This window comes from Galeopterus variegatus, unplaced genomic scaffold, assembly GCF_000696425.1.
Source record: "Galeopterus variegatus unplaced genomic scaffold, G_variegatus-3.0.2 Scaffold2068, whole genome shotgun sequence".
Classification (NCBI taxonomy): domain Eukaryota; kingdom Metazoa; phylum Chordata; class Mammalia; order Dermoptera; family Cynocephalidae; genus Galeopterus; species Galeopterus variegatus.
This window is the reverse complement of record NW_007728179.1, coordinates 9,253-74,607: the sequence shown is the minus strand read 5'-3', so window position 1 is coordinate 74,607 and position 65,355 is coordinate 9,253. Positions and strand designations below refer to the sequence as shown.

General features: G+C 42.9%; 2 protein-coding genes across 2 annotated transcripts; one reads left to right on the top strand and one right to left on the bottom strand.

Moving 5' to 3' along the window:
* Positions 1-6,424: 6,424 nt before the first annotated feature.
* Positions 6,425-15,089, top strand: AWAT2 (acyl-CoA wax alcohol acyltransferase 2). The gene is made up of 7 exons (XM_008580330.1): positions 6,425-6,514; positions 12,385-12,495; positions 12,866-12,936; positions 13,164-13,368; positions 13,599-13,773; positions 14,401-14,600; positions 14,814-15,089. The coding sequence occupies exons 1-7, from the start codon at positions 6,430-6,432 to the stop codon at positions 14,966-14,968; spliced, it is 1,002 nt and encodes a 333-aa protein (XP_008578552.1). The 5' UTR covers positions 6,425-6,429; the 3' UTR covers positions 14,969-15,089.
* A 4,312-nt stretch (positions 15,090-19,401) lies between these two features.
* On the bottom strand, positions 19,402-33,214 carry EDA (ectodysplasin A; the record flags this gene model as incomplete). Its single annotated transcript, XM_008580342.1, has 6 exons — positions 19,402-21,080; positions 22,880-23,001; positions 25,616-25,667; positions 26,580-26,614; positions 28,064-28,243; positions 33,197-33,214. Coding segments are annotated over 6 exons (659 nt in total), but the record flags the coding sequence as incomplete, so codon positions are not given.
* Between the last annotated feature and the right edge of the window lie 32,141 nt (positions 33,215-65,355).

Below are 65,355 nucleotides of genomic sequence, written 5' to 3'. Positions count from 1 at the left end.
TTTTAAAAAAAAAAAAAAAAAAAAAAAAAAAAAAAAAAAAAAAAAAAAAAAAAAAAAAAGAAGCACTGGGAATGGTGATAGGCCATCTTGCTGATTAATGGTTATACTTTGCCAGTCAGTGAGGTGGGAAGGGCAAGGGAATTAATGCCTATCTTACAAGGGGCTGTGATAATCAAATGTATGTCAAATGCTCTGCTCAGTGCCTGGCACCGAGGAGGTCAGTAATAAATAGCAATTCCTTCCCTCTACCATACTGCGGTCCCTATATCCCAGCTCCTGCTCCCTGCTTTGTACCTCCACATACGCCCTTTTCCACTTTGCCACCCCCATTCATGCTCCACTTTGGAGGCCACCAGAAACTGCAGTTTCCATGGTAATCAGTGTCCTCATTAGTTCAGAGTCTCTTAGTGTCCGTCTGGACTGGGTTCCTAGCCCACATCAGAGGGAGGTTTCCAGTGAGCTTAAGGGCTGTTGAGAAATTGTCAAACATAAGCCATTACATTCAAGTTGTCCTAATTAGATGCAATAGCACACAGTGTTATTTGGGTCTAAAGAGCAGGGATGTGAGGAAACCATCCTGTCCTGGGCTGACAGCTTCTAGGCATCTGGAGAATTACTGTCTCCCCAGAACTTGCTGATGAGGGATTATATCACCAGACTGCAGGTGCTGGAGTGTGAGTAGGGGGTACAGCAGATTGGGCAACCAACCTCACTGAAGGCTTTTGAGCAGATCACTGGGGATTTGCACTTTCCTCATCCTCCCACCTGTCTCTTATGGCTCTGAGGCCACAAGAATTTCCTGCTCTGCTCAGGCCTGGTTTCTATACTGTTGCCAACCTTGTTCCTGACCTTGCTCCTTCCCTTGGCCTGCTTTGCTCATTCGTTCATTCAGTCAGTCATTCAGCCACCATTTATCAGCCCTACAGTGTGCCAGGCGCCGTTCTAGGCACTGCAGATATAACAGTGAACAAAAGAGATGGAGATTCCTAACCTCAAGGAGGCTACAGCCAAATCGGAGAACACAGATGGAAAACAAATAACTACATTCAAAATTGAAGCTGACCTTTGGGAGAGAAGTTCACTATCTTGCTCTTGACTAGGATCCTAGCCCCTTTTCTCCTTCTACTCCTCCTTATTGATGTGTACCTAGAGCAATTTCTCCTGTCCACTTTCCACAGCTGCTAAGGGGTCTCATGAGCATACATGGGAAGGTTTGAGACTTATTACTGTCCCCAGTGGCATGAGTTTGGAGGTGAAGGTGAGTATCCTGGGAGAAATGGTCATATGAGGGCCTCAAATCCTGGGAGCCCTTTGCAAACAGGAAAGGTACACGTTGCTTACCAGGGCAGAGGAACGTGGACATCTCCAACCCTCCAAGTCATTAGGGGACCACTCTGGCACCTTCAAGCTGAGTCAGGCTTGGCCTTTCTCGCCCCCCATCACGAATCTCCTGTTTTGGTTTATTAGTTAGGCCTCCATCCCCTGATCATTCTAAGTTTGCCAAATGAGAGAAAAGGAAAACTGGCACTTGAGCCAGAATACCTAAAAGCCCTGCCTGTTTAGTTTTCCCCCTTCAGAAGAGAGATGTGGGATGGAAGTGGGTGCCAGGCATGCTGGAAAAATCCAGCAGTATAGTGAGGACTCCGTTGAGAGAATTTGAGTAAACCATTAAGTGCAGGGGGTGGGGGCTAGCTTGACCTCTGGGGCAACTGAGAAACTGGGGATGACATGCAGACCTCCTGAGCCACTAAGTGGGGTCTGCTATCTGGTTGTGATGGAGAAGGCCTGGCTGTGGCTGCCACAGTGTGCCAACAACTTTGACCATGTGATCCTGGGTCATAGGGTTGCCAAATTTAGCAAACAAAGGTACAGGACGCTGTTAAATTTGAATTTCAGATGAACAACAAATAATGTTTAGTATATGTATGTTCCCTTACAGTCTCTGCAGGGATCTGGTGAGAATGGAGTGGGGAGATGATGGAGCGGGTAGGACTGAGCTCCCAAACAGTCTTGACCATTTCTCTGTTTGGTGTTAGGATGGTGGGATGCATGCAGATGCATCAGCCGGGCACACGGCCTTCTCTCTGTGAATGAGAAGGCAGAGCTTCTAGAAGATTCCAAATGCTCACACTGTCATTGATTTGGTTCTTGAATCTCTGACACCCTCTCTCCAGAGTAACACTGCCCAGAGGGAAGCCCATCTAGGGCAGGTTCAGTTTAACTGTGGGCTTTCACTCCTCAGTGCCCTTCTTTACCCTTCTCACCCCTTCTCTAAATGATAGCGACAGTGGCAGCCTACATGTGGACGCCATTTCACAGTTCACAAAGTGATCGGCCATCTCTCACTCTTCTGGATTCTCCTCATAAGTCTGAGAGGGACTGCTCATTGTCTCCTGTTTACGAGTGAGGAAACCAAGCCTCAGAGATTTGCCCGGTGCCCCACAGGCCGGCCCTCCATCCACTCAGGCATTTTTATAACAAACATCAGGGACTGTCTCTTGTGCGGCTTGTGTTAGGGGGCTGGGCACTGGGAACAGTGAGATCCAGTACCATCTAACTCCTGCCCTTGAGAGCTCCCATACCAGGGTGTGGGGGAGTGAAGAGTCAGGGTCAGGGGCCAGATGTGTGAAGAGGCAGGAACAACACAATCCCGCAGTGCTGGGCTTGATATACTGAGGACCCGGTCAGGGGTGGCTCAGCGGAGGGAGTGAGCACTCAGCCCCAGGCGGTCTTCCCCTCCAGCAGGCAGCTCTTCCTCTCTTTTCAGGCTGGCTGCAGTCTCCACTTGCTGCCTTGGAGCTGACCCCTGGAAGTGTCCTGGGGCCCCATGCACTTGGCCTACAGCCTTCCCCCAGCTAGGCCGAGGCGGCTTCTCGGTAGGGAAGGGAAGCGCAGATCCTTTCCCTGCTAGGCTCCCAGGGGCCTTGCAGAATGTTCCTATTCCTCTGCCCACCCCCAACTACAACCCTTTTGTCAAATACAATCTTTCGTGGAATTCCAATTGTGAACAGATGAAAAGAGTGCTGGTGCTCTGTTTTACAAGGTGGCTGGCGACTCCAGAGTCCTCTGCTCAGCCTTCCCTTCACTGCCCTGGCTGCAGTTGCCTGTGTACCAAGTCTCTGGAATCCCAGGGTTGGCAGAACACACTTTAGAAACCAGCAGCTGGCTTTACTTATCATCACAGGGTCTGCGGGACAAGCAGGGCCCTCTCACAAATGGTGGCTCAAACTAAGCTCACAATTTGCTCCACCCACCCTGCAAGTAGTGCTCTTCCTCCTGTGCTCCCCGTCCCCACTATCCACCCAGGGACTGAGTCAGAATCTTGGCCATCACCTGTGGCTCCTCTCTCCCTTCACCTCCACACCGGATCCCCAGGTGGGTCACCTCCTTGTCTTCCAGAGCCTTTTCTGTCCCTTGCCTTCCACCTGTTCTCAATTTTTATGGTGCTTTGTTCCCCAATAGGGGACAGTCTTAGAAAGTTTCCCTAACAGGAGCCTGGGTCCTAGTAAGGGGTGGGCTACCCCTACCCCAGACAATGAAATCAGTTTAATGGGGAAAGAGACCTGGGCCAGCAGGCCTTTCTGCACCAGCAAAAGTCCTCATGAGCCACCATGGGGACTTACGCTGTGAGCCACTTACTCCAGTGGAGGTGGAGCTGGTCCTGTAAGTAGGTGTTAGGAGAAAAAGAGCCTGTGTGTCAATCATAGGACCCGTGGGCCCTGACAGCCACCCTGTGCCTGAATGTTGTCCTCATGTGGCATTTGACACACATCTCCATTCCTGTTCAGAAGCCAACCTTGCTTCCTCAGTGCCCACAGGATTAAGGCCAAACTCCTTATCCCAGGGCCCAGACTCTAGACCGTGCTGCCCTTTTCAGGCTCACTTTCCACCAGCCCCTTCACAGAACCACCATTCCAGACGAGTGGGTGTGCTGCACCCAACACCCTCCACATATTTCCTGCAGGATTGGGTGGGACAAGGCTGCATGCCGGGAAGGTACCCAAGCCTTGGCGGGGCCTGTGGTGTGTGCTCACCAGTGGGACTCCCCTCTGGAGGTATCAAATGGGGCCTCTGCTTCAGAGGAGACATCACCCGTTATATACACTTCCCACCATCTCCCCTACCACCAGCCTGGCCTGACGCACCACCATCTCTCACAGCAGATTATTGCCATAGCTCCTCAAAGATCTCCTTTTTCCTGCCCCTTTAAAACTGTAAGTCAACACTGTCTTTTCTCCACTCAAAGCCCAGCAATGGCTCCCCATTTCCGTCAGAGTAAAATGCCGTGTCCTTACATCAGCCTACAAGCTCATCTGCTCAGGTCCTCTCACTCACGTGGCTCCGGTCTTCTTGATGCTCCTTGAAACCTGCCAGGCACTCTTTACCTTGGGGGCTGTGCCTGCAACATTCTCAGTCCAGACAGCCACGCAGCTCACTGGTGATTCTCCTTCAAGTCTTTGCTCAAATGCCACCTTCTCAGCATGGCCTTCCCTGACCACACCTTTTAAAATTATAAAGCCTGTGGCCCCCACTCAACGCCTTCCTGCTGTCCAGCACTCTGCTCAAACTTTTTCCCCCATAGCATAGCTTTTATCACTTTATACTATATATAATTAGTTAATTAATTTCCGTCATCTGTCTTTCCCCACCAGAATGTGAACTTCACAAAAGCATGATTTTTTTTTTTTTGCTTTGTTTTGCTCACTGATATAACCCAGCTGCCTAGAACAATGCCTGGCATATACTATGCCCTCAATAATTTTATGTTGCATTAAAAAACCCTTCCAGTCTTTCACTCTTCCATGCACTTGGCCCAAAGCACACACCTGGCTGGGCTTAGATGCTCTCAAACTCACACACCCCATTGCACACAGACACACACTTGGAGGTGCCGCCTACTGACATGGATATACAAACATATGTTGACAGCTAGATACATATTTACTTTTGTACATATATACTCTTATGCAAAAGCCACATGTGCACATGTACATGCATGGAGGAGTCCCATTTTAAAAACCTATTTTTTATTATGACTTTGAGGGAACTTTTTTGCAAAATTTTCTTATAAAAAATTCAAACCTACAGATAGTTGAAAGAATTGTACAGTGAACACCCACTGCCTACATCGCACAGATAGTATTTTGCTATATTTGATTTATCACACATCTATCCATCACTACATCCCTCTATCCACACATCAATGTGTTTTATATGAATTTCAATATAAATTGCAGACATCAGTACTCTTCACCCCTAAACACTTAAGCATTAATGGGAGTTCAATATTTGTTTACTCTTGAGGTAAAATTTACATGCAGCAAAATGCACAAATCTTATTCACTGGGTTTTTTTTTTTTTCCTTTTTGTCTTTTTTCGTGACCGGTAATGGGATCGCAACCCTCGGTGTCGCGCCCATACCGCGACCGGTAACGGGATCGCAACCCTCGGTGTCGCGCCTGCACCGTGCTCAGCCAGTGAGCAGGAACCGGTCTCTATATGGGATCCAAACCCTCGGCGGGAGCGCCGCCGCGCTCCCAAGCGCCGCACTCAACCAAGTGTGCCACCGGGCCGGCCCATTATTCACTGGGTTTTGACCAATGAGTTTTTGATCTGTGTAACTCAAAGTCTTATCAAGATAGAGAATACCACTGTCACCCCCCAAAAGTTCCATAATGCCCTTTCCTAGTCAATCCCTTAGCAGAGGCAACCACTGCTCTGATTTTTTCACTATAGATTAGTTTGCCTGTTCTAGAATTTCATGTACACAGAATAATATAATATGTACTAGCATTTCCTTATTCATTGAATAAAAAACTTATTCAGCACCTACTATATGCTCACAAACATACACGTGATGTCTCTTCACTTAGAGTAATGAGTTCTCCCAGACTAACCAAAAGGACAACGGTATTTCTAGGCCTGGCCTGTGACCTCCTCTCTTCTAACCTCCAATCACATTGTCATTGAGAGACCACAGACAGCTGGGCCTCAGAAACAGAAATGCAGGACCTATGTCCCATCTGAGCCCTGGGCTCCTTCCTGCCCGCCACTCCACCTCCAACTCCCGCAATCCAGACTGGCCCTGGAAGCCTCTTGTCAGCCCCACCCCACCCCCACTCGCTTCCCACACCAGGGCTTCATCCAAACTTCTCTATCCAGGTGCGCAAGGAGGTGTCACAATCTCAGCCCAGGCCATGCCCAAGTGGGTAAAAGTGCAGGTGAGTAGGCAGCTGGAAGGAACTGGACAAGCAGAGGTGGTACATGGCCCTGCAATCCTGGGTAGGGGTGGGGCAGGGAGAGGGGAGGCGGAGACTGGGCAGGGGCTGGAGAAGAAAGCATGAAGAGAGGAAACATTGCAGGCCCCTGAGCACTCAGGGCTGGGTAGCTGAACAGCACTTAACTGAAGCCACTGGGACCCTGAGCATAATGCTCTTGCCCTCCAAGAAGGACCTCAAGGCCGCCCTGGAGGTCTTTGCTGTTTTCCAGTGGGCCCTCAGTGTCTTCGTTATCGGTGAGTCTTCAGCCTTTGGTAGGGTGACCAACTGTCCTGGCTTGCCTGAGACTGAAGGATTTTAGAGTCACAGGACATTCAATGCTCAAACCAGGGTTGTCCCAGGCCAACCAGGACAGTTGGTCACTCTGGTCTCTGGCCTGACCCACCTGGACATGGTATTCGTGGGATCTGTGAGTGTCCATGTGGGCATGTGTGTGCGCATATGGGTGTGTGCCTTGCTGCAGAGATGTATGGCGAGCCCTCCTGGGTGTACATTGGGGTGTGGAGGGCATGTTCTGGGAATATGGGGATCAGTTCCACTGAGGCTAGCTAAGGAAAAGGGCTTAGCTGCAACTGCAGAGACTCCAGCCAACCATCAGTGAGAGATAGTTGGCTTGGTAGCAGAGGGAGACTCTGGAAAACTCTCACCCAGAGGAATTTAACCATTCGTCCATCCACCTTTCCTAACACCTACACCACAAAAACTTTGTGAAAGTTACTTACATGCTGGCCATTGTGTTCTAGTTGCTAAAACAAACCATTGCTGTGGGAGAGGGGACTGGAAGAAAATTCTCACCTGTCTAGTGGTTCAGGAGAGTACTGGCTGGAATCAGCAGCATGAATTAAATGGTCTTGTCAGCCATCTGGGAATAAAGAACACAGGAAGGCCCTGGGGGCCCAGAGCTGGCACAGGGGCATGCCAGTGAATAGGGAGAGTGGGCATTCCTTACCTCAGCTCACTACCACCCTAGAGGGGCTCAGAGACCTGCCTAGGGTGGGCACTAGGACCCCCCAACACTGAAAAGAGAAGTATTAACCTAGTAATGATGGCAATCAGAGTTGGAAGAGACCAGAGAAGGGAATTCATATGTGTTAGGTAGGTACTTACTCTGTACCAGATATTTTCACACCTATTATTTCATTTTAGCCTCATGCCAGCATTATGAGATAAAAGCTATTATTATGCATAATAATTCTTACTAATAGCTACATGCACATAATGATAGCTAACACTCACATAATATTAGCTAACTTTTATTGCACCCTTTTTTTCATGCCAGGCACTGTTCTAAGTGCCGTATGTAGCTCATAATCTCCATTGTACAGATGGGGAAGCTGAGGTCCATGTAGTAGAAGATGTCACTGAGCTGGGAAATGGAGGAACTGGGTTGGACATTGAACTCACCAGGGCTTGAGTCTAGTTTATGAGTTCCTTTCTTTGCTTCCTGCATCTGGTCACTCACTGCTGATTGGGAGGAACACAGTAGGCCAGAAAGGAAGGAGGAAACCAGGCCCTCTGCATATGTGAAAGTTCCTGATTGAAGGTGAAAAAGGCCAGCTCAGAATGTCCTCCTACTAAAGACAGGATCCCCAGCTGGGCCTGTGTTTTCTCCCCACCATGGGGCACAGGCCACTGGGCACTCTTCGGTAACAGCTAGTTCCCCATCTGCATGGAGGGGCAGCTATCCTCACTCTCATCCCTCCAGAGCTGTCACTCCTCTCATCCCTCTGACTGCTGCTAAAGAGCGTCTGAGTTGAATCCGCAGGTAAAGAACTGAAGAAGAGCAGTGTCCCTGTCTGGGCTGGGGTTTCTTCCACTTGGTTAACAAATTCGGCTTTCTTCTTTGGCCTTGGCTCCAGGGTTCTCAGAAACTTGAGTCAGTGGCCTTGTGGCATCTGCAACCAATTCCTGCCTGTACATCCTGCCCTGATCCATAAGCTTTAGGACATCAGGTCGTGTTCTATTGCCTTTCTTGAGTTCTTGTCATCCCCACAGACTTGGCTTGTTAAAATCCTCTCCCTTCCCCACACTGCAACTGGATTCCCACAAGAGAGAAGAGCCTCCAAGGCCCAGGAGCTGACACTGCACTGGAGGAGAATGACCAATTATTGAAGGCCACCCTGGCCAGGTACCGTGAAGGGGGCTGGAGCCTGTAGGCTGCTATGTCTCCTTCCTCAATCCAGTCTCCAATCCCAATCTTCATAGGCAACCACTGTTAACAGTTTTTTGTGCATATAGCCAGAAATGATGAATTTTCTGTACACACATAGATATACCCACATGCACGTGCACGTGCACACACACACACACACCTACCTATGTTCACATTCCAGCTCTACTACTATCTGTGCAACCTGTAGCAAGTTAGTTATCCTCTCTGAGTCTTGTTTTCCTCATTTGCAAAATGGGTATATTTAGGGTATAATTAATCAGGATAGTCTAGGTATGCTGTGATAACACATTAACCCTGAAATCTCAGTGGCTTAACCCAGCAAGTGTTTATTTCTTGTTCATGTGAAATGCCTAACACAAGTTGGTGTGAGTCTCTGCTCACTGTGGACACTAATGTTCAGGCTGATGGAGTCACCACCAAATTGTGATGCTGTAAGATGTGGCTTCAGGGATTACTACAGCGTGGGAAGGAAAGTGACTGCAGAACTCATACGCAGTCCTTACTACCTCCGGCCAGAAATGATGGCTAAACAACAATTTTTGAACTTCCTTAATTATGAGTGAGCTTGAGCATCTTTTTATATATTTATCAGCAATTAGTGTTTCTTTTCCTGTTAACTGCCCATTCATAACCTTTACTAATTGTTTTATTGAATTGAGTTGACTCTTGAAGGACAGATAGGAAATAGGTGAAGAAGGGAAGAGTGTGGAAGAGAGTGGGATGGGGGAGAGCATAATGCATTCGCGGAACTTTCCGTGGCTAAGTGGGATGGGAGGGCGGCGAGAGACACAGAACTGGTGCTTGATACACGTTTATGCAATGGACGAGTGAATGAATGAGAGAGGGAAGAAAGGAGACTGGAGAAGCAGACAGGGAATAGATTGTGTAGGGTATTGTAAACCATGGAAAGGAATTTGGACTTTTTCCTGAGGGCCGTGGTAGGGTTTGGTGCAGGATGATGGCATGACATTTATGTTTTTGAGAGATCACAACAGCTCTGTATAGCAAATTGATTCTAGGAAGATAGGAGTGGAAGTGGTGATGCCAGGTAGGAGCCTGTTGCAATCATCGAGGTGAGAGATGGTGATGATGTGGATCAGGCCAGTAGTGATGAGGATGGAGAGAAGAGGAGGGATTCAAGAAATTAGAGTAGAATTAATAGGACTTGATGATCAGAAGATGTGGGTGAGAGTAAGGGAAGAAGCAAGATTGAGGGTTCGAGTTCCAGTGTGAGATGGCAGAGGGGCCAGTGGAACAGAGAAGGGTTAAGGAGGAGAGTGGCTGAAAGGGGGATGAGTACAGGGAGAAAACTGTCCCAGGGAGCTCTTAACTAGAGTTTCACTCTTGGGTGTACAAAGACGTAGTACGGGGCAAGCAGAAGAGCTCTAGGCCCTGGTGGCAGGAGACGTGGGTTCCTGGACTCATACCTCCCTCACTAGCTCACATGGGACAGATGGGGAAAATGTTCCCTTAATGCCCTCCCAGCTCTTCACTCTAGCAGTGGAATCATATCCATTTGGACCCTAAAGCCTTGAGAGAAGACCCTCACAGTTAAGTCTATGAGGAAGATAGGGAAGATATTGGTATTTTAATCCCCATTTTGCAGATGAGGAACTGAGGTTCAGTGATGTCTTTGATCACACACGTAGTAAGTGGCAGATCCAGTATTCATCCCATCACAGAGCCCTCTGCCTGAGGCCACACTCACAAGATGACCCCAGCACTGCCTGAGTTTGAGGAAAGACTAAGGGAAACTGAGAGGTGTCTTCTGGACAAGACCCAGGACTCTCTTTAATTCTCAAAGAAGTCAGTAGTTTTATACGGCACATATTAACAGACCGAAACTGCTGACCTTGCTCCACCCTTAGCTCTGTTCCCCAGAGGCATTTTCAACTTCGTCAGCTCTTTCTTCTGGTATTTAATTCCATATTTCTAAATTGTACTATTTAGAATTTCTAGATATTACTATTTTCTGATGTAACAATTTCAGACATTGTCTATTGACATCCTAATATGGAAGATGAGAATCTGGTTCTATACACTATTGCTAGAACTTCCTTTTCCCCCAACCTCCCCAAATTGTTATAGCACAAGTTTTGGTTAAATACCTGACTATGACTAGGAAATATAATTCACAATTGAGCTATTTAGTGTGCCAAGATGACATTTCCTTTCTTGTGCAACTTCTTGCTTTCTCTGGAGTTAATAGTTACCTCAATTTAAATTTCTTTTATCTATTAGATATCTATTAGTTATCACCAATTCATCCCCATACTTTCCACAGACAGGTTAATCTCTCAATATGTACAAACACATCAGGAATCTAGAAGTCATTTCCTTGAGGACATTGCCGGAGACTAGTATCTTTCTGTTACAATGTGGCCTCATGCATAGCTGTCACCTCCAGGGCACAATTTAAGAAGTTGCTCACTCTCAGAGCTGTGCAAGTATTGGGCCAGTGCTTGCACAACCCAGAGGGTGAGCGTCTCCTTCAATTTTGGGACCTAGGCACCTTGCTCACCTCTCCCTAGCCCTCGCCTTGCTCACTTTCCTTCTTTGTTGGATCATTTCCCCCCTGGATTCCATGCCTTCTGGTTTCTTGGTCTGCTCGCTCATTTTGGTGAAGCACATCCTCTGGTAGTTTTCTGAGAAAGGGATATGGGAGACAAATAATCTGAGACTGCATGAACCTGAAATCGTCTTTATTCTACCTTCATACTTGATTAATAATTTAACTCCATATGGAATCTCTTAGCTGTGTCTAGTGTTAGGTATTTGAGTCTAGGGCCTCTTTGATTCCGTTTTTCAGAGCAGAATCCTCCCATCATCCAATTGTGTCATGAAGGGAGGGGGGTAGGGTACCTGGGCTTCTAACTAATTTCTTGGCCCACTTTCAACCACCCTCCAGTTTTTTAACTCTGTTTCTTATCCCTGCCTTTTGTGACACCTGGTGCCCCCAAATTTTGAGTCTTTCCTAGATTCTCCAGTGCAAACAGTCTTGCAGGCATCCCCCTTGCAGGTAGCTAGATTTCAGCTGTCTTTCTTCTAAGTCAGTTACACCCTCCTCCATCTACTTTCCAGCATGCAGATGTCTTGCTGATATCTCTCATCCACTGTAGGCACCTCTCCAACTCTTTTTTCTCCTTCTGGATCTATATTTTAAAAAATTTTCATAGTAATTTTCATGGGGCTACAGCAAGAAGTCAAGACAACAACTTGTGGTCAGTCTGCTATGTTCAGTTAGAAATGTTTTCTAACCTTTATTTTGACCCAATTTCCCACACACTCTTATTCACAGCTGTCTTAAAAACTGAGTCCAGCGATAACTTGAAGTCAGTGGGGCTCCCTATGACTCATCTCCAGTAGCTCCTTCGTAACCACCCTAACCGACAGTGTTCCTGTTTTATCGGAGCTTAACATGGCCCAGTACCTTATTCTCTTCCAGCTTGTATTTTCCTTCCTTTTTTGTTTGCCATCTTGTGTTCTCCCGACCTGGCTGAAGGTGGGTCTTTGCTTTCCCTCCACTGGTGCCTCACAGAGAAGACATGAAGAAGAAAATGTGAGTTGCAAGAAAACTGTTCCAGGACTCCTGGCCTCTGATGGCCCACCACTGGCTCCCTGCCATTGAATGCACTGCAGCCAGAGTCCAGCGCAGTGCTGGAGCAGGTCCCGGGGAGCAGAGGGCTTACTGCGTGAGACACGGCTGAGGAGGATAACACCTTGCCGTCTAGACCCAAATCAGGTTCCCAAGGCCAGAGAGGAGAGGGGGCTGGGGTGCGGGCATGCGAGCTGTGTGCTAGGGGTGAGGGAGCAAGAGCGTTGAGTGGCCATGAGTGAGAATGTGTGTGACCTTGGGGTGCAGAAGACACTGGAGGGAGGGTAAGTGTGAGGGACTGTTCACAATTCATTAACTCCGGGCTGGGTTCCCTCCAGCAACCACCGTGATCCTTGTCAACCTCTACCTGGTAGTGTTTACATCATACTGGCCTGTCACTGTGCTCATTCTCACCTGGCTGGCTTTTGACTGGAAGACCCCTGAGCGAGGTAAGGGCCTTACTGGGGCTGTGTTGGCACGTTACATGCTCTTTCCTCTTCTCCTTATAATCCTGAGAGGCTCTGGCCAATTCCCAGGCAGACCTATAGCTTGTCCCTCCCTGGGCTAGTGAAGCTGAGGGGAGGTGTCATTTTAAGGTGACAGAGAAACCCAGATCAGAACTGGAGTGGGTTAGGGGAGGGAAAGCTAGTGAAGCAGAAGCTAGGCCTGTCCCAAATTGACTCCGATGTGCCCACCCTGGTTGTCGCTCAAGATGTCAGGAAACAGCAGGGGATCAGAGCACTGTGTGGCAGGCCCAGAAGGGCTTGGAAGAGGACAGCAGGGGTGGGCAAAGTTCGGCTGCATTGCCTCTACTTTCAGGCGGCCGCCGGTTTACCTGTGTGAGGCAATGGTGCCTGTGGAGACACTACTGCAATTACTTTCCCCTCAAGGTGAGTAGCCCTGGATCCCCACTCTGGCCCCAAGCCCGGCCCCAACTCCAATGCCAGCAGATGGGTCAGGGTGGGGGTGGAGGGCACCATCCACATTGAGGTCTGTGACAGCGACACCCTCTGGAGCTGTACATTGCCCAACCAGCAGCCCTTTCCCTTCCAGGTCTCTGGCCAAAAGGAGTCCTCTTCCCTGACTATAGCCCTCCTGACTCCACTTTCCTCCACAGCTTTTGAAGACTCAAGATATCTCCCCCAGTCACAACTACATCCTTGTCTGCCACCCTCATGGGGTCTTGTCCCATTCATGGTTTGGCCACTTTTCCACGGAGACTTCAGGCTTCTCCAAGATCTTTCCTGGCATTACCCCTTATATGCTTACACTGGGAGCCTTTTTCTGGGTGCCTTTCCTCAGAGAATACGTAATGTCCACAGGTAAGTTGGTTCCTAGGACATAAAGCCAAAGAAAAAATGGCTCCTCAAGGGAGAGATGTGGGGGTGTAGGTGAGCAAGGCCGGCTCTGTGATGCCCTCTGCTCTTCGCCAGCTACCAGGGCTCGGCTGCCCAGTGTGAGCTCCTTGCTCTTCCCCTCCTTGAAGAGGAAGGGAGGAAAGTTAGGGGGTTGGGAAGTGTCCCATGACCTCTTGGCTTTTTCTGCCCACCAGGGACCTGCTCTGTGAGCCAGTCCTCCATGGACTTTCTGCTCACGCATAAAGGCACAGGCAACATGCTGGTCGTGGTGGTGGGCGGCCTGGCCGAGTGCAGATATAGCCTGCCCGGCTCTTACACGCTGGTGCTGAAGAACCGGTCCGGCTTTGTGCGCATGGCCCTGCGGCACGGGTGAGGACAGCCCCGGTCCGGGCTGTGGGGAGGGGACCCAAAAGCCCAGTAGGTAAGGAGGAAGCGGTTTTGAGGAAGTGGTATCTAAAGAGGGAGGAGGAAGTATACAATACATTGTTATTAACTATAGTCATCGTAAATATATACAATTTTTATTTGTCAATTAAAAATAATTAAAAGAGAAAAGAGGGAGGAGGAAAGCCACCTCTGGGTTGGAGTAGAGCTGGGGTCAGGTCCTGGAGGCATTTCTGCTTATGTAGAAAGGGTAAAAGGCCAGCCCTGAGCCTGTTCCCCGTCACACTAGCCTCTGTCAAAGGGAACAGCTGCAACCCCATGTCAGAGAGAGCCAAGCTCAGCCATGCGGGTTAAAGGGGAGAAAGTCAGATGGAATGGCCCTTGGATCTTACCTTCCAGTGTTTCAGACCTGGGCGTTCATAGGAGGGGCCGGGCTGGCTTCTTTTAGCTTGCTGCTGCTTTGTCTCCACAGGCAGCCTGGACCTAGGCACAGCTGGACTGGGGTCTGGGGAACCTACAGGCAGACCCAGGGACCACTGGCGGTCAGCATGGCTGGCTTTCAGAAGGGTCCCTGCCTTTCTGGGCATCAAAGGACATGCTTTTCCTCTGCAGGGTGGCTCTAATCCCTGTCTATGCCTTTGGGGAAACGGACCTCTACGATCAGCACATTTTCACTCCTGGGGGCTTGGTCAACCGCTTCCAGAAGTGGTTCCAGAGGATGGTACACATCTACCCTTGTGCTTTCTATGGGCGCGGCTTCATCAAGAACTCCTGGGGCCTTCTGCCCTATGCTCATCCTGTAACCACCATTGGTGAGTGGGCCTTGCTGCCCTCCGTCTACGATCCAGGATTCAGTGCTAAGGCTGGACATCAGTGCTGGCTGTGCTGAGTCAGGGGGGCTGGCTAGGAAGAGTGGCGGGTTAGGGGTGAGGATGGGGAGAACCTGGGCTTGAGGACGGGGGCCCATTCTGAGGAGTGAACTATTCTGATGCTTTTCCCTTTTCCTTCTCTGTCTCTCTTGGCAGTTGGAGAGCCTCTACCAGTGCCCAAGATTGAGAACCCAAGCCAGGAGACTGTGGCTAAATACCATGCACTCTACATTGATGCCCTACGCAAACTATTTGACCAGCATAAGACCAAGTTTGGCATCTCAGAGACCCAGGAGCTGGTGATAGTTTGACAGACATCCCTAGCAGCCTCTCAGCCTGGCTGAGAGGAGGACGAAAAACAGGAGGATGAAAGTCACCTATGGGGCTCCAGCTCCTGATTTGACCAGTCCTCATTATGGGGAGGGGCTGTCCATTTGGTTGTTTTCTGCACCCCTCTTCCCACTTTATCTCTTTCTCCTTCCACCTCTTTGCCTTTTCCTGGGGCTACAGGGGAGACAGCCCCAAGAGGCAGGGAAGACCCAAGGGGAGAGGTGCCCCGAAGGCTCCCTCATGGCTCACTCACACCAGCACCGAAGAAAAAAATGGACAGAATAAAAAGCCCATCTTCTGATACTGTGTGTGCCCCAGCTAGTCTGTTTTGAAGGCTCTAGGAGCCCTGTGCATGTCTTTCCTTCTCTAGCTCTCAAACAGCCCCATCTCCTGGCATCGAGAATCCTGTAGTTCTGGATGCCTTGGGAGCCTGCTGGGATTTGGTTCCAGGCCCCCACACCTTCAAATCATGTGATTTCGGGGCAGTCACCTCTGAGCCTCAGTTTCCTCATCTGTAAAATGGGACTAATAATCCCTCTCCTGCTTACTCAAAGGCATTTGGGAAGATCAAATGATATTGGATGTGACTGAAATTTGTGAACCAGACAGCTACACAAAATTATTCTCCTCCAACCATTTTCTTCACTTCCTGTCCCTGAGCAAACAATTCCCTAAATTTCATGGCATCTCAGTTTTTTAAAAAGTTTACAGTGCAAGATTTGGTGCTGAAAGTTTAAGTAATTGATATCCCCTAGTCCACACTCAGTTTCTGCCTCATAAAGCTGTAATAGGATGGATCAGGCTCAGGCCTAATTTCCCTTGCCTTCTCCCTGCAACTTGCCTGTACTTGCCTGGCCCTATAACTCTGCCCTCTGCTTGAGAGTCAGCCAACCTGCTCAGGATGCAAGAGAGATGGCTGACTTACATAAAGCCAGGCCTGAAGAACTCTTCTTTTGAATGGCAAGTCTTTCAGATTCTTGGCCCAGTGGTTGCTGCAATGACAGGTTACACAATTTGGCCCACAGCCCCCTTGTCCCATCCCTCTTAGGTGGATGCCATTTGGCCCAGTGACTTACCTGCATCACGTTTGTCAGTTTGGTCTAGAACATCCCGCGTATTTACTACAGTGTAATGTGCTGCCTCTGCCCTGGGAGCCTGCCTCATGTGATGGTTTGAACACAGGGGGGAAAGACATGCTTCCACTTTTCTGCTGTCTCTATTACTTCTTGTGCCAGAGATTACATTTTCCCTGAGCTCCCGTAAAGTGTTTTAAAAGTGTCCAGGCTTCCCGTGACTGCTTTCCTTTGAAAAAACAAAACAAAAAACTCTAAGGCAGCCAGAGAACCAGCCTGGGCTTCAGCACCCCAGCCCATGCAAACCTGGCCATTGCAGATTTGTCATGGGCTACTGTGTGCATAGTGCTGCTTAAGTGCCACATTCTCCACCTATACAATGGGGGCAAAGGCTGCTGGGGTTGTGAAAAGTCCCTAGAACTCTCTGGAACTGCTATCTGTTCCTCTTCCCATGAGCCTTTTCCTTATTACAGCCTCTGTAGGCCTTCTCCATGCAAAGAGCTTGGGGCCAAATGGTGGAGGCAACATGGCAGAGTGGAACGTGTACTGCACTGAGAATCTGACCAGAATGACACATTCACTAGTTGGGTGACCTTGGGTGAGCTACTTAAATTCCTTGAGCGTTGCTCTCCTCAACTGCAAAATGGGATGATACCTTAGTGAGGAGCTAGAGACTGGATCTACCCAAGTTGTTTTGGGCCCAGGCCTGAAATATCTGTTATACATGTCACAGTCTCAAGCTGTGTGTTCCTGCCCCAGGACAATGTTCCTTTTGGCAGGACATCTAGCCTACCGGACATGTGGTTACAGGAGAAGATCTAAGGTGCTGGGGATGGGAACGTGTGTGGTCTGGGACACAGAGAGGATGTGAGATGTTCTAACAGGAAATTCAGACTTTCCTTCTGTTGTCTCCTCTGAAATAGGTGCCTTGGTCCTTTCCCTAGCTCATGTGGGAAGTGCTCAAGCCAATTTCAAGAACAAGGGAAAAAGCGCTTTATTTGCAAAGAATAAACCATTACTTTACACAAACTTACATCCCAGTTTATATACATTATATATAGTTTATATACACAGTATCTCACACTGAATGCTGACCTCCCAAAGCAGCACTGGGCCTGCTCCAGGCCATTTTCACAACAAACCCTGGCCACCCACTCATTCCAGCTGGAAACTTTGAATAAAGAAATGACACACCCCAACCCCTACTGGAGAGAGCCGTGAAATGGATTAAAATAAAAAAATCAGTTTCCTTCTTTCTGCTTATATGCCCTAGGGAAGTCTTCAGGCAGGGATGGGGCCTGAGGCAACACTAGGGTAGGCTAAGCACTGGGCCAGTCTCGAGCCTTCCAGTACAGAGGCAGGAACTGGGAGAATGCCTCGGTGGAAGAGTTCTGATGAAGGCTGTAGATACATACTCTACTTGCCTGGGGCTCCTGAAGAGGGCCAAGCACTTCTAGCCTTGAGTCTGTGGGTGGAAGAAAGAAGGGGCCATGTGGGACAGGGACTGCTCTACTCCCTCACTCTGCTGAGGCTGGAGGTTGGGGCTTGCTTACCACTTTGCGCAGGTAGGTCACCTTCTCTCTCTGGGCTTTAGTTTCCACATGGGTAACATGAGGTGGAATGTGGGTTGGGCTAGATTCCCTCTAAGGACCGTTTTAGCTCTACATTTCTCTGAATCTATTTGCATCCACCAGAAGTTACATGAAACACATGCACTCACACGTGGATCGAGGTCTTTGTTTACCTCCAGGGTTCCCAGCCCTCTCCTGTTGAGCAAAAGAAATTTGGCTCAGGATGGATGAAGGGGGAAATAAGGCAAATACTATAGTTTCCAGGTAACCAGTAGTTGAGCAGCCTCTGACAGCTGCCATTTGTGCCAGCTTGGCTGTTGAAGCCCAAGCAGCTGGAAGAGGCCCCTGTCATGCACTCTCATCCCATTCTCCATGCTAGCCTTGGCCCTCTGGTAAACTCACATCAGCATAATTCAAAACCGTAAATCTATTTCCACATTCTCCTATCAGTAAATTGTTTCACCATTTTGTCAATGACTTTGCCGCAACAGAGCTCCCCAGCTACTTATTGCTTCCCTCATCATCCCTCTCCCTCTAGGGTTCCTTTCGAGGGTTCAGAATGAATAACAGCTTTGGTGGGATTCCAATTTCCCCTATAATCCCCTCCCTCCATGGCTAGAAAATAGTATAGGTGTCCGAATGTCCTTTGGGGCACAGGAAGACTTTTCTCCTCTCTCCTCACAAACTTTTGGCTTTAGAACTAATCCTTTCTTGGGTCTTCCCTCCATCCCCGAGAGCCCCTGGTAGTTTCAAGGTCTCTGTGGTATGGTAGAAACAGAGAAGGAGCCACACTTAGTAGCTATGGGAAATGGGCTGGCTCCTGGAAGCTGTGTGCAGGGTAAGGAAAGGTGGACCTTGCCCACAGTAGGGCTCCACACATGATGGTCGGTTGGCTCATTGGATGGGTCAAAGAACATGAGGGCCACCAGCTCTGTGGGTCCTGGAGACCTGCTGCTTGGACATGGTGTCAAGAAGATTCTTCTGAACACAGGAAACCTAAGGCTGATGGCCGTTTCCCAAAGAAATGTCTGATTCTTTTGCCACAGAGCCCTGGGCAGCCAAGAGAACAGGCATTACCATCAAGGAATGAAAATGGGCATCTCTAGGTTTCTCCCTGGGACCATCAAGGATTTCAGGTCCATATTACCACTTTTACTGGTTCTCTCTAGACCCCAAATTCCACACAGTGCTGTGCTGTAATAGAGTAACTTTGGAGTCAGACCTGGCTGAAGCCCAAGGTCTGTGACTTAAACTGGGTGAGATCTTGGTCAAAGCACTTACCCTCTCTGAGCCTCGCCTAAACAATGGCATTTGTAAAATTATCTGCCCTGCCTTCTTCAAAGGAGATAATTTCCAAGTACTTTCCCAGTTTTAAGGAGAGGTTCTCATGGGTTCCTGCTATAACCGTTGATTGTCCAAGGCACTTTATAGGAGTTGGGGCCAGATACACGCCTAAAATTTGCTTCACCTTGGGTTGCAAGGCTGTCATTGGCAACCAGACAATGGAGGCCTAGCCCACCACCTCTTGCCCCGACCCTTGAAGGGCCTAGCAGTGTGGCTGCTAAGAGATGGAAGACACAGCTGAGAAATTAGTACCTGTTGTTCTTGGTGGATCTCAGCTGCCTGAAGGGACTTATTCTGTATCTCCTCACAAGGAAGCACATTTCAGGAGAAAGAGGAGCGGACTGTTCAAGGCTGGTCCTATCACCTAGAAATGAGGCTGGGCCCAGGCAGTTAGAAATAAGGTCCTTGAATGGTTCTACCATATGATCTGGTGGGAAGCTTGGGATTGGGGGAAGGTGACTCGGACCTGAACTAGGGGGCAGAGCCCTGCCCAATGCCTAGACACTGGCTCCTCCTGAGCCTGGCTTCAGGGGAGGAGCACAGGCATCTGTGGTGACTATGCAATGTCGTGGCTTTCTGCAGCCAGAGTGAAGAAGGACTGTGTCATTAGGGTATCAGCTGCTGTCCCTTCAGATAAGGCCTGGCCTAATGACCACCTGGGTGGCAGCACACTTGACAAAACCCCGCTGTTCTAATCCCATCTCTTGCCCTTTCTAGGCCAGGTTGAAAAGCTCTACCTTGCTGATGCCCAGGGCAGTCTAGGGTTTGGGAATTCAGAAGGCTATCACGGTGGCTGCCTGTTAAAAGAGTGACAAATATTAGAACTTGAATGAAGGTTATCCAGTACAACTCCTTGTCCCCAGACACAATTCAATAGGATTGGATGAATAATATTTGTATTGCTTAATAAATGGAAAATTTTCTTTGTGTCCAGGTAAGCTAAAGAATACTGCAGACTCACACGAACACAGGTCCCGGGTTTGGCACCTGTCTCAGACAGAGGTAGGCTCTGTGGAGAGAGGAGAGGAGTTCTAGTCAGGCTGGGAGGGAGGGTAATTGGGAAGGGACCCCAGGGAGTTTTCTGAGTGTGGAGCACAGCTGTAAACGAAGTGAGAGACATGTGGCCCTAAGCACAGATTCAGGTTCTTAATCCAGGCAGGTTTGTGGTCATTCTCTGCAATTGTTTCAAGGCAGAGCAAACCTCCCATCTCCAAAGCCCAGCAAGCTGCCACATGGCTCTCAGCCTGAGTGGGAAGAGTTCTCCAAGCCTCTTTCAGGCCACAGTGTGGAGCAGCAAGAACACTTCCAGTGGTGAGCATGCCTGCTTGGCAGGTTTCTCCCCTGGCCGCTGCCACAAGCACCTGCCTTTTTCCTTCCTGGCTCTCTCCTTAGGCTGCAACGTTTCCTTTCCACTCTACCCTGTCCCCACCCCCACCCGAGAGAGGAGCAACAGCCCCCTTGGGGTCAGATGTTCACCCCCAAAGTCTGGAGTGCACCTTGGCTTTCTCTAGCCTGCTGCCATGGATCCTCTTTTCAGTGCAATGAATGATAAATCTGACAACAGGGACTTCAGGGTTGAAGAGTCACACCATAAGCCAGTCAACATGGAACCAAAGAAGTTTCTGCTTCAGGTAAACCCTGGGGCTCCATCAACTGTCCTATTAGCTCAACATCATTCTGGAAAGTCAAGCAGGCTTTGTCATCCTGGAGTCACTGAATAAATAGCACTGGGGCATTTCTCTTTGTGGCTGCAATATCAATATACCTCACTCCACAGCAGCACTTAGAGGTTCCGGGAGTCCTGGCTCCCAAACCTGGGGCAGGGGCATAGGCAGGGGCAAACTGGAGGGAATCTAGGATGCAGGGGCTTCGCCCAGCCTGATGGCCCCAAAGAAGGTGGTGTGCTTGCTCATATTGATAGAGATGTCGGCGTGCACCATCTTCACAGCGATCTTCTGCCGGGCCTTGAGGAGGCAGACGCCCGCAGTATAGCAAGTGTTGTAGTTGGTCTTGCCCGTCTCGATGCTGCGGGTGCACTGCAGGAAGGGCTTCTCGTCTACCACCACCTCATAGCTGGCAAAGTCAGTGAAGTTGATGTAGTATACCTAGGCGAGAGGCAATAAGAAGGGATTGGGGAAGAGAGGAAAGAGAGGGTGGAGGCCCTCCCCTGTGGTGGATAAACAGAACCTTCTCAGATAAGCTGCCAGTATACCTTGTGGAGGGGACAGTGCCACCTGAAGGCATGCTAGGTGGCCAACAGGAATGGCAGGGTGACAGGCTTGTATGCTGTCCTTCCCCTACTCCATGGGGCTCAGGTGGCTGAGCAAACCTTTCTTACATCAGAACACCTGTCATAAACTCTGTGAGGGCAAGAACCATGCCTTACTCCCTTCTTCACCCCCCACCTCCATCCCAGCCCTGGCACAAAGCACAGTGCTCTGCACACATTATGTGCTCAATCAGTACTATAGACACAAAGTAACTTCCAATTTCAAGGCCCAAGGACTATTTGTGGGTAAACTTAGAAGTCACTGATTCCCCAGAGGGGTCACAGGAACACCTTGCCAATTCTTCAGCTTTTTAACAGAAGCTCACTCAGCTTGCAGCACCCCTCCCCTGCGGCTGAACTTCTCTGATCCACAGTGCCTCTTGGCCTTCTTGTTTGGTGATTGAGGAAACAGACCCACTGAGATGGAGAGCTATCCATCACTAATAACATAAAGAATTTGGAAGGGCAAAACCCAGGCCCCTAACTTCACTTTGTGTTCAGAAAGATCACTAACCTATGCTCAATGGCCTGGCGTCATGTGGATTTTCCCAGCCTGCACGGGCCACTCCCAATTCTCTCATAGGCCCAGAAAAATTAATTTTTCTCATCGTTCACTACCCTTACCCATCATACCCCACCACCACCAAATGGAGCTTAGTTCACAGGACATAGAAATTATACTCATGTGCCCCATGGGAGTGGGACCCTCAACCACTAAGTCACTTTATGAAATATCGCTCTTTCTGTGTCAGCTCTTCAGGTGGGAACAGTGTATTCAGGTGCCATATCATCTCTTGGGTCAGAACCATCCTATGCCAGGATGCTCAGTGTGCCTAGCAAATGCTTGGTAACCCACCTTGCCTGGCCACTGTCCTGTGAGACCCTTCTGTTGGCTCCATAGTCCTTCTATCCATCTGCCTGCTTGCCACCCACCCTACAGAAGCCCCAAACTCAAAGCTCATCTATCTCTAGCTCTGAGGAGCCACCCCAGTGGAGGCAAACAATGGGGGATGGAAGTAGATGGGCACTGGCAAACCTGGGGAGTTGTCCAGGGCAGGAAAAGGACAAAAGCAGAGGGAGAAAGGGCTGGGAGAATGACAGCAGGAAGGAGGAAAGAATTTTAGAGAGACAGAAAGAAACAAACGGGAGAAAGAGGAAGGAAAGATAGTCAGAAATCTTTTTGAGGTGGAGAGAAAGTCCACAGGAGCACTGTTCATTATAATGCCCAAGCTAGCAGTATTGGGGGAAGGGGTTCTCAGCAGCTCTGGAATTGACTTTCACAGAATATGCTGAGACCAAGTTCAAGTTTGGCAGTAGAACCAAACAGCTCAGAGGGGAAACAAGGGCCTGGGGAGGGAATCAGATAGCAGTGTACAGGAGGCGCGTCTTTTCACAGGTTTTCATTGATATCTGGCTAGGGGAAAAAAACCCCACAACCATCTGGCTAGGGGTTGGGGTGGGGCTCTCTTTCCTCCTTTCAACTCCCTCCCAGGTGCTGTCTCCCACCCCCCCTCATCTGCCAAAGCAGGAAGTTAGCCATTGGCTGGTCTTGGCTGGCTCCACAGTGCCCCCGTGTGGCCTGCACCGAATCTGCATTCTGGATATAAGAAGAGTTAGGCCTAAGACCGTACTCACTTCTACCTGACTATAGATGAAGTAGGTGCCGTCCACCAGTACCTCCAGCTCCCCGCTGCGGGGGTGCAGCTTAAACACCTTGGGGTTCATAGTGATGCGGGACCAGTCATTGAGCACTCCACCTGAAAGATCTCAGTATGAGAGAAGGGCAGTCACTCAGTACATGTCAGAATAATCTGGGCAATAGAAACAAGAAATACCAAGCAGTACACAACCCCTACCCCTGTCCCAATTCAACCAGGATAGCCCAGAAGGCCAAGCTTTAAGAAGAGCATTTGGAAGCAGACAAGGTGTTCTGTTTGAAAAGCGGCTGCCAGGCCTGTCTCAGGGCTCCTGGATTCTGCCTGTTTGTCTTTATCCCTTCTTTCCTGACCACTCCATCTGGAAGGATCTTTAACCAACACCTTCTAGCTGGAATTTGGGGGGGGGGGTCGGTTAAGAGAGTGGGCACACTGCCCTATTTTCTTTGCTGTTATGGGGCCTGCACAGGCAAAATTCAGACACTGAGTGGCAGGCTAGGTCTTATTATTCAATTTTACTTTCCCCGCCATAGCTCCTAAATCCCTTTCCTGTCTCATAGGTTCATATGCTTTCTCCTTCTTCTTAAGAAATTCCTTTTTTATGGCTCCTCCACACCCACTCCTTTCTGGAAAGCCTCCCTGGACCCCTAGGAAACCACTCAGCTCAATGAGCTGTCTATCTGGAGAACTTTAGGGATCAGGGGTGATTCAGACTCCGTGGCAGCAGGAACTAGTGACCTCCCCAGTTCCAAGGCCCCATAGGTGAGAGGGATCTTTATGAGAGTGAGGGATAGACTTCCAGGCTGCCCTGGAACCAGCCAGGAGGATAGGGGAGGGTGCCTTGAAGCTGAGGCACCCTTGGCAAAGCATCAATCTCCTATCCTCATTTCAGTTAGGGGTGAACAGTGGGAGCCAACATGTGAGGGTGGAGGAAAAACATCTTTCTCTCCTGCAGAAAGAGGGATGCTCCTTCCCACCACAAGAGGAGGGAGTTTAAGCCCATCATGCTTTTCCCCCTCTAAGCCATCTGTTCTTCACCCAAAAAATTACGTTTTGAATATCCATCCTTGGCCAGTCTCAGGAGTCCTGCCTTTTTGAGGTGTGAGGAAGCAGGCCTTCTGGAGAATGTGACCATATTTCCTCGAGCTGATAAGCAGATGAAATAGGAGTTAGGAGGAGATGCCTTGGCTCTGTCCCTTCAATGGACTGCTCTGCACGACATCCTCCCATCCCTGACCCCATCACTGCTTCTGATGGAACTAAAGGCTAGCACAGACTACTACTGGGGACTGGCCCAGAGGGACTAGAAATGGTCTTGTTTTGTGGTACTGGAATCAAAATCAGTAGCTGCTGGCACAGAATAAACACTGAGGCCACCCATCCAGACACCCAAATAAATCTATCGCCTGCCTGTCTTAGTCCTTCCTAGACAGATGGTGATCATGGCCCACCCAAGGCCCTGAGGCTCATGGCACCTGGTCCCCAGTGCGATCATTTGAGTTTTGGTGCTATTCTGTTCCTATTTATACTTCTGTGCCTATTAAGTCAGGCATCCAGGTGGCAGTCAGGGGAGTAGCTAAGTCCAATCATTAAGGAAACTCAGCACAGCCAATTCAGGACTGACTGGGCCCTTAGAAGCTGTCGCTATGTAGCAGGTTTCCTAACCTTCATTTACTGCTTCCACACTCACAGCCCTTCCCTTCCGCTCCAAGCTCTGTGAGCATCTGGCATCTTGACTAGCTTGCTGCTTCCGAAGGCTCTTGGGGGGTTCATGCATTTTAGGCTTTGTGCACCCTGGGGACTGGACATTATTTCAAAGTGCTGTTCTTTAATGAATGTTCATGTATCTCTGGGGAAGAAAATGAACCCAATCATTCAGTGCAGTGTGTATACACATCACTGAAGTAGCACAGTGCAGTGGAAAGAGTCAGATAGACGTAGTTCTGAATCCCAGCTCCTAAACATAACTATGAAATCTGGGCCAGTTAATTAACCTCTCTGAGCTTCAGTTTCCATCTCTGTAAAAAGGAGCTGATATCTGCCTCATAGGGTGGTTGCGAGGGTCAAATGAAATAAAAGACAAAGAAAGCATGTTGCAAACTCTAAAGTACCATACAAATTCGGGAGAAAGATTTATTATGGTATTATCCAATCTCTCTGGTACTCTGTTTCCCCACCCTTCAAATGCAAGGATTACATTAAATCAGTGTTTCTTCTAACCTCATTAAACATGTTCTCCCTTTCAATTGACACTAGCATCTCATACTCCCCGGACATTGTAACATGCCTCTCTTCCCTGAAAGAAATGCCCCTTCCACCCATTTTCTGTGTAGATCTATCAGACAAGAAGAATTTAATTTTATATAGTTTTACCTTCTCTAATTTGTACTGTGAAAATGTTTATCAAACTACACATATCTCCATGGTGACTCTGATATAACCTCCATCCCCTACGAATCGTCACGCTAGGTGATGTCTCAAGTCCCTTTCAGCTCCCTCATGAGTGATTCTAAATGCAATTCGGGTGCAGCAACTGGTCTTGGTGCAAGCGATTACTCAGGACAGCCAGTAGAGGGCATGATGGAGTAGAGAATGGCCCTCTATGCCAAGGCTACCTCAGGGGCCTGGGAGGAGCTAGGCTGAGTGATTATTTGGAGGCTGGGCATGAAGGAGGGGAGAAACTCCTCTTTGGGAGAGAGCCTGCATTGATTCTTACCATTCTTGACTTGAATTGCTGACCCTTGGCCCTGTAGATGCACCACAGCTGGCTGGGAGGATAAGAAGGATGGAGAGTAGTCACTATGAGTCATAGCTGCTTGTTCAGCCACCAGTTCTCATGTTTCCACCCCTGGTTTCTAGTCTCCTTTTGTATCCCAATTTTGATCCCTCTCCCCTGTCTTGGGATGTTAGTGACTACATTTCTACTAGAGGGTCATATGATTTTGTAGCTCTACTATTTCCTAGCTACGTGACCTCAGCCAAATGTAATGCCTCTGAGCCTCATTTCCCTAACAGTAAACTGGGGATTATAAGAACCTCTGTCTGGCCTCTCTCACAGGGATTTTCGAAGATCAAATGAGGTGATGGATATAAAATTGTCCTGCAAGCCATCAAGCACTGTGCAGCTGTGTAGACTTATGGCTGTGGTCAAACAGCTGTAGTGAGGGAGGCTGAAATAAGACCAGCAAGGCAGGAGCACCTGCCAATAGAGGCAGATTAGGAAGCTCAAAGACTAGGGAGGAGCCCTTCAGGCCATTAAGGCAGAAGCCCAGGACAGAATTGGTCTGGAGTGAGTTGGCTATTTTTCAAGGGTATACTCTTAAACTTCTCAGCTCCAGATCCTAGGCAGTCTGAGTGCCAACAAGGTGTCTGGGATGGCTGGGGAGTTGGAGGCCCAGGTGAATAGGCCTAACTGGCAGCTCATTTCAGCTGACTACTGAGACTGTCTATGGGGACCCTCTGGTCTCCTGTGGAATGAGGAAAAATGGCCCTAGCAAGCCCTCGGGCAAAGCTTTTCTATTCATAGAGATGGGAGGGGACTGTGAGTGAAAAACCTCATAACCTCCAGGGTGTGTCCTCACAAAACAGAGCCTCAGGAAATTTAACAGGGAACTAATTTCAAGGTTTCTCCCACCTGTGGCCTTCCCTCCTCCCCAGGAAGACAGTAATCCCCAGCCAACCTGGTTTTCTCGAGTTCCAGCTTTATCAGCAGCACCTGCAAAATAGAACAAGGCAATCAGAGGGCACATTCTTTCTAATTCCGTTTCCCTTCACCTCAGGAGCCAGTGGCAGTGAGCCTTGCTCCCTACAGCCACTCCTGTCTGAGCTTTATTCTCCAGGGCTTAGAGCTGGAAGAAGACTCAGAGTGCAATGCAGGAATCTTGGGTGGGAGAGGATACCCTTTCCTTCTCTTTCCTGTCCCTGACTTTCATCTTCAGTGGGCCCAGCACCCAGCAGGGAAACTGGTCTCTTGCCAATACTGGCCCAAGGCAAGGCCCACTGAGCACCCATAGACAGTGCAAAAAGGACATTCTTGTCACTGTGACCCTTAGACAATGGCATTAGCTTGTCTAGCTTTTTGCTCCCTTTCTGTTGATTTTCTTCATAGAGCCCATTGCCATTTGTAAATATCTGGTTTCTTTGTCTCTCTCCTCCTCTAGGACATAAACTCTATGAGAATAGCGACCACTTATCATTATATCTCTTTGTACACAGAAAGTGCTCGATTAATATTTGTGGAATGATTGGATGAAAAAAATCCCTAACTCCATCTCTTGTGGCCATGGTAAGACTGCTTAGTACTGTTTGAATGACAAGAATCTGAGTCCTGCTGTAGAATACCTGGACCTAGAGAAATCAGCTGTAAGGAGTCCATTTCTTTAAAGCCTCAAGATACAGAAAGAGAGCAGAAGAAAGAAATAACAACTGACAGAAGCCCAGGCATCTGACTCCTGTCAACTCCAATTAGGCAGGTTTCAATCTGCATCCAAACCTTTTGGATGCCCTTCTGGGACCAAGGAGAAAGATGCAAAGAAAGGGATGAAATGGTATTTGAATGGGCAGTATAGTGGGGTACGGATTTAATGCAAAAAGCACCCGGTTCCTGGACAGGTTGGCCTTGGTGCCTGAATTTGCTTCATCCAGAGCCCGAATGACTCAAAGTTTACAACTTTTTGACCATCAGTCTACCTCTGTGGGAAAGGCATTTCAGAGTTCACAGGATAAAACTATCCTAGGGCTTGTTATTTTGTCCAGTTTCCAACATTCCCCCCTGTAGCCTATATCCATGCAAATATCAGCATGTGGAGCTAGATGCTGGCAATCAGAGCAGACCAAATCCACCCCCCAACAGCAACTCCCGTGAACCATCAGGGCCTCTGTGTCTGGCTTTTATGCGTTTACTGGCCCACTACAGGGAGGCCTAGAGTCAGGGAGGGCTTGTGATGGAAGGTTGAGACAGGTGGCACAAACATGAAGTTAGAGCAGGCCAGGCCTTATTGGCTTGTCCAATTCCTAGCTCTACCCTGGGCTAGGAGACCTGCATTTCTCATTGCATACCAGCCTAATCACCACCATTTGAAACTGCTCTCAGGATCATCTACTCCTGCTCTCCTAAAATACTTGTAAGACATCTAGGGGGTGGTGGGGAGACAGGGGAACTCACCAGAAGGTCCCTGGAGGCCAGGGGGTCCTTGAGGACCAGGAGGACCTGGAGGACCAGGTGGCCCCATAACAGTTGTTCCTGGAATTCCAGGAATCCCTGGAATCCCCGGAGGTCCCTGGGGTCCTGGAGGTCCTGGAGGTCCTGGAGGGCCATTGGGCCCAGGAGGCCCTGCCTTCTTTCCTGAAAAACAAGATTCAGTGTTACATTTGTTGTTATTTATTGCCAATAGTGTACTGTCAGGAGTGTATTGTCAGGAGTTTTGGAGACTTCCAATGACATAAAGTCAGCTCCTCTGGGAGTTCCTACTAAAGAGCTGAGTATATAGACACAGTTACAGGACAGTGGAGGTGCTACATTAGTGGTAGGGGCCAAATGCTGAAGAGCTAAGAGAAGTCTTGAAAAAGGAGATTACATTTCAGCTGAGTCCGAAGGATGAGAACTACCAGGCAATCAGACCTATGGGTCCCTGTGGTTCATTTTAGAATTGGGCTATTGTTGAAGAGTATGGGGCTTTCTTGTTTACTGTCCAGTTTGTGGGCTTGATGTGGAACAAAGAAGCTGCACAGCCTGACCTTAAGAACAACATTAGCTCTAGGAAGGTTTCTACAGGAGTCAGACTATACAGGAAATGGGGGTTGGGATGGGGGTGGTACTAGTTGGGAATGTGGAATGGGAAGAAGTTTTGGAGATGGGGTGTGGGGAGGGAGGGAGAGAGAGATCAAGAAACAACAGGAAAGAAGGGGGGGCAGAGAGTGGGGAAAGCTGAGGAGGAGGCAGCAGGTTTTGCTTTCCCAGCTGACCTCTCTAAACCCTGGTTTTAAAGATCTCTGGGAAAGGAAATTCTGCAAACTCCCTTGGTAACATGTTCTAATGTTTATCACCTCTCACTTCTCACTGTTAGGAAGTTCTTCGGTATATTTAACTGAAATCCCTCCTGTGGCAGTTTAAGCTCTTATTCTATTCTTTGTGTAGATAGAGAAGAATAGTTACCATCATATATATTATAACCCTCATATACTCAAAGACATTAAGTCACCTATCAACCTCCATTTTTATAAGCTAAATAATCCAGCTTCCCAGAGTCTTTCCTCAGAGGCTCTATTCTCAAATGTATTATTAATCATGCCCACCAACTCCTCCTCTTTTCCTTCTTGCTATCCTTCCAGAACAATCTTGGCCCTCCTATTTCATATTCCAGTCCCTCCAACATTCCCACAAAGATGTAGTTATGTTAAGTGAGTCATAATTGTGGTCTTGAAATAAAACCTCCAGCTCCTCCTGTTGGCTTCCTCTGCTCTGTGCAGCCCCCTCAAGGACTACAGGCAGTCATAGATGGGTGTCGTCTTCTCCCCTTCACCACCTTCTCACAATTTTGTAGAAGTCCCAGGAATGGAAGCCTTTTACCAGACTTCATCACAGTGTCTTCACCCGAGGTAATCTATTAGCGTAAAAACCTTCTTACTGTTTCCCTCTCCCTGCTCCCCATACTCTGAGGCAGGAGAATCCTGTCCTGATTTATTAGGTCCTCCTTTAATAAAAATGCCTCATGTCCAAGAAAATCCTCATGACAGTGCCACTCAAGAGGCCAGTTGTCCATGTCTAACCACATCTGCATTTGGAATGAAACAAGAGGGTCATTGTGGGCCTTTCCCCAGGGAGGAAAGAAGGGAAAGTTCAGAGACCATCTCTCCCCGGGAGAGTCACTGTAGCCTTAAAGACCAGGAGGCATGAGCCGCAGAGTTTTACCTTCATTTTAGCAGTAAAAGACTGGATCTGCCCAGTTTCTAGATCTAGCCAATTTCAAGATGCTGAACAGGAAAACCATCTCCCTTCAGATTTGGGCAGCTTCCAAATCAGGCTTATTCAGCGCCTAAGTTTCAATTCCAGTTAGTGTAGTGGAAAGAACACTGAATCTGTACTCAGGAGATAAGGATGTAAGCCCCAGCTTTGCCACAGACACACTTTGGGCAAATCCCTTTCTCTCCTTCAGCCTTAGTTTCTCCCTCCGTGAAACGAGGAGATTGGCCCTGATGATTTCTCAAAGTTTCCTCATGAGACTGAAATTCCATAAGGAGGACTGACTTACCCCAGGTAGTCAGGAAACTTCCCTACCCTTGCTGTAAGGTTTGTTTCTTCCTCCTTATTTTCTACATGCCATAGACACAGAGGATGGTGCATATTAGGCTGTTCTATGCCCTAGCATTTCCAGGCCTAACAGTGATTTTTGAGCTAGAGGCTATTCTGTGGGTAGCACAAACTTCAGCTTCAACAATGTTAGTCTCCTATAATTGCTAATGTAATTTTGGAAGAATTACAGCCAGAAACTCTTACAGTCCAAGAGAATAATGGTTGCAGTATAAACAGAGAATGTTCACTTATGAAAATGTTAGAAGGCATTTGAGAAAAAGCTCCTTCTGTGATCTAGTTCTGCAGTGCATCCTCTTTGCTGCTCTGCGACCAGGTTTAGACAGGTGTGTTTCGCATACTTACAGAAAGTTGGGCCCAGAGAAAAGCATGTACAAAACCCTGGACCAAGAGGATGAGTTTAGAGGATTGAATTCCTTCTCTGGATTTCCTTATTTTAACAGAGAACTTCATAATACAAAAGCCCAGAAACGTCTGTACTTAGAAACTTACCCTGTGTAGTCTTAGATGAAAGAATATACATATTCCTTTTAAAGCTAAACTTCATGGAAGGGGCATTTCCCTAACCTTTTAGCTAAGCCCAAAATGTTGAAAGAACAACCAAGAGAGAATGAGTGAAAGTGAGAGAGGGAGAGAGTTAAGAGGGGGAGGGAGAAAGGGAGAGGAAGACAGGGAAAGAGGGGGAGGGAGAGAGTGTTGTGGTAAGAGGAAAATTCCATTAAAGGGTGAAAATTAAGTGAACAACTCAATTTACTTCTTCAGGCATGTGCCTATTCACTGTGTCCAAGGAAATCCATATTAAATGGCTACTAAATCACTTTCAGCCAAAATAAATGTTTAAGGCATTCTCTTCCCAATAATGCCCTGTACACAAGGTAGCAGTGCTGGGCAATGATCCGAGTTATAATTTCTGTCTTAAAGGGATGTGACAAGAGTTACACTTGAAAATCAAATTTACTTTCTTAAAAGACAGAATATCTTGGTGATGAATGTCCAGACCCCGCCAGAGAAAGGTTTTCTTGCTGACTCCAGCTCTCTGGCTGTTTTCCAACCTTGCTCAGCTCAGGCCCTCAGGAGGCCAGGCCATTCCTCAGCCTTTGTGTGTGTGTCTGTTTTTTTATTGGTTATGAATATTCATGAGATACAAAGCTGATTGTCACCCCTCGTGCCCATGATGTGAGGGCCAGATTCATACTGGTAGCATGCCCATTACCACAAATTGCATTTGTACCCTGTGTCCCCCACCCAATTATCCCCAACCTCCCTCCTCCTCCCCCTTTCTCCCCACTCCACTTTGTAGCTCAAGAAATGTTCTCTCCCTCTGCAAGTCCACCGCACTACTGTGGTCTTTCTTTCCTTCCTTCTTTCTCTCTCAGTTCCCACATGAGTGAGCACATGCATATTTATCCCTCTGTGCTTTACCTCAGCTTCTTTACAACAGGGACACAAGTTTTCCATGTGGACCATGGTACCTCAAGGCACCAAAGTACCCTAGTGCTCAGAGAAGTGGCAGGCTGCAGGTGAAGCCAGTCTTTTTGGCCTGTTCTGGGGTTGATAATCTGCTCTATAAAGCTCCATAAATCTTAACAGACAGAACCATTTCACTTAAAGCACTTTAATGAAAAATCATTAATTTTACTCTCTCTATTTTCTTCCCATGTCAGACCCAGAAATAAATAGGTACTTCAACTGGTTTCACAGTTGGTCCTTTTAGTCATAAGGAGTGGACTATATTGCCCGGTCCTCACCTTGGAGCCTGTTCTGTCTTTGGATTCTCCTCCCCAAGTGAGCAAGCATTTGTACAGGTCCTTGGGCCAGTCTCATCGTAAGTACACTGGGGACTTACTGACTTAATAATGGCACAGTGAAACTGCCCAACTAGAGTCTTCTCTGAAAAGCCTAAAGGCCAGCCTAGTTTTTCCATCACAGAGAAAATGATATTGAATCCCCCCCCCAAAAAAAAACCCGAAACATAAACCTTCCCTGACTGTCTGGGAAATCAAATAGAGATAGATTTTAGACCAAGAAATAGGGTACTGATGACATTTTTTGATAGGTAGTATGCCTAGTTCCTATAAGCTGTCTCAGGACCTCATTCATACCTCATCACTGATTTGATAAAGAAGGGAAAAAAGGAGAAAAAAGAAGGGCAGGGAACGAGTAAGAAAGAATGAAGGAAAGAGACGTAAATTGAATTGTACAGAAGAGGGAACAAGAAACAAAATCAACTTTTATATGTTGCTGGAGAAGCAATTTCTTTTTTCTTTTCTTTTTTTTTAGTTATATGTGTCCAGGAATTTATTTATTTCTTCTAGGCTTTCCAGTTTGTTTGTGTATAGTTATTCGTTACAGACTCTTATGATCCTTTGTGTTTCTGTGATATCAGTTGTAATATCTCCTTTTTCATTTCTGATTCTTTTCTTTACTTTTATTTTTTATTTATTAAGAATATTCATGAGTTACAAAACTTGTGCCCATGATGTGAAGGCCAGATTCATACTAGGAGCATACCCATTACCAGAAATTACTTTTGTGCCCCGTGTCCCCCACCCAATTATCCCCCCACCTCTCTCCCCCTTCTCTTCTCCCCCCCACTCCACTTTGCAGGCCTAGGAATGTTCCCTCCCTCTGTAAGACCACCGCACTACTGTGGTCTTTCTTTCCTGCCTTCCTTTCTCTCTTAGCTCCCACATATGAGTGAACACATGCCGTATTTATCCCTCTGTGCTTTGCTTATTTCACTCAACATAAGTTTCTCCAGGTTCATCCATGTTGTTGCGAATGGGAGTATTTCATTCTTTTTTATGGCAGAGTTCTTTAGAAACTACAATACTCAAGAAGATCACATGTTATTGAATAAAATAATGGGCTACCAATATGGAAAGAATATAATGCAAAAATAAATGGAATCTACTCTCCCTTGATTCTTCTAATTAGAGAAAAGACATCACATAACAGCAATTTTATAAAATCAGGAACTTAACTTACCCTTTTTCTTGTTTTTAACTGGACCTATTAGAAAAAGAAAATGGAAAGCTAAGTCAATGGAAATTAACAGAAAATGTTTTTTCTCTAAGACAGTCCCCAGTAAGGACCCCCAAGACACTGCAAATTTGAGGGAGCCCCACAGCCAAGGGTTAGGTTTTTGACAGGGTATCTCCTGACTATCGAACCTCCCCAGTCTGTTTTCTGACTGCTGAGGCCACAAAAGTTAAAAACATGATTCTTCCCTAGGGAGAAAAATATTTCAGCCTCAGTCTTTGGGGTCAGGGAATGGGTACTTCTCCATAGCGATCAAATGCCCAGAAACGCACAGCTCAACAACCTTAGGACGGCATTCCATGAATTCTGCAAGTCCTGAGGTTGAAGAGTCGTGCATTCAGGTGAGTATCCGATATGAAGTTTCATGTGTTGAAGCTGAAAGGAAAAAAGGGTTGTTTCCATGGGAGAAGCACAGCAGTGGCAATTTATTTTTTAGTCACTTCCTTATCATGATTTAATTTGTTAATTATTAAAACAGTGCGACCATAATACACTCATGTGGGGGCCACATGCACTCCCATTGTAATTTACCATAAGTTAATGAACACTTTAAAAGAAGTGTCAACAGTTCATCGGCAGTGAAATCACAAGCATTTTCTTGGGAATTACTTCTAAGGAAAACAATTCTAATCAATTGAGGGCACTCAGAAAACCCAAGTCTTTTCTAATATAGTTAAATGACAACCACTCCCCAGACACACACAGTTTAGGTCTCTTCCAGATAGTCATCTTTTCCCTCCAAGGGATTCAATTCTCTTCATTCTGTGGATGGATCTGACTTTCTTGAGAAACACGTATTTAAAATCTGTTCCAAACTCTCATGATGACACTACTGTACAACATTAAACTACTGTCACTGCACTCAGGAGCTTACAAAAAAAACACCAGGCATTTGTAAATTATTTTATAGTTTATAAAACATACTTGCATCTATTTTTTCATTTGATCCTTGCAACAAGCCTGGAATAATCTCTACATATAAGAGCAGGCTCTATTAGAGGTCAGTAAAGCCTCCAACCTGGAGGGCTGCCAGTGTGGCCATCGGAGCTTAGACAGGTCCCTTGAAAAACCAATGTCTGTGTAGACTTCCTTGGCAAAGTAATTTCATGTGCAACAGTAGGTATTATTATGCACAGGGGAAGTTTTAGGTTGGGTTGAGCAACCTGCTGCACTTAAGGCCACGAATCTCCATTCTCTTAAGCTCCTTTTTTCTCCTTTCCTCTCCTGCCATTCCTTTGTCTTCCTTCCTTGCTACCTATCCTTTATGTTTTTTAACAGCACTGAGAGTTCTTGGGAATGTGCATGGAGGTTCCGGCAGGGAAGCACAGCTACACAGATACTACTGACTAAGAGGCAGCACCTCAACCCGAGAAGGGCCTCCTCTTTGAACACAAAAGCTGTTTGAGGGAGGATTTACACAGAAATGGAACAGTCCCACCGGCCAGCTACCAGCCAGCCAGTCAGCCACCTCAGCCTGAGAGAGAGCAGTAGGATGACAGCTATTGCAACCATGCTGCCCTCATAGTCAACGTGTGCTAGCCCTGGCCAAGTTTTTGAACATTTCAATTGGTTAAGTGTTAGCGCTGTTAAGTCAGACTTCAAAGGAAGCTTTGAAGGAATCAGGCCATTGCCAGCCAACCAGTCCTTACTGAGCACACCCATGGAAGGTAGCATAGTAAATAATGAAACACAACTCTATCCTCAAAGACTTACAGTTGGATGGGAAGATACTAAAGAGGGGGAACTTCAGGAGCTATACTGGCTAGTTGAGGGGGAAAAAAATTCCTGGAGGAAGTTTGAATAAAATCCTCAAGTGAAAAGAGAGAAAGGGAAGTTTTTTATTTTTTTAAACTTCTGTTATTTTTATACCAGATATACCTACTCATTACACACACATAAATGCATGCATACATATATACATAAAAAAGATGAGCAAAAAGAAAAATAGCTTATTAAAGTACCCACAATAACCACTATTAACATTTTCATGCATACCTAGAAATCTTGTATGCATATAAATGTATTTTTACAAAATGGGATCAAATTAAAAATATTGTATGATAAACTTTTTCTATGCCAATAACTACATTTCTACATTGTCATTTTTAATATGGATGCACCAACATTTAACAAAGTGCAAATGAGTATATCATCTCAGCAGTATAGGAGTTCCTTCTCATTCTAACATAGCTCACCATGACCAGTAAATAATTCTTATGAGCTACAACATGAACCTGTAAGCCCTGACTCTGTATTTGTCATGCCCATTGCTTTTACTTGAGACCATTGTAGTTTTCCAGCTTCTAGAGTGAAAATGCCAAGGACCTAGAGCTATACCGCACTAGAAGTGAGTATCCTAACCCAGAGCAAAAGCAGTAACCCCTGCTGAGTTCTATAACCTTTTAGATATATTGATTTATTTTCTCTATATGCTTAAGAACCTTATTTGTACCTACTTAGAGCATTATCACTGTCACATGTCTGTTTCTATGGTAATAAGCTACATTTCTACATCACTCCATTTCCCCCTATTTTCAACCATCATGCTTTCTGCAGGCAAAATGCACAAATGCATCATAGTGGGACAGATAGCTGTGTAGCACCTGGGACTGCTTTGATAAGAACAGAATTGAGATAGGACAGATTTTGATCAACGCTGGCAGGCAGTTTGCCTATGTGACATTTAGAAAAGGGAGTCTTGTAATAGAATCAGGGCCATGGAGGCCAGCAACAGGCCTAGCCAGATTCTAGTCCTGAGTTAACCACAAAATTACCATAGGGCAAGTGACGTTTCTTCTGATTCTTCATTTGCTAAATCAGAGAACACTACATACTTTGTCCGTATTCAAAGCTTAGCGTTCTGATGAGGATCAATGATATAAAACCAGCAAGCGAGAATTCTGTATCCAGAGAAATTATTCGTCAAAAGTGAATAAAAAATAAAGACTTTCTTACTTTTTTTCTTTTTCTTTTTGGCAGCTAGCCAGTATGGGGATCCAAACCCTTGACCTTGATGCAACTAACCAGCCAGCTAAAGATTTTCTAAGACAAACAAAAACTAAGGGAATTTGTTGTCCATAAACCTGCCTTGAAATAAATGTTGACAGAATTTCTTCAGAGAGAAGTAAAATGATATAGGTCAGAAACTCAGATGTACATAAAGAAAAGAAGTGCATTAGAGAACAAATAAATGAAGGTAAAAAAATCATTTTATTTTTTCTTAATTGATATAACAGATAACAGTTTGTTCAAAATAATAATAGCAAAAATATATTCCATGATTATAGCTTATGGATATGTGGAACAAATGACAGAAATGTTATAAGGGATAGAAGGAATAAATTGGAAATACTCTGCTATAAGGTACTTGCACTACCTGTAAAGTGGTATAGTGTTTTTTTTCTGTTTTTTTTTTACTGGTAAGGGGATCGCAACTCTCGACACAGTGTCATCCACACCAGGCTCAACCAGTGAGCACACGGCCATACCTATATAGGATCCAAACCCGCAGCCTCAGCGCTACCAGCGCCACACTCTCCCGAGTGAGCCACGGGGCTGGCCCAGTATAGTGTTATTTTAAAGTGGACTTGGATTGCTTGTAAATATATATTTAAAACTGTAGGGCAACCACTAAACTTTTTTTTTTGAAGAAATATAATTGATATGCTAAGAGAGGAGAGAAAATGGAATCATAAAATGCTTGACTGAAACCAGAGAAAAGGAAAAGGGCAGTGAATAGCAAGCAATTACAAATATGGTAGATATTAATCCAACTATATCAATAATCACTTTAAATACGAATGCTGTAAATACACTAGTTAAAGACAAAGAGTGTCAGAGTGGATAAAAAAAATGACCCAACTATATTTTGTCTATAAGAAACCCACTTTAAATATAAAGACACAGGTAGATTAAAGTAAAGGGATGGAGAAAGGTAAATCGTAATAATACTGGTCAAAAGAAAGCTGGAGAGCTATATTAATTTCAGAAAAAATAGACATCAGAGAAAGGAAAATGATCAGGAATAAAGAGAGGCATTACACGATCATAAAGGAGGTCAGTAATCCAGGAAGACATAAAAATCCTTAATGTGTATGCCTCTGACAACAGAGCATCAAAATACATAAGGCAAAAACTAATAGAACTGCTAGAAGAAATAGATGAATCCACTACTATAACTGAAGACTTCAATATGCCTTCAGTAATTGCCAGATCCAGCAGGCAGAAAATCAGTGAGGATATAGTTAAGATAAATAGTATCATCATACTACCTGACTTCAAATTTTACTATAAAGCTTTAGTAGGCAAAGCAGCATGGTACTTGCATAAAAAAAAGACACTCAGACCTATGGAACAGAAGAGAAAACCCAGAAATCAATGCATTCATTTACAGCCAACTGTTCTTTGACAAAGGCATCAAGAACACACATCAGAGAAAAGACTGCCTCTTCAATAAATGGTGCTGGGAAAACTGGACATACATATGTAGAAGAATGAAACTAGAGCCTTACTTCACACCATATACCAAAATCAACTCAAAATGGAATCAGACTTAAATGTAAGACCTGAAACTATACAAACCCTAAAAGAAAACATAGGGGAAACACTTCAGGAAGCAGAACTGGGCAAAGACTTTATGAATAAGACCCCAAAAGCACAGGCAACAACAACAACAAATAAATAAATGGGATTATACCAAACTCCAAAGCTTTTGTACAGCAAAAGAAACAATTAACAGAGTGAAAAGACAACCTACTGAATGGGAGAAAGTACTTACAAACTATGCATCTGACAAGGGATTAATATCCAGAATATACAAGGAATTCAAACAACATAACAGTAAAAAAAAAAAAGTAATCCAATTAAAAAATGGGCAAAGGAGCTGAATAGGCATTTCTCAAAGGAAGGTATACAAATGGCCAACAGACACATGAAAAAAATGCTGATCATCACTAATCATCAGAAATGCAAATCAAAACCACACTGAGATATCATCTCACCCCAGTTAGACTGGCCATTATCAAAAAGACAGAATAACAAATGCTGGCGAGGATGTGGAGAAAGGGGAACACTCCTATACTGTTGGTGGGACTGTAAATTAGTGCAGCCATTATGGAAAACAGTATGGAGGTTCCTCAAACAACTACAGGTAGAACTGGCATATGATCCAGCAATCCCATTGCTTAGTATATACTCAAAGGAATGTAAATCACCATGTTGAAGGGATACCTACATTCACATGTTTACAGCAGCTCTATTTACAACAGCCAAGAGTTGGAACCAAACTAAATATCCATGGATAGATGACTGGAAAAGGAAAATGTGGTATATACACATAATGGAATACTACTCTGCCATGAAAGAGAATGAAATTCTGCCATCACAGCAACATGGATGAACTTAGAGAAAATTATGGTAAGCGAAATAAGCCAGGCACAGAAAGAGAAATATGACATGTCCTCACTCATAAGTGGCAGCTAATAAATAAATAACTAAATAAATAAATAATAAATAAATAAATAGTAGGAAGAAGAAAGGTATAACAATCACAATAATTCATCGAACTTTCAAAAGGAGAGAACAGAACTGAGGCTACCAGAGATGGGAAAGGGAGAGGGGGAGAGAGGTTAGTGATAAATTGGTAAAAGGCCACAAAAAATGATTGCATTGTGGAATGTTGAATATACTAATTATCCTGACTTGAGCATCACATGTTGCACACAGGTATTGATATTAAATGCTGTACCCCACAGATATGTACAATCAATTACGTTTTAATAAAAAAATAGCACCATCATTCAACTAGATCTAATTGACATTTATAGTATACTTACTCCAACCATAGCAGGATATACATTCTTCTCAAGTTCACATGAAACACTGACCAAGACAGACCACGTTCTGTGCCATTAAAACACACCTTAAGAAATTTAAAATGGATGTCATCCAAAGTATGCTCTCACATCACAATAGAATTAAACTAGAAATCAATAACATAAAGACAGCTGGAAAATCCCAAACTATGTGGAGATTAAACACCACACTTATAAATAATACATGGGTCAAAGAAAAAGTCTTGAGGGAAATTTAAAAATGTTTTGAACTAAATGATAATTAAAATAAAACCTATTGAAATTTGCGGGATGCAGTAAAAGCAGTGCTGAGAGGGAAATTTACAGCATTGCACATGTATATTAGAATAGGAGAAATATCTAAAATCAATATTTAAGTCCCCACCTTGAGAAACTAAAAAAAGAACAAATTAAATCTAAAGTAAGCAGAAGAAAAGAAATAATAAAAATCAGAGCAGAAATAAATAAAATTGAAAATAGGAAAGCAATAGACAAAATCAATGAAACCAAGTGCTGGTTCTTTAAAAAGATCAATAAAATTGATAAATTCCTACCCAGGCTAACCAAGAAAAAGAAGACACAAATTACTAATACCAGAAATGAAAGAAGAGCCATTACTACTGATCCCATGGACATAAAAGGAAAAGACAATGACAAATACTATGAACAACCTTGTGCCAACGATTTGATAACTTAAATGAAATGACTTAATTCCTTGAAAGACACAATCTACCAAAACTAACACAAGGAGAAATAGGTAACCTGAATAGGCCTATACTATTAAAGAAATTGAACCAACAATTAATAACCTTCCAAACAGAAACCATGAGGCCCAGATGGTTTCACTGGCGAATTTTACTAAACGTTTGAGAGAAATTATAGCAGTTCTCTACAATCTGTTCTAGAAAATAGAAGCAGAGGGAATAATTCCTACCTCATTCTATGAGGCCAGCATTACATAATGCCCAAACCAGACAAAGATATTACAAGAAAAGAAAACTACAGACAGATATCTCTCTTGAACATAGATGCAAAAATTCTCAATAAAATATTAGCCAATGACATCCAACAACTTATTGAAATAATTAAACACCACAAGCAAGTAGAATTTATTCCTGGTATGTAAGGCTGGTTCAACATTCAAAAATAAAGCAATTTAACCCATCACACACCAACACGCTAAAGAAGAAAAATCATATATCAATAGATTCAGGAAAAGCCTTTGACAAAATCAGACATTGCTTTGTGATAAAAACTCTCAGCAAATTAGGAATCAAGGGGCACTTTCTCAATTTGATAAAGAACATCTACAAACACCTACAGCTAACATCATACTTAATGATGAGAAACTAGATGCTTTTCCCCTAAGATTGGGAACACAGCAAGGATGTCTCCTCTCACCACTCCTATTCAACATCACACTGGAAGTCCTAGCTAATCCAATAAGGCAAGAAAAGGAAATAAAAGTATACAGATTTGGAAGAAAGATAAAACTGTCTTTGTTCACTGATGAAATGGTCGTCTATATAGAAAATTCCAAAGAATTGACAAAAATCTCCTGGAGCTAATAGTAATTATAATAAGGTTGCAGGATACAAGCCTAATTCGTAAAAGTCAATTGATTTCCTACATATCAGCAACGAACAATCAGAATTTGAAATTAAAAAACACAAACTTATTTTCATTAGCACCAAAAAAAGAGAGAGAAATTTTTTGGTATAAATCTAACAAAATATAAATATCTATCTGGGGAAAACTACAAAACTCTGATGAAAAAAATAATGATCTAAATAAATGGAAGGATATTTCATGTTCATTGATAGGAAGACCCAATATTGTTAAGACGCTACTTCTTCCTAATTTGGTCTATAGATTCAATGAAATCACAATCAAATTCCAGCAAGTTACTTTGTGGATATCTACAAACTGATTCTAAATTTTATATGGGAAGACAAAAGACTCAGAATAGCCAACAAGATATTGAACACCAAGAATAAAGTTAGAGAACTGACACTACTTGATTCAAGACTTTATAAGTTACAGTAATCACACACAGATTAATGGGACAGAATAGAGAGCCCAGAAATAGACCTACACATATATAGTTAACAGATCTTTGACAAAGGAGCAATGGAGAAAGGGTCTTTTTTTCAACAAATGGTACTGGAACAACCAGAAATCTGTATGCAAAAAAACCCGAATCCAGACACAGACCTTACACCTTTCACAAAAATTAACTCAAAATGGATCATAGAACGAAATGCAAAACGCAAAACTATAAAAATCTTAGAAGATAACACAGGAGAAATCTAGGTGATTTTGGGTTTGGTAATGAGTTTTTAGACAGAACACCAAAAGCACAATCCATGAAGTGAAAAGAAAGGCACTGTTAAATGAATCAAAAGACAAGCCACACACTGGGAGAAAATATTTGCAAAACACATCTGACAAAGGACTTTTATCCAATAAAGAACTCTTAAAACTCAACAATAAGAAGACTGCTAACTCAATAAAAACAGATAACTCAATAAGAGATAACTCAAGAAATTGGCAAAGATCTGAACAGAAAACCTAACGATCAGGAAAAAATAATCCAATTAAGAAATGGGCAAAAGATCTGAATGGACAACTCATCAAAGAAAATATACAGATAGCAAATAAGCATATGAAATGATGCTTAACACCATTTGTTATGAGGGAATTGCAACTTAAAACAAGAGATAGCACTGCACACCTCTTAGAATGGCTAAAATCCCAAACACCGACACCACCAAATGCTGGAGAGGATATGGAGCTACAGGAACTACCCTCTATTGCTGGTGAGAATGCAAAATGGTACAGCCATTTTGGAAGACAGTTTGGCAGTTTTTCACAAAGCTAAACATAGTCTTCCTATGAGAACCAGAAACTGTGCTCCTAGTATTTGCCCAAACTTGTTGAAAACTTAAGTCTACACAAAAACCTGCATACAAATGTCTATAGCACCTTTACTCACAATTGCGAAAAATTGGAAGCACCTAAGATGTCATTTAATAGGTGGATGGATAAACAAACTGGTATATCTGTACGATGGAATATTATTCAGTAATAAAAAGTAATGAGCTATTAAGCCACAAAAAGACACAGAGAAACCTTAAATGCATATTGCTAAGTAAAAAAACCCCAAAGACCAAAAAACAAAAAACAAACAAACAAAAAAAAAACAGTCTAAAAAGGTACTTACTGTATAATTCCAACTGTATTATATCCTGGAAAAGACAAAACTACAGAGACAGCAAAAAGATTAGTGGTTCCCAAGAGAGGAAGAATACAGGAACTCTCTGTTTCTGCTCAATTTTCCTGTAAACTGAAACTTCTCTGAAAATAGTCCATAACTATAAAAATAAATTTATAAAAAGTCACTAGTTTCAAAGCAGCACCATACTGCATTTAATTCAACACGATCTCTAAGCCATGGCTGTATATTCACTACACCCCTTTCCACATCCCTCTTGCCTCAGTACCTTTCTTTATGCCATTCCCTCTGTCTACAATATCATTCTCTAATCTCACCTTCTCTCAATGCCTACTCATCCTTTAAGACTTATCTGAGACATCAGTTCCTCTGTGTTTCATAATACACTGTTACACTTATCAAATTGTAATTTATTGATTATGTGATTGTCTACTAACTAGATTGTTAACTCTGTGAGGGCAAGAGCTATGCACTGTTCATTGCTGTATCTCCAGCTCCTAAAGCATTTCTTTTACACTGTGTGTTCAATAAAATGTTTGTTGAATGAACAAATGACTGACTGAAGGATGTGGTAAACCTGGGATGTGAACCAAGATTCTTCTGACTCCAAGCTCACTGTACCTTCCACTAAAACATAGTCATGCTAAGAATATCAATAACAATAGTCTCAAAAACTCTATCAATTTATAAAGTTGTTATAACCTAAATAAGTGAAAGCGATGTGCATAGAGTAGGTGCTCAATAAAAGATAATTTAATTTTATTTGTTCTCTGGTTATACAGGTAGTAGGCTCCCAGCCTTCATGCCTTCCTCCCTTTATATAGAGAGCAACACCAGAGAACTGGATAGGGCCAACATTCCTTCTGTACCAGTTAGTAAAGAAATAAAGAGAAAAGTAAAGGCAATAGCTGGCAGATGGGGAGGTATAGGACTGGAAATTTTTATTAAAAAAAGAAAAACAAAAATAAATAAATTAATTGATTAAAAAAAATAAAAAAAGAAAAACAACCTTCAACATAGTCTGTATCTTCAAATCTTGGCATCTTAAGAGTTTATTTCATGTTCTATCTATCTCACACCATTCGAATTGTAAACAGAGATGAATAAATACGTGTGGCAAGCTCAATACATTTGAAGAAGATGGAAACCATTAGCTTCAAAGAAGAGTGAGAATTTTGAATGAGAACCACATGGAATGCCCATGTTCAGAACCCAGATTACAGTTCCAACATCTGCTCTAAGCATGACAAAAAGGCAAGGAAAGGTAGGGATGTGCTAGTTGATTCCCCCCCAACCCCATCCCATCCCAGTCTTAAGTATTTCTGATGTGAGAGGTTTGCATTCTTTGTCCAAGGATTTCCTCTCTAGCCCTTGAAGCGGAGGCCCATTCTTGGGGTTTCAGGCTCCACAAACACGACTTTAGTTATGATCAGCTGTGAAACTTTTCTGGCTCAGTTCTGGCTTGGTTTGAAAAAGACTCAAAAATATTACTGTGGTTAAGGCAATACTAAAACAGTCCCACCAACTGCTGACATTTCAGAAGTTTAATGGTCCTTCAAAGTTCTTTATGTTACCAAAGATGTTCCCATAGCGACGAGCATGTGTTCTTGCTAAGGAAGTATTCTGCAACAATGAGTGAGTCTTTGGTCACTTTAGTGGTTAGAATGAAAAAAGCCAGGGCTAAGAGCAATAATCTCTGAAGAGGATCAGAAAGATGAATGAAAGTCGTATGGTTTAGTTTAGTGTTTTTCACATGTTCTAAGGAGCACCAGGGTCCTGTGTGATATTAACAGATATTCTTGGAAAAAGTGTTCCTTGGTAAAAAAGAGTTTAGGAATCATAGGATAAAGGAAAAATAAATTTCTTCATTGAAGATTTCTCCGATCTTTTAATACACTAATAGAAAATTTGACTCTTCAGAAAGGGGATATGAAATGCAGCATTGCCCAAACTTATTTGGCCACAGAACCTTTTTCAAGAAATACCTACCTCTTTTTTTTTCCTTTTTGTCTTTTTTACTGACCGGTAATGGGATCGCAACCCTCGGTGTCGTGCCTGTACCGGGGACCGGCAACGGGATCGCAACCCTCGGTGTTGCGCCCGCACTGCGCTCAGCCAGTGAGCGGGAACCGGTCTCCACATGGGATCCGAACCCTCGGTGGGAGCGCCGCCCCGCTCCCAAGCAGCGCACTCTCCAGTGCGCCACCGGGCCAGCCCAAGAAATACCTACCTCTTGTTGAATTAATCCTTTGGGTTATACTGTTTGGGAAATACTGGGGTTGTGGGAAGAGCGTAAGCTTTGCTATCCTTTCAGAATTGGGTTTGAATTCTAGTTCTAACATTCAATAGCTGTATGATCATGGGCAAGTCACTTCATCTCCCTGAATCAGTTTCTCCATTTATGAAAACTGGGACAATAATATCTACCTCAAAGGGGACACCAAGAGGATTAAATGAGATAATGTACAGTACTTAAAACAATGCTTAGCACATATAGGCACTCAATAAATTGCAGTTATAATTGTCGCATTCATTTTTCATCACCATCATTATCAAGTACACACCTACCTGACAGGGTTGCCAAAACAGCTTCAAAATAGGTCTTGCTCGAGGACTCAAATGGCCATATTTCTAATTGCTTTGGGAACTGAGTGCAGGGAGAAGAGAACTGAACTAGTTGTCCAGAGATACAGCTCTATGACTTATTTGCTGTCTGACCTTGGGAAAATCACTTCACCTGTCTGCATTTCTCTGTTCTCCTGCCAAATATAGGTATGAACTAGGTGGTCTTTTCCTCCAAAATTTTTATGAATCTCAGCTCTAAAATGCTATATAAGAGAGTTATAAATTTATTGTTGAAGAAATGTGTAGTACAGGTTAAATTCAATTATAAAGGATGGTCCTGTATAACAAAGCTATTTTTATGTTCCAGCAGATGGCTGGCAGAAACAGTGCTTTGACAATCTGGTTACAATGAACTCTGTATAGTGAATAATTCTGTATAACAATTGCTTTCTCTGGTCCTTGATCCCATAATCGTCACTCTCTAACGTTGCTCTAATCAAGTAAAGAATTTGATCACGTGTTGTTTTCATTGTTGACACAGAGAAGGGAGCTGAGCTAAGCTAATTTATAGAATTTCTAGCTGAGACATTTATGTCCAGTTCCATTATTTTACAGTTGAGTAAACAGGACAGAAGAGGTTAAGCAACTTGTCAGGGGTCACACAACTAGTAAATGGCAGAGATTTGAATGGGTGTTTGGACTAAATGATTCATGATCTGCAAATTTAAGAGATTTCACTGCAAACTCTTTCACCCAGACCATATATAAGACTGTTATATAAAACCAGAAACAGCTATTACAAAAATTCCACTGTTTATGCTTCCCAACCTAACAAGATATGCATTTATCACTATCCTTTTTCCCTGCCTTCAAGCCCTCTTCATAGGATGGCCCCTCTAATTCCATGGTGCACGGTGACACAACTTAAAGGATAATAACTTTTGCTGCAGAATTTCAGTTAGAGGTCTTTTAAAAATCTAAATGAATTACAGCCATTGATCCCTTTAGATACATGCACAGTTCCTTACACAAAGGCCTCTGATTAGTCATGTATTTTTTTTCATTATGAAACCAAGTGGTCTTTTTTTAAAAAATAGGTTAACAGAGATAGAGATCTTAGCACTATGAATATCAAAGGTTAGGCTTATGAGTACATTTTGTTCTAGGACTTCAACTCTTACAGAGAATGATACACTAAATCATACCCCACGTCTCCAACTTCCACCATGATATTACCACTTGAATGCATTCCTGTTACCTTGAACTCACATGCACTAGATTAAACTCATCTTCTAAGTTAGTGGTTCTCAAATCTGGCTATAAATTGGAATCACATGGGGAGCTTCCAAAACACTCTAGGCACTTGACAAATACAAGTTCCTCTTTTTGCAAAATTTCATAACCATATGAACTTCATCTATCCAAAACCCATGCAGACAGAAAGCTTATATAACCACGCTGTTTTATCTAATATGAATTGCTGTTCAGCATGAGGATCCCAAGGCACAACAAGATTCTGAAATGATCTTGAAGGATTTAACTGCCTGAAGAAAGTTTTTTTTTTCCAGTTAATTTTTTCAGTTATATTAATCTTGTAAATGTTGTTTGAACACAAAATGTGCTAGTACTGTATTTATAGCACAGGGAATAGACAACGTAAGACCTGGATGCCTTAGTGATATCTATTTATAATATCTTTTCAATCGATTCTCTTGGGTTTTCTAGGTATAGAATCATACCTGTAAATAATGATAGTTCATATAATTTCCCAACGGTTATAACTCTTATTTCAGTTTTCTGTCCCATTGCATTGGCAAGAACTTCAAGAATAATATTGAACATCAGCAGTTATAACAAGCATTTTTGTCTTATTCCTGAGTTTGGTAGGAATGCCTCTAATATACTTACCATTAAGCACTATACTATTTACTAGGCCAAGGTATTCTTTATCACATTAAAAAATGCCGTTTTATTCCTAGTTTACTAAGAATTATCAGAAAAGTGTGTTAAATCTTTTTCAAATGCCTTTGTGGAATCTGAGATGACCATATGATTTATATCCTTTGAGTTGATGATATAATATGATATTAAGAGGTTTCCTATTATTGAACCATCTTTGCATTCCTAAGACAAACCCTACTTGGTTTATGATTATTATACTTTAATATATTGCAGGGTTTGATTTGCTAGTGGTTTATTTATGATTTTTTATGTGAGATATCTTTAGTTTCCTTTTTGGAAAATTTAATTTTCCTGTTTGGAAGTTTTTTTTTTTTTTAAACCAAGGTTATACCAATTTCATAACATAAAATGGGAAGCACTCTTTCTCTTTCTATGCTTTGCAACAGTTTATAAAACATGGCAACTGTTTGTTCTATAATATATTCATTTGGGCCTAACTCCTTTTTTTCTAGTGTGTCATTGAGTGGTTTTCTCCCTGGTAGAAAAAGTGTCCAATGCCTTCATTTAACAATAATACTGCCATTCCTAGTTTGTAGCACTTTCTTGAGGAACAACTGAAACATGACCTCAGTTTTTTTTAATCGTTCACCTAGCCTCACTAATTTTTTAAAAAGCCCATAATCTTTTCTTACCTCTTTTCCATGTGCTTTCATTTCAAGCACCAATGTCATAGCCTCCAGAGGCATTAGAAGTGGAAACGATAAAACATAAGGGTGTGGAAGGGTGGTATAGAATGCATGGGCTTGAGGAGATGAAAAACAGTCTGGGAGGTCTGCTCTGGAAAGGCTTTATGGTGGGGATGAAGCTTAAGGAGCTCTTTGGAGGTGAGCTGGTTTGCTGGTGAAGGTGACTAATGTGGGAGTTGGGAAAAATATAATTTTCAGTATTTATCACCATCAATTAATATTTACAGAATTACTGGCATGTCTTCATTTTTAATACACAGCTGTAACTGAAACAGACCTTTTATGGGGATGTAGTGATTAAATTTACAAATTGCAGGTACTGAGCTCTGATGGTAAGTGCCTTATTACATTTCTTTTGTGACGCTGTTTGTGGAAAGGTCTTTGCCTTCCATCTTTAGCTCTTTGGACCTTTTTGTTTTCTTACAGTGCTCACTTTCTGCAGAGATAAAAACAGAAGTGAAGAGCACACTAGAACACATGGGCTGTGACTGAAAGGCCTTGTTATAGGGTCTAAGAGAGTGCAGGATGTCATGCATCTCGGTTATTCCAAATAATTTGAGACGTCAGTGTTAGGAACTGCCCTACACCTACTTTTCTGAAGGAACAGGAATAGCCTGGAAAGCCCGTCCTCCTGGGCAAGTTTGGATTGGCTTCAAACTGCATCCTTCTAATTGGTATAGTCTTTTCTTCTACCCTTTCCTTCTCTAGCAATGTTCCCACTTGCCTAATTTACTGGGAACATCTGTGTCAGTAACTTTCCTTGGGCTCTCCAGTTTATTTCCTCTAAGCTCCAGGGCTGTTATAAAAAGGCCTGTTGAAATCTAGGCTGTGACTCAGTGGGGTCTGCTACAGAGACTAGATTAAGCATCTGGAAAATCCCAAGTTTCACCATTTATACACACAACTGGATGGAAGTGTCTGTGCCCTGTGAGGACTCTGTTCCATCTGGCCTAGTAGTTGCCCCTTCTGGAATTGTGGAGTGAGGTTAACAAAAAACAGCAACTAGATTTGCCTTTTTATAGAAATTTATTAAAAAGTTGAACATATTATTTAAGAAAACTATTTTTAAACAAAGCCCTTCCCCCCATATTATCCCAAAAGTCTACTGCTGGCTCTTCCCATTCCAAGGAATGAGATCATGCTTTATGGGAGACATCTGCTTCTGAGGATATTACTGCCCTGAGCACAGAACATGACTTCATTAGAGGGAACAGTGGACTGAAGAGATTCAACAGGACACTTACATATCTGACAGTAAAAAGAAAAAGTGCCAGTTGAGATTATCATCAAGTCTCTAGCTTTCAGGATAGACCTGGTGATTTCACTCTCATATGACTTTCTTTTGCTTTAATATCATGAGCTATGTATGAAAACTTCCAAAAAACTGTAACTCATAGCAACACCACCTGTATTTGTAAATAGAGAAGCTGTCTTCTCTCAAGGGGTTGGATGGATTACATTCTGGGAAGAGAGCAGGTGTTTGGAACCTTGGCGTAGCTACTGAATACACACCCACACAGAGTAAGCTCTGCTTCAAGGAAACATTGGTTCAAACAGTGCTGCAGATGTATACGATATCATTTTTCAGTTCCGAAAAGCGAATTCAGAACATTAGCAGGGATTTTGGCTTTCCAAGAAGATGATTTCCAGAGCAGTTTTATAGAATTTTTGACATATGTTGTTTATAACCTTAATTTCCAAAATGAGCAAGTCTAATAAATCTGTTACCTACTAACCAAGCTCTGGTCTAGTTGCATCTGTTCCCATTTTATTTGATATTGTAAAGAAGTATCAATAGACAGCTAAATATTTTGGTGTTATTCATAGTCTTCTGCTCCTATTGACTAACACTTTTCAAAGAAAACCCTTAAACTCAATAGCATTTTAAAAGGCAATAATTGGTGGTTTAATTTACCAGGCTTTGCTTCTGAGGACTCATGGTGCAGCTGGAATCACAGAAGTGGAAGGGAATGTTACAAGATCATGTGGCTAGGTCTCCTTTGACCTAGGAGGGGTAGGAATTTGGAACACTAGGGAAAGCTGGTTTGCAACTACTTACAGTAACCTGTTTCAACCCTGAATTCCACTCAGGGTCAAAAAATTCTTCCTTGTATATATGGTAATAGGTGTTTCAGGCAAAGTGGGTCCCACACCTGGCTGTGTTTAAATAATTATCTGGAGAGAATTTTTAAAATACAGATTTCTGGGCCTCATGTCAGATCTACTAAATGAACTCTGAGTGTAGAGCCAGGAAGTCTGTATTTACAAAGTAAATCCTAGGTGATTCTTATGAATTTGAGAACAGTGGCATTAGGGTTGCTGCATTAGGGTCATCTAGCAGGGTGCTGATGGTATACAGATATGACAAGAACAAAAATAATTATAGAGAGGAGCAGGTGAGTAAGAACAGTGCCACTTCCATTTGCACGGCATTTTACAAAGTGAATTTGCAATTATTACATTGTTTAATCCTCACATTATTTAATCCTCTCACTCTGCATGAATCCATTTTATAGAAAAGGAAACTGAAGCTCAAGGAAGAAAAGATCACTTGTCTAGGATCCCTCAGCCAAAGGCAGAATCAGGATTCAAACTTATAGGTTATCTGATGCCCAATCTTTTATTTTTGTCACTTGTTACACCTTATTCATAATAGTCTTGGAGATCAATAAGCATTAGATTCAAAGGAGAGAAAAATGATAGTAAGAAAATCATGATATCACATCATGATATCATGATGATGTGATGATATCACATCAGCAAAGGATGATATCACATCAGCATTACATTTGGTGCCTTTAATAGACAAAATCAATTCTTGTACAAAAATGCTAACAAGAATGAGTGATTTAGTTCTCCATTAACCACCCCTTATTTATTTCTCCCCGATGCTACCTACAGCTACCTACAGCTTAGTTGGAGGCTATTTAACAACTAAATTATATATCCCAAAATGGGGAGGTATGGGACAGATATATAATTAAACTGGAAGAGGACGGGAGAGAAAGCAGGAGCTCATCTTAGGCTGATTTTTTTGTCCCAGTCAGGAGTATAAACATGCAAAGCAGTCATTCTGAGAACACTTGGTCATTCAAGGCACTGTACTACTTGCCACACATGCTCTACTCTAATGGGCAAGTCATATCTTCCTCAGTTCAGGGTTGTCAGCTTTCCTTGGAAGGTAAGGTAAAAATAAGTTCTTTAGAATAAGACAGACCTGGGTTTGAGCTCTGTGCATTCTGCTGTGTGGCCACAGGCAACTTAACCTTTCAAAGTTTTAGTATTCTTATTTGTAAAATGGGAATAACACCAACTTGTTCTCAAAATTGTCGTAAGGGATAGATAAAATGATCCTAGCAGTAAATTCCCTACCAGTTTCTGACATATTATAGATTAATCACTGTTAATATCTACCCCTGACCCTCAAAGCTCCTTTACTAATAGAAAGCTGGCTTAAGGTTAAGGTTTTATTTGAGGGACCTGCAATAAAAAATTTCTCACTTTAAACTCAATATTTTAATTAACCACATTTTGGGGGGTTATTTTTAAACTTCAGAGTTAACCTAGACATATAGAGGAATGTGAAATATGATTGAAGTAGCATTATAAATAAATGGGGAAAAGAAAGGACTCTTCAATGAATGGTACTGGGACAGTGGAAAAAGTAGAATAATATTTCTTTATTAGACTCTGCACAAAAATAAATTACAGATATAGACTAAAGACCTAACTTGGAGAAAAAAAATATTTAAAAAATTTTAGAAGCAAATATCGAAGAATATCCTTATGACTTTAGGGAAAGATTTCTTAAACAAGATGCAAAAGGAAACTCATAAGAGAATAAAGTTGACTACATCAGTACATGTTTTGGTGAAGATGTGGCAAAATGAAAATATTTCATGCAGTGCCAGTGAGAGTATAAATTGGTACAATTTTGAAGAGCAGTTTGGCAATATCTGATGAGTTGATGCTATGTGTATCCTATGACCTAGCAATTCTACTCTAGATACAGACCCAGGTAAACTCTCTCCCATGTGCACAGGAAACATGTATGAGGACATTTACTGCAGCACTGTCTGTAATAGAGAGAAATGGAAACCTCACTGTCCACCAACAGGAAAATGAATAAATGACTTGTGGCATATTCATGAAACAGCAAACTCTAAATTATTTAAAATTTATGAAATATATATCTATGTTTACCTGAATGAATGGATCTCAAAAACATGATATTGTGTGAAAAAAGCAAATTGAAGAAACATAAAGACACTATGATACCATTTAGAGTAATTTAAAATATATATGTCGGGAGATTTCGGTGATGGGACATAATAATCAACTACGTTGTATATTGACAAAATAAAAAAAAAAAATAATAATAAAAAGAATTGTCGCTGCTACATAGCAGGTGCTCTGAAATATTTGTTTGAATTAATAAAGGCATCTTGAGGAAAAAAAAATAAAATATATATGTCAAACTTCTGGTTCTGGGACAAGATGGTTCCTCCTCTCTAACTACTACTAAATACCCTGGAAATTATTCAAGAGTAAATCACAAAAGCACTTTGAAAAGTGGAAAGGAGAAAAGGTGGGCTGGCTAGGGACATCACTACTTGAGGAACTACAGGGGGGTAAGATCCCTCGGTTTTCTATCTCTCATATATCGCAGACTAGGTACTGAAAATATCCCAGATTGGGTACTGAAACCTAGAATAATCATCAATAGGTGCAGATAAAAACAGAAAGGAAAACAAAAAACAAAAAACAAAAAACCCTGATGTCTCTGGCCAAAGGATCAGGAAAAGGAAAGCCCAACAAGGACTTAGCAGGGAAATCCTTACCCAGTGGCAGAGATACCCAATCATCTCAAAGTAACTGCAACAGTAATCTGGGCAGGCCAACCCATTCCCTGCTCCACACCAGTTGGTATCAGGTAGGTTTCTCCTCTTTTACCAGCAGTGCCAGCTGGCCAGGGGCTTCCTAAACCTCCACCCAGATCCAGTAGCTCCTGATTCTCCACCCAGTAGCAGAAGATAATCAAGGCTAGGCATCTGCCAACCTCCACCCAATGGCAAAAGGCAATCCAGGCCTGGTGTCTCCTGGCGCTCCAATGAGGGCAGAAAGTGAACCAGGCTTAGAGATTCCTAGTGGCAAAGACCCATATAGAATCCGTGTCTGTTGGCTCTCACCCAGCAGCAGAAAGCAGCCCAGTTAGGTACTTTATTCCTCTGCAGGCAACAGCAGAGATAGAGTGGAAAGCCCACCAGTTCTGGGTAGGTGGAAAACAGTTAAGGGAAAACACTCTCTGTCCTGCAAGTCTGGCATTGCTGACCTTCCACCTAGTGACACTGGGTGGCCCACAGAAGCACCTTCTGTCCCCACAGGTAGCACCAACAGGAGTCAAGCAGGAGTTCAAGTAAAGCCAGAGAATGAAACATACCAGAAGAGCAGCATTGCAGGGGCTCAGGAGACGAAACTGTCATTGGAATTATAGCCCACAAAAAATAGGCCAGAACTTGCACACTCCACCCAAAATGTGCTAAAATAGAAGATTTTAGTAGGGTCAAGATTCTCCTAACATAATATTCAAAACGTCCAGGATACATATTGCACACTGTACAAATATACCCAAATATCACATTGTACTACATAAATATGTACAATTGGCATGGGTCAATTAGGAAAAAATAAATTAGAAAAAGAATTTCACAGACAAAAGTAGACTGAGGTTACCAGAAACTGGGGTGAATGGATAATGAGATGTTATTGCTAAATGAGTACAGAGTTTATGTTTAGGATGACAAAAAAGTTTTGGAAATAGATAGAGGTGGTGGTCACACAGCATTGTATATATAATTAATTCCACACAGTTGTATGTTCAAAAATGCCTAAAATGGCAAACCTTGTGGTATATATATTGTCCAACAACAACAAAAAAATGTCTGGGATACAATAAAATAGATCACTCATCATAACAAGAACCAGGAAAACCACAACGTGAATGAGAAAAAAAGGCAATCAACTGAGACAAGACTGGAATAAATCAGATTGTTGGAAGTATCTGACACAGGTTTTAAAACAGACACCATAAAATTGCTTCGACAATTAATTACAAATTTCATTGAAACAGATGAAAGATAGAAAACAAAAAAATAGAAATTATGAAAAATGATGGAATGGAAATTATATAACTAAAATATAACCAAAATAAAAAACTTGTTAAATGAGCTCAAATGTAGAGTTAAAGACGGCAAGAGTGGCAAGAGAGCTCCTGGGGACCTCACCAGCTGCAAGCAGCCCCCATCTGACAGATAACAGATGGCAGGAGTGTGTGGGACCTCAGGAGCTAAGGGCAGCACCCACTGCTGCCACAGACACCACTGCTGTGCGGGAGGTCTGCCACATAGCCACTACCACCACAAGGGCGGCTCAATGCCACAGTAGCAGCCACCACCACCATACAGGTGGCCCGTCAACTACTCAACTGCACTGACACAGGGAGAGTCACAAGTGGAACCCGGGGAAAGAGGTGAGTGAGTGCAGACCCATGACCAGGTGGCCCAATCCATGGGGTAATTATGGTGCCACATGCGGTAGCATGCTTTGGGGTGGGAGGTGCATATATAGGCCATGTGACTGCCTTGTTCTGGGGAGAGACACACGCAGAAACCCTGGAGAGTGCAGAAACCTGGATACCCAAATAGAGTAAGGCAGAAAATTCCAAATCACCACCAACCCATCCCCAATCAGGCGAAGCAAGGACCCAGGAGGAGCCTCTGACTGCAGGAAAGAGGAAAGAGAAACCCCACCCAGAGTCACCCATTCGAACTGAGTAGCTCCAGTATACCCCAGTGCACCCAATAGGGTCACAAGACACCATCCAGGGTGCAAACAAGCCCAGAGAGGGTCAAATCAAACAATATATTAAAAGAATGTCCCGACATCACAATCAAATCCAACAATATACTAAAAGAATTATATACCACAACCAAGTGGAATTTATTCCTGGTATGTAGGGCTGGTTTAACATTCAAAAACAGATTAATTTAGGGCCAGCCTGTGGCTCACTTGGGAGAGTGTGGTGCTGATAACACCAAGGCCATGGGTTCAGATCCCATATAGGGATGGCTGGTTCGCTCACTGGCTGAACGTGGTGCTGACAACACCAAGCCAAGGGTTAAGATCCCCTTACCGGTCATCTTTAAAAAACTAAACAAAACAAATTAATTTAAATCCATCACACACCAACAGGCTAAAGAAGAAAAATACACTCATATCAATGGATTTAGAAAAAGCCTTTGACAAAATCAGACATCGCTTTGTGATAAAAAACTCTCAGCAAATTAGGAATCAAGGGGCACTTTCTCAATTTGAAAAAGAACATCTACAAAAACCTACAGCTAATATCATACTTAATGATGAGAAACTAGATGCTTTACCCCTAAGATTGGGAACATGGCAAGGGTGTCTCCTCTCACCACTCCTATTCACACAGGTATTGATATTCCACACTGTACCCCAAAGATATATATAGTCAATTATGTTTCAGTTTAAAAAAAAGGAAATTATGTTAAGTGAAATAGGTCAGGCAGAGAAACAGAAATACCACACATTCTCACTCATATGTGGGAGTTAAAATACATACATAAAGAAAGAAACAAACAGACAATAATAACAAGTTGAACTTTTAGAAGAAGAGAGTAGAACTGTTGTTATTAGAGTCAGGAAAGGGGAGGGGAGAGGGTGGATAGTAAGAATTTGGTTATCGGACACAAAATTACAGGTAGACAGGAAAAATAAGTTCTATAGGTGTACAGTCAAGCTAGGCATCTGTAATGAACAATAATTTACTGCATGCTATCAAATGGTTAGAAGAGAGGAGATCAAATGTCCAGATTGCAAAGAAATAATTAAGTTTTGCAATGATGAATATGCCAATAAACCTGATTTAATCGTCATACATTGTATACAGAGTTGTATTAACTTACAACTCTGTATCCCATAAATGTGTATAATCAGTAAATTTCAATATAATTTTTTTTAAATGTAGAGGGAAGATAACAGAAGACAGAAACACTGAACTCAAGGCCAGACGAACAGAGTTTTCTCAGTCTGAACGACAGAAAGAAAATGGACTGACCATTGGGACCTGAGGAACAACAGGGTAATAAGTTCCCCAGGTTTTCTTTTTGCTTCATATATCCCAGATTTGGAACTGAAGAAGCCAGCAACACAGAAATACCAACAGGAGCAACAGGAGTAAACCAAAAAAAAAAAAAAAAAGAAAAAAGAAAAAAAAAGCCATAACAAAATCCTGTTCTCTTGATCCAAAGGACTAGGAAAGGAGCAATCTGGCATGAGAGAAAACTTTTACACAGTAACCTCTCTATTCTAGCCAAATACTACAGAAAAAACCTATTGCCCCATCCCTATCCACACCAGCAAAAACTGAGTGAGGAGCCTAGAATTCCACCCTAATGAGGCTATAAAAAGGTGCTCCAAGCCCATCGATGAAGTATTAGAGAAGGCCAAGTAGAGAGCTTGAACTTTCATCCCTTCCCCCACGTTGGCAGGTAATCAGTCTAGCTACTGATAGCTGGAACTGGTCTAGTCACCAGTAGCTAGTTACAGGTAGCTGCAACTCCCACCCCTGTCCAGCAATAATGAGAAGACCCTTCTCACTCAAGTGTCAAAGAAGACGAAGTGTGGGACCTGTACTTCTACCTCTATCTAGCAGTGATGAAGTGGCAACCCCCTCTTCTCTTACTGGGGCAGAGTCACAAAAAGCCAGTTAAAGCAGAATTTTTAAATAAGATCCAGAATCTTAGAACAAAATGCAAAAATATTAAGGTTTCAATAAAAAAATCACTCATCATATCAAGAACCAATAATATCTCAAACTGAATTTAAAAAGATAATCCACAGAAGCCAACAGTGAGATGACAGGGATGATAGGATTACATGACAAATATTTTTATAGTAGCCATCATAAGACTGCTTCCATGTATAATTATGAACACACTCTTGAAAAATTGAAAAAATAGAAAATCTTACAAAAAATTAAAAAGTCTTAGCAAAGAAATCAAAGATATAAGGAAGAACCAAATGGAAATATTAGAAGTGAAAAATAAAAAGCAAAATGGAAATCTCAGTTGATGGGCTCAACAGCAGTTACATCATAATTAAACTTCTGAAAGCTAAAGACAAGGAAAAAACCTTGAATGCAGCCAGAGAAAAATGAAATCTTACCTACTGAGGAAAAACAATTTAAATGGCAGTGGATTTCTTATAAGAAACCAGGAAGGCCATAAGAAGTGGCACAACATTTTTCAAGTACTGAAAGAAAAGAACTGTCAAACCCTGAATTCTATATCCAGTGAAAATATCATTCAGGAATTAAAGGGAAATTAAGAAATTCTCAGATGAAGGAAAACTAAGAGAATTTCTCACCAGAAGACCTAACCTAAAATAATGGCTAAAGAAGTTCTGAGAGAGAAAGGAAATAATAAAGAAGGAATCTTGGACCACCAGGAAGGATGAAGAACAACAAAAAGATTAAAAATATAGGAAATATAGGTAAATAACAATAGACTTTCTTTTCCTTCTTGTTTTCTGAATTATGTTCAATAATGGAATCAAAGTTATAACACTGTCTTATGTGGTTCACAATGTATGTAGAGGAATGTTTAAGAGAATTATTAACAGAGGGGGAGAGAGGTTTAATTTGTGCAAACTAGTAAAATGTTGACACCATTAGACTAAGTTATATACATTTAATGTAATACCTAGAACTGCTAAACAATCTACACAAAGAGATATACTCAAATGTACTATTAAAGTGGAATTGTAAAATATAATTAAGTACCTCACAAGATGGCAGAAAAATAAAACAGAGAAACAAAAAACAGAATGAATGGAAGAGAAAGTGGCATATTTAAGCCATAATACATCAATAATTACCTTAAATGTAAATTGTGTAAATATACCAACTAAAAGACAGAAATTGGCAGAGTGGATTAAAAAACATGACCTAACTACAGCTGTCTACAACTCATTTCAAATATGACAAATGTATATAGAAATTTGATCAACTCTGCTGAACTCATGTATTAGTTCTAGTTTTATTTTATTTTTGCAGATTTCTTGGGGTTTTATACAGAGACAATCATCATCTGCAAATGGAAATAGTTTTACTACTTCTTTCTGATCAGTATGCCTTTTTTTTTCTTTTTCTTGCCTTAGTGCTGTGGCTAGCACTTCTAGTAGTATGTCAAATAATAATGGTGAGAGCAAATATCCTTGTCTTGTTCTAGTCTTAGGAGGAAAACATTCAGTATTTTACAATAATGATGTTAGCTATAAGGTTATTTGTAAATGCTTTTATCAATTTGAGGAAGTTCTCTATTCCTAGTTTGCTGAGGGTTTCTATCATGAATAGGTATTGGATTTTGTTAAAAGCCTTTTTAGCATCAATTGATGTGATCATATTATTTCTCTTCTGAAGCTTGTTGAGATGTGGGTCTAAATTTTGATTTCCAAATGTTGAACCACCGTTGCATAAAGGCTGGAATAAACCCTACTTTGTCATGGTATATGATTATAATTGTTTTGTACATTATGGGATTAGATTTAATAAAATTCTGTTGAGAATTTTTGCATTTAATTTGATGAGAGATTTTGTTTGTTCCTTAGTTTTCCTTTTTCATGCTGTTTTATCTGTTTTTGGTACCAGGGTAATACTGAACTCATAAAATAAGTTGGGAAATGTTCCCTCCTCTCCTATTTTCTGGAAGAGATCACATAAAACTTGTGTTAATTCTTAAAATATTTGGTAGTGTTCTCCAGTGAAACCATCTGGACTTGGAGATTCTTTTTGGGGAATATCTTCATTACATTCAGTTCTATGTAATTTTTAAAACTTCATTTAAGACTTACTCTTACACAAATGAATTATTTTGAGGTGTGTTATTTAATTTCTAAATGTTTGTAGAGTTTTCTGTTGTTTTTCTGCTGTTGATTTCTGGTTTAATTCCATTATGATCAGAGAACATGCTATGTATTAAATCATCTTAAATATGATGGGGTTTGTTCTATGGCCTAGGATATGGTTTATTTTGGTAAATGTTTTAAGGGTGCTTGGAAAAAAATGTGTATTCTGGTGTTGTTGGGAGTAGTGTTTTTATATCAATTAGATCCTGTGGTTTCACAGTGTTGTTCAGTTCCATGTCCTTGCTGATTTTCTCCCTAGTAATTCCATCAGTTGCTGTGAGTGAGTTGTTGAAGTTCCCAACTATATTTGTGGATTTGTCTATTTCTTCTTTGTTTCATGTATTTTGAGGCTCTGTTGCTTGGTATGCACACATTTAGGATCATTATGTTCTTTTGTTGCCAATTTCTTTGTTTGAAATTCTACTCTATGTGAAATTCATATAACTGCTCCTGCTTCTTTTTCATTAATTTCTACATGGTATATCTTTTCCCATTCTTACTTTCAACCTACTTATCTTGTTGTGTGGGAAATGAGCTCCTTGGAACAGCATATGGTTGGGTAATATTTTATAATCCACTCTGCTAATCTTTGTCTTTTAATTGGTTTATTTAGACCATTTATATTTAATGTAATCATTGATCTATTAGCGCTTAAGCCTGCCACTTTGTTTTGTTTTCTGTTTATTTCCTCTGTTTCTTCTGTTTTCTTTTTCCTGCCTTCCTGTGGGTAATTTGAACAGCTTTGAAGGATTCCATTTTTATTTATATATTTATCATGTTTTTGAGTATTTTACTCAGTATAGTTGTCTTAGTAGTTGCTGTAGATATTATAATGCATACATAACTTATCAGAGTCTACTGATATAAATGACTTAGTACTTCAAGTGAAGCTTAGAAACCTTACTTCCATTTAGGTTTGTTTACACTCCCTGCTATGGGTTAAATGTGTCCCCCAAAAGTTCATGTGTTGGAAAGTTGATCCCCATTTTATTTTGTTATTTATTTATTTATTTTCAATATTTTTATTTATTCATTTATTTTTTGAAAACTTTTAATCTTTATTGAATCATAATTGATTATACACATTTTTAGGGTTCAACATTGACATATGTTGACCAAATCAATATTACTAGCATATATACTGTTACAAATCGTACTTATTCTTTATGCCCTTTGTCCAGTCTCTCCCCATTTCCCTCTCCCTCCCCCTCCCCCCTCTAATTACCCTAGATTTCTTCTCTCCTTCTGAAAGAGTAATGGTTATTCTGTTGATTTGTTGCCTAGAGGATCTGTCCAATGCTGAGAAGTGTGTTCAGGTCCCCCAATATTATCATAGAGCAGATGCTTCTTCTGTCACTCTGGAATGAGCTTTGTGGAGAGAAACATCCTCTTCTTTTCTTTGATCTCTGCTGGTGACTCTCCTTGTGTCAGTGCACTCCAGTGGCTGGCAGACCATCTGCATGGAGGTTGTGGCATTTAGCTGCTTTCATGCCAGCTGTGGTTACTGTGGTGGGCCACCCACATGGAGGTGGTGTTTTTGGCATGCTCCTTACCGATTTGGTGGTGGTGATGGTGGTGTGCCCGGTTGTGGGAGGGAGTCTGGTCCCCACTCCATACCTCAGGACCCGGGGCAGGCCCCATAGTGCTGGCAGTGTACCTGGTCGTGGGAGGAGGGTCTGGTCCCTGGCTCCATATCTCAGGACCCTGGGTGGCCCCATGGCACTGGCAGTGTGCCTGGCTGTCGGTGGAGGGTCTGGCCCTAGGCTCCATGCTTCAGGACCCCGGGTGGGCCCTGTGCCTGGTTGTGGGCAGAGGGTCTGGTCCTCAGATCCATGCTTCAAGACCCTAGGTCAGCCCATGGTGCTGGTGCTGTGCCTGGTTGTCCCCCCTTCTGGCTTGGTAGCCCAGGGGACTTTCAGTCCTTCTAGGTGTTATAGGTGTTCTTTGGTGAAATGAGACCTTTACTAGTTAATATCAAACTTTGTCTCTGGTTGTGGGTACTCTGTTTTTTCTTTCAGTTCTATGTTGGATCATTTGCTATTCCCACCACTTAAACTCTGTGCTGGAACTAATTTGTTGTCCTTTGCTTACTTTTAAAGTCAGGGAACTTCCTGTGGGGACCAGTACTTGAGCTCTGTCAAAGAGCTTAATCACTGCTTTGCTGTTGATTCCCTGGGGAAGGCTTTTTATGCAGCTCAGGTTTTAATGGCTGACTTTATGAAACTTCTGGGTTTAGTGAAATTCAATGCACCTGGGTTGTGTAGAAACACTGGTCTGGGCCTGAGTCTTTTCATCAAACTGCACCCCATGCAATTCTATGCTCCTGACCAGTCTCCTCTGAGCAGTCCTATGCTGATTGGGGGGCAGATCAGCTGTTCTTGCTGTGCCCCAGTGTTCTGGTGGGCCTGTCTCCCCCACTGCCTGTGCTGCAAACACTTCCCATGGGATGGGCTGTACACCAGTCCCTTGTGATGACTCACCAGCCTCTGAATGGCTCCCTTTTTTCAGTTGTTGTGGCTCCTCACTCCTATGTGGGTCCATGGGAACCCTATTAGTGGTCTTGCTGGGTTGGGGGCCACCAAGGCCCTCTTCTCCCCTGCAGCCTCCATGCAAGTTCATCCAATGGGCACAGCTGCGGCTTTTGCTGGCTCCTGCTCTGTGCACTCAGCAGTTCCAGCCTGGAAGTGGCCAGGGCTTGAAATGGTTGGAGAGGTTTTTTCTTTCTCTCATCATGGCTTCTCCTGCCTTCATGCAATCCGTAGGTCTCCTCCTCTTCCCCTGAGATCTAGGGGCCCCAGCTTGGTTATTGTTGCTTTTTAATAGTTGTAAATTAGTTGATTTGTGGCAGAAAGTGATGCTGGGGACCATCTATTCCATCTTGACTGGAAGACTTGATCCTCATTTTAACAGTGTTAAGAGAGTGCAAAATCTGATTATGGTATTTGAAAGGTGGGGCCTTTGGGAGGTGACTGAAGCATGAGGACTCCACCTTCATGAATAATTAACCCATTCATGGATTAATGAGCTAATGGTTTAGTGGGTTATCATAGTGGCTTTATAAGGACAGCACATAAAAGAGCTCTTGCTGTGGCTGCCATGTGATACCCTGCACACCATGGTACTCTGTACAGAGTCAAGAAGAAGGCCCTCACCAGATGTGTTCCGTGTACCTTCTACTTAGTCTCCAAAACTGTAAGAAATAAATTTCATTCTTTTATAAATTACCCAGTTTCGGGTATTCTGTTACATGCAACAGAAAACAGACTAATACACTCCCCATTATTATTTTTTTGATAATACCTTTATTGAGATGTAATTCACATATCATACAATTTGTCCATCTAGTGTGTACAATTTGATGGTTTTTAGAGTTGTGAAAACATCACCACAACCAATTTTAGACCATCCCCCAAAGAAACCCCATACCCTATCTCTCCAACTCCTCATTTCCCTCCAACTCCACAAGAAACCACTAATCTACTTTTTGTCTCTATAGATTTGCCTATTCTGGAAATTTCATATAAATGAAATCATACATATGTTACCAGTTTCTTTCATTTATTATAATGTTTTCAAGGTTCATCTATGTTTTAGCACATATCAGTATTATTGCAGAATAATGTTCAATTATATGGTATACCACACTTATTCATTTATTAGTTGATAGATATTTGGGTTGTTTCTACTTTGTGGCTATTATAAATGATTATATGAACACTTATGTTCATATATTTGTTTGAATATCTTTTTCAATTCTCTTGGGTATATATACTTAGGAGTGGGAGGTTAGATTAAGTATTACTCTATATACATTGAGCATCTCATCAGATAGTGTTATAATTTTTGCTTAAACCACGAAAAATGATTTAAGAAACTCATGAGAACTAGGATAGTGCATTATATTTACCTCTATTTCACCACTGTGGTGTACTTCTTTCCTTTCTGAAGTTTGGAGCCTTCTTCTGTTATCGCTGTCTATAAAACTTCTTTTAGACAATCTTTTTTTGTAGGTTTGCTAGCAAAAAACATTCCTAGTTTTCTTCATCTAAAAATTCCTTCATTTTCTCTTAATTTCTGAAGGGATTCTCTGGATATAGAATCTGCAGTTGACAGTTGTTTCCTTTAAGCACTTGAAAAAATGTACCATTTTCTTCTGGACTGTAAGCTTTTGGATAAGAAATATGTCGTCAGTTGGATTGGTGTTCTCCTATAAGTAATGTATCACTTTTCTCTGGCTTTCAAGATTTTTTTCATTATCTTTAGTTTTCAGAGGTTTAATTATAATATGTCTTGGCATGGATTTACTTAGGTTTATTATATTTAGGTCTCATACAGCTTCTTGAATCTGTAGGTTTATGTATTTTGCCAGATTTGGGAAGTTTTCAGCCATTATTTCTTTTTTTTAAATTAAACAAAATTGAATTGTGGTAAGATACACATAACATAAAATTTACCATCTTAAACACTTTTAAGTGTTCGGTTCAATGGTGTTAAGTACATTCATATTTTTGTGCATCCAATCTCCTAAACTCTTTTCATCTTGTAAAACTAGAACGCTGTACCCATTAAATGACTCCCCATTCACCTTTACCCCCAGCCCCTGGCAATCATCATTCTATTTTCTCTCTATGAATTTGACTATACTAGGTACCTTGTATGAGTGGAATCATACAGTACTTGTCTTTTTGTGACTGGCTCATTTCACTTAGCATAATGTCCTCAAGGTTTATCCATGTTGTGATATGTGCCAAAATTTCATTCCTTTTTAAGTCAATCATTATTTTTTCAAGTCCTCATTCAGTACTTCTTTCACTCTCCTCTCCTTTTGGACACTGATTATATGAATTCTGGATCTTTTGTTCCACAAGTTCTCTAAGGCTCTGTTCATTTTTTTCTGAGCCTATTTTCTTTCTATTGTTCAGACTTAGTAAATTCTATTGATCTGTCCTCAAGTTTGTTGATTCTATTTTCTGTTGTCTCCACTCTACTATTTAGCTCTTCCACCAAATTTTTAAAAATTTTTAAAATTTTATTGTATTTTCTAGTTCTATATTTTCTTTTCTTTTCTTTCTTTTTGTTTTTGGTGGCTGGCTGGTATGGGGATCAGAACACTTGTTATCAGCAGGCAGTTCTATAATTTCCATTTGCTTATTTTTATAACTTCTATTTCTTTGCTGAGATTTTGTATATCTTTGTTTCAAGAGAATTCGTAACTGCTTGTTAGATCATTTTAATTATGGATGTTTCATAATCCTTGTCAGATAAAGTCTGATTCATCTTGGTGTTGGTATCTGTTGATTGTCTTCTGTGATTCATGACTGATTTTCAACTGTAATCTTAAAATTTTGGATACTATATGATGATACTCTGGATGCTATTTAATCTTCTGTGAAGGCCGGGTATATTGAGCTTCCTGCTGTGCCCTGCTGACATAACCCTGGCAATAGTGGGGCACTGACTCATAGTTCCTTGTTGCAGATGGATGGAGTGGAAGTCCAGCTACTTGGCCCCACCGACACTATCCCTGTGAAAGTGGGGCAGTGGCCCACAAGGCTTCTGGCTTCTGTTTCCTCTGAATGGAGGTGTAAGCTCAGCTCCCTGCTGGGCCCTGCTGACACCAGGAGATTGGAGGGGCAGAAATAGAGTGTCAACTAGTTCCATCTTTTACCACTTTGTGAAGTCTCATTGACGCTGACTGGGGTGGAGGCTCAGTCCTCCACTGGACCTTGATGACACCAGGGCAGGGGGGATAGGAGTGCTGACTATCTCTGCTTTGTTTTGCCTCTTTCAGTCTCATTGTTGCCAGGTGGGTGTGGAGGTTCCGCTTCCCACTGGGCCTGGGAAACCAGGGGTGGGGGAAAAGTAGAGTGCTTACTAGCCTTGACATGCACCCCCTGTTCGGTCTTTTTGACTCTCAGTAGGAGTGGAAGCTCAGCAACTCCCCCACCCCCACAATTGGGCCCCAGTGACATGGAGATGGGGGGATGAAGTTTAATGGTAACTAGTCCTGCCTTGCACTGAATAATTAACTCTCCTTGCTGCTTGGTGGGTGTGGCAGCCTAGCTAGCCACTGGATGGGGCTGACACTCCTCTGGTAGGAGAATAGGAGCATCTCCTGCTGGATTGGGGAGAGAAAACAGCTATCTACTCAGTCCTGCCAACTCTACCCCAGCAGTGGAATAGGAGCAAGCTTTTGTAGGGGGAAAGAGTGGAGTAGAAGAGTAACTCTGGCTAGGTCTCATCAAAGCTGTAGGGTTTTGGGGAGGGTAAAATTTTTTTCCATTGGCATTTGGCTAGTGTAGGGAAGGTATTACCAGAAAGTTTTCTGCTGTAAGGCAACCTTTTCCCCTTTCTTTTAGATATGGGAACAGGCTTTTCTTAGAGCTTTTTTTGTCTGTGCCTGTTGGCAGTTATGGATTGGAGGCTTCTGTAATACCCTACCTGGGATATATGAGAGGCATAAAGGAAACCCAGGTAGCCCACCACTGCATTGTTTCTAAAGTTCTGAGGCAGTCTGCCTTCTGCCCACCTTTCAGAGTCTTGGTTATTGTGTTATATCCAGGATATTTTAGTTGTAAGAGGTTAGAACCTAGAAGGAATGGGGTTTCTTTATCTTGGCAGAAACGGAAGTCCTTCTATTTTATTTTTTAAGAAAAAAAAATCAGTATAGCATACATCCTCAAAAATAGATTTTTGGATATCTAAGAGGATTTCTGACAGTAGTAATGACTTAAGGAATAACCCATGGCATAAGAGTGTCTAGGAAAACTTGAAGAGATGGAGATTTACTAGGTTCATAGAAAGGAGTGAAAGATG

Bases quoted from the DNA above. Each gene is read 5' to 3' on its own strand.
- AWAT2 (XM_008580330.1), top strand. From the start codon at position 6,430: ATGCTCTTGCCCTCCAAGAAGGACCTCAAGGCCGCCCTGGAGGTCTTT. The intron at 12,937-13,163 runs GTGAGTAGCCCT...TTTCCTCCACAG, and splicing joins GCAATTACTTTCCCCTCAAG to CTTTTGAAGACTCAAGATAT. The intron at 13,369-13,598 runs GTAAGTTGGTTC...TCTGCCCACCAG, and splicing joins AGAATACGTAATGTCCACAG to GGACCTGCTCTGTGAGCCAG.